Genomic DNA, 72,089 nt, shown 5'->3' on the forward strand with positions numbered 1-72,089 from the left:
ATTCAAAACCGTTTCATCAATCCATGGCTTCCGTTCTATATTTTTGTTGTTGGAATACAAAATAAATAGCAATTTGGAGGTATTTGAATCAGTTAAGATCAATGTGCTCGGCAACAATATTTTCCTAGATTGTTCAGTCCTTGTTTGTTCCATTTTCCAGGCTCTTTCCGAAAGCCAACGTGACCAAATTGGCGCCCTGGAGCCACTTCAACTGCAGCTACTCCTGCGCATATACCCTGGACCCCCGTGACCCCCTCTTCCATTCGATCGGCTCCCTGTTCCTGTCCCAGCTGGTCAAGCAATTTGGCACAGACCACATCTACAACACAGACACCTTCAACGAGATGACGCCGACCTCCTCGGACCCCACCTACTTGTCCTCGGTCAGCCGCGCAGTCTTCGACACCATGACCTCTGGTGAGACAAGCATGCCGAACGACGCAAAATAAACCGCTGTCTGTTAATTAGCTGACACTAGCTTCGTTACCCTCTAATGTGTTAAGTAGTTTTTCTTCCGGGAATTCCGGCCACAACAGTTAGCGGATGTTAAAATGTCAGTATACATTGGGTCGTAATTACTGTAATCGTCCTACTTTCATAACCCCAGGGTGCCCTGCCATAGTGCCACTTGTGGGGGTTGTACACAGACCCCTTGCCCATACTCCTAGCCATATCAAGAGCTCTGCCTTTCTTCTCTCTCACACCAAAATCTTTTTTTGTCTCCAGTGGATCCCCGGGCCATTTGGCTGATGCAGGGCTGGCTCTTTGTGTTTGACACAGCATTCTGGAAGCCTGCCCAGATTCAGGCCCTTCTGCACGGAGTGCCCATCGGTCGGATGATCGTGCTGGACTTGTTTGCAGAGTCCACGCCGGCTTTCTCCTTGACCAAGTCTTTCTACGGCCAGCCCTTCATATGGTGCATGCTTCACAACTTTGGCGGCAATAGCGGGCTTTTTGGCACGGTGGAGAGCATCAACTCGGGGCCTTTCGATGCTCTCGCCTTCCCCAACTCCACCCTGGTTGGGCTCGGGCTGGCGCCGGAGGGCATTGAGCAGAACCCTGTGGTGTACGAGCTGATGAGCGAGTTGGCGTGGCGCAAAGAGCCAGTCAACCTGGCCAAGTGGGTGTCGCTGTATGCGGTTCGCCGCTACGGCAGCACCCACGAGAACCTGACGGCCGCCTGGAGACTGCTTTTTGGTAGCGTTTACAACTGCACCGTGCCCCACTACAAGAACCACAACAAGAGTCCACTGGTGCACCGGCCCTCGCTGCACAAGACCACAGAGGTGTGGTACCAGCGGGCCAACCTGTACGAGGCCTGGAGGCTGTTGTACCAGGCGGCCTGGCCTCTCATGGCCCAAGAGACGTTCCGATACGACCTGGTGGACGTCACCCGAGAGGTTCTGCAGCTTCTCACCACCGACTACTACCACGAGATCCGGGATGCCTTCCAGGCCCAGAAGCTTCCGGAACTCCTGACGGCGGGGGGCGTGCTGGTGTACGACCTCCTCCCCGAGCTGGAGCGCCTGCTGTCCAGCGACGGCCACTTCCTGCTGGGGACGTGGCTGGAGCAGGCACGCTCCCTGGCCCTGGATGAGGCGGAGGCACGGCTGTACGACATGAACGCCCGGAACCAGATCACCCTGTGGGGGCCCGAGGGCAACATTCTGGACTATGCCAGCAAGGAGTGGGGTGGCCTGATGGAAGACTACTATTCCCAGCGATGGAGCCTGTTTGTTAACACCCTGGTGGAGTGCCTGGAGAGAGGCCGACCCTTCAGGCAAGACGCTTTCAACCAGGCCGTCTTCCAGGTGGAGAAGGGCTTTGTTTTCAACAAGCGGAAGTACCCCTCCAAACCACAGGGTGACACCTACGACATAGTCAGCAGAATCTTCCTCAAGTATTATCCACAGGCTTTGGAGAGACTAAAGTGAGCCTGTCTGTAATCTGCCGAAAGACTTATCTCCTTTCACAGCGAGAAGAATGTCTCTCCCCCCCCCCCCCCCCCCCCCCCCCAATCACTTTTCTGTAGAATGTACTCAGAGGCTCAAAATACCCTTTTATTTTGTAAATAATTATATTGTGGATTGTTGAGATTACTAGAGCAGCATACAAATGTACATATTGAAGATGAAACATCCAAACATATGTTAAATGTGTAAGGAAAAAAAACTATGACATTAAATAGAGAGTTCAGCAAAATGCCATTTCAATATTTTTCTTCTTACCTTCGAAGCAGTCTATGGACAAGGAGTGACTGCAATCCACTATTCGGTTTTGTAAAACTACCACTGCCAACAAACGGTAAAATGTGCATTTTCAGAGAAAAAACGAATGCAAGTCAATCTCCCTCATTTAGCATATTTTAAATATAATGCCCTAATGATCTCTTAAATGGATTGTGTTGCCTAATTGCTTACCAATTACTTGGTTTAAACAACAAAAAAAAGGGAGATGATTTGGGCATGAAATTAGGCTGCTTTCAAGGTAAGGAAACAAATATTTAAATCTATATTTCACTGTTAAGTAGCCTTGCTTGAGCCTTGGCATGCATTTCACTGAACTATCCCTAGGCCAAGCGCAGCTGTATTTGGCTCAATATCAAATCATTTCTGGGTAACAACTAAGTTAAGGAGTTTTACATTAACTTTTTTTTTTAAATAAACAAATAGCTTTTTAGCACAATTATTTCTCAAGCAAGCATTTTGCTAGGACTGTCTGGGTGTGGAACGGGGAAAGGGGACCAGAGTGGTGCATTAATCACAGTCAGGATTGTGGAAGGAAGCAGAGAGGCCTAATGGGAGGGATATGCAACTTGAAAACGAACTGTTATTTGCAGAGGTTTGGAAGTCTATTTTTATTATTGGTCTAAAAACTTATTTCGCCTCGATAAGACGAGCCAAAACACGAGGCGAGCCAGAACCCATACAAAACCTGCTGAATAGAAGGTCCTGGGTTGTATTTTTCAACCAGCAACTATCGGGAAATAACACTGATCACATTCTTTTTCACACTTTTACATTGTTCTTTTCATCAGCCATTATACAAAAATGATACAGAACACAGGAAAATCTGAACTTTGACTGCACTGGGCCTTAAACTTAATTACTATAACCGGCATAGATTAATATATGACTTAATTGAACCATTAATTAATACACTAAGTGTAGAAAACATTAGGAACACCTGCTCTTTCACATGGTCAGTCTGTCATGGAAAGAGCAGTGTTTTTAATGTTTTGTATACTCAGTGTATTATAGAGAGCAGTCCTTTCGGAGCCCAGATCATTTATTTATGAATCCCATCATTGGATGTTTCAGTAGTTGGGTTTCCCAAGGGACTCCATAGGCCAGCATAGCTGAATACAGGAATTGCCCTGTAATGTGAATGTATCTTTCAAATTTTGGAATGTTCTCAAATCATTACTGTTCATGATATCGATAAGGGTACGGATTCCACCTTTGGACTATTGGGGTGACGCAAAACGCCGTCCTCCAGATGGCAAGGCATTATTGTGGAATGTTGGCGTATGGGCATGCCATTTTGATTCCCAGTTACATTGTTTTTTTCAATTTTGCGCCAAATATAAATTGTGTGAGCAATAATAGGACCAAAGTGTAGTTTACATTGTTGAAGGGATATACCGTATCAGTGAAGACTACCTCTTCCAGGGCAATAGCAGACACCGTATGTCTCTCTATACTCAGCCGGTGTGCAGAAGAATCATGTCTTAACCAATTTAGGATGTGGCGAAATGCCAGTGCCTGGAAATACAATTGAAAGCTTGGCACGGATAGTCCTGCGTCTTTCCCTCTTTGTACCGCATTATGGATTGGATCCCAATAGCCAGAAGGGGAGCCTTCTACTCCCAAATATTTTAAATGGGAACTATTGGGATTCCATAAGTAGAGATGGAGTCCTCCACCGGTGCCTTGAGAGGCATTAGGACTGATTTTGATAAAATACGTTTTATAGCTTGAGCTCAATTCAGCTTCATCTATGATCTTCGATGCGTTAAGGAGCCATCAGAGGTGTACAGGTCTTTATAGAAGCGAGAGAATCTTGAATACATTTGTGTTCTGATAGTAATTACCGTGTTTCAGATTCAATAGTTGCTAATATCAGCCAATTGATCGTTACTACTTAGCTTGTTGGCTAGTAAACAACTGGGACGATTACCATGGAAGTAATGGTTGAGTATTACTCTATTGATGGCAAATTCTGCTCTCTGTCTAATCAATAAGTTAAGTTCTGTCTTGACTTTGGAAAAATGGCTACCTGGTCTAAAGAGTTTGTGGAGAACGCTCTAACACAGTTAAAGAAATCCGATTTTTAAATGTTAATTGTGATTTATTCGATCCAAATGCAGTTGCCTTATTGTTAATAACATCTTTGGTGGCATTCCATAGAATCCAGGGGTGATCGACTGAAATATTTTATTGGTCATTATGAATTAATTTAATTTCAAATTGATCAAAGAATTCAGGATTTTGTAGTAAAGAAACGTTGAAACGCCATCTTGTGGCTATTTTAGGAGATTCTGAAGTAGGCAGTAGTAAGCGTGGTGGTCAGACATGCTCATATGTTGAATTTCTATTTTCTTAATTAAATCAAATACAGGTGTAGATAATAGTATGAAATCGATTTGTGAGAATGTTATATGCCTGTTTGAGGAGAAAGTGTACTACTTTTTTATTTAGGATTATGTGCTCGTCAGGCATCAATGAGGTTGTAATCAGAGAGTATATGCTGGAGAGCCTTGGTTGCATTTGGATTGTAGTTGGTTTTATTAGATTTCTCCCATGTCAAAAATGGTATTCATGTCTGTCCAAATAACCAGATGGAATTCAGTTAATTTTAACAATATGCTGTTCAGAGAATCAAGAAATGTAGGATCATATGCATTTAGCGTACACGTGAATAAAGGCTATTTTCTTTCCATTATGAATACGTTTAAGGAAAGTGATTCCGCCTTCTTGGTCTTCGCCCTTATGCTCTGTGATTTACAAAATACATTACTTCTAATCTTGTTTACAATTAAACATTTGAGACATTCTAAGACGTTTCATGTGGAAGCGGCTTAGCATGGCTTAACGATCTATAAAAATGGTATAAAACGACCTATAAAAATGGTCAATTTAAGAAATGTGTGCTTGCTTCAGCTGTAAACATTTTTTTAGTGGTAGTGCGTTATGATATACTGAACAAAAATATAAACACAACATGCAACAATTTCAAAGACTTTATTGAGGTACAGTTCATAAGGAAATCAGTCAATTTAAATAAATTAGGGCTGACCCCAATAGTCGATTGTTTGATCGTTAGGCTGTTGGTCGCCCGAGATGGTTCACTGCGCGACTAAAACAATGACAGTGAACTAATCCATTGCAGAGGCCTACACTAAAAGCCAATTTATGGTTGATCCAAAAATGTGGTAGGAGGGTGTGACACAATTGCTGAGCCTCCAGAGGCCAAAAACAAGCTCTGTTCCACATCGCCATGCACCTCCCAAATTTTGTATCAATGCGGAGGGCTCTGTATAGCTCCACATTGACATGAATTGTTGCCGATCGGTGGCAGTGGTACATCCTGTATAAACACAAACTCACTTCCTTGACAACAGCTCTGCGACGCGCAAGAAGTATGAATGCCCTGACTTCTCCTTAGGCCATATCACCATAAATGCTGCATGGCCAGTTTATTTTATTCCATTTATTTATTTAAGGCCAGACAAAAAAAAATTCACTGTTTAATGGACCCCCCCCCCCCAGAAAAGTGAGGTGAGCGAGCAAAAATTATTATTTATTTTTTTTACAACGAATTGGGTACTTTACCACATACTTTACCACATTGCCCTAGGCTATATGGACGAACAATTGGGGAAATATTCAATTTGACAGATTATGATTAGAGGTCGAACGATTATGATTTTTAAACGCCGATACCGATTAATCGGCCGATTTTTATTTAATTTTTTTATTTATAAAAAAAATTGATATTTTCTTTTATTTGTAATAAGGACAATTACAACAATACTGAATTAACACTTATTTTAACTTAATAATAATACATCAATAAAATCCATTTAGCCTCAAATAAATAATGGAACCTCTTCAATTTGGTTTAAATAATGCAAAAACAAAGTGTTGGAGAAGAAAGTAAAAGTGCAATATGTGCCATGTAAAAAAAGCTAAAGCTTAAGTTCCTTGCTCAGAACATATGACAGCTGGTGGTTTCTTTTAACATGAGTCAATATTCCCAGGTAAGAAGTTTTAGGTTGTAGTTATTATAGGAATTATAGGACTATTTCTCTCTACCATTTGTATTTCATATACCTTTGACTATTGGATGTTCTTATAGGCACTTTAGTATTGCCAGTGTAACAGTATAGCTTCCGTCCCTCTCCTCGCCCCTACCTGGGCTTGAACCAGGAACACATCGAAAACAGCCACACTCGATGCAACATTATCCATTGCTCCACAAATGCCGCGGCCCTTGCAAGGGGAACAACTAGCAGTATTTGATGAATGCCCTGCTCTCTGGCCAGGTAAAATGACATTGTTGTTTCGTCTTAAATCGCTTCTAATATATCTGAAAATGATGCAATAACCATGAATTTATCTGACTTTTTGTTTATAACCTGGACTCATAAATAAATAGTAGGAATTTTTGCTGGCTTCAGCAATGACGGCAAGAGAGAGAAATGAAACATCTGCGCGTCGCTTGCAGGTGCGAGCGCGTGTGTTACACTGTCCAATCCGAGTGTCGAATGTGATCTGAGGCTGTTTGGTCTCTTGGGCATCAACTTGGGAGAGTGGACAGTGCATTATAAACAAAGAGCCGTCATTGCTCTTTTCAAAACTTGCAGTTTTGCACGTTCGTTCACTGGTTTTGGACCGGACTCAAGTTAGCAGCAGGAGGAGAATAGTTGGGCCAGGTTGTTTTTCTTCTTCTGGTTATTCACCTCCCTGACCAAGGCCCTTCTCTCCCAATTGCTCAGTTTGGCCATGCGGCCAGCTCTATGAAGAGCCTTGGTGGTTCCAAACTTCTTCCATTTAAGATTGATGGAGGCCACTGTTATTGGACCTTCAATGCTGCAGACATTTTTTGGTACCCTTCCCCAGATTTGTGCCTCGACACAATCCTGTCTTGGAGCTCTATGGACAATTTCTTCGACCTCGTGGCTTGGTTTATGCTCTGACATGCACTGTCAACTGTGGGACCTTTTATAGACAGGTGTGTGCCTTTTTCAAATCATGTCCAATCAATTGAATTTACCACAGGTGGACTCCAAGTTGTTGTAAAAACATCTCAAGGATGATCAATGGAAATTAGATGCACCTGAAATCAATTTCAAATCTCATAGCAAAGGGTCTGAATAATTGTAAATGTTTTTTTTTTTAATATACATTTCTAAAAACCTGTTTTCACTTTGAAATTGAGGTATTGTGTGTAGAATAAGAATGTACATTTTTTTGCCTTTTTAGAATAAGGCTGTAACGTAACAAAATGTGGAAAAAGTCAATGGGTCTGAATACTTTCAGGATGCACTGTAGTTGATTTTATTAAAACACATAGGGTGTGTCTATATATGAAAAAATACATGTTTAAACAAATCTTGGTCGACCGAACGTCATCTTTCTAAGATTTGTTTTAGTCAGGGGACAGCCCTAAATTTAATTAGGCCCTAATCTATGGATATCACAACTGAGCAGGGGCGCATCCATGGGGGTGGTCCTTGGAGGGTGTAGGCACACCCACTTGACAGCCAGGCCCAGCCAATCAGAATTAGGTTTTTTTTCCCCACAAAAGTTTTTTTTTTTATTACAGACATAAAAACTCCTCAGTTCTGCTATTTGCTCTTCACTGTTTGTTCCCACATGGGATTTCTTGCCAGGTTCCTTAGCTCAAACTATGAGACATAGGAGAAATCTGCAGTGGCCTCATTCATCAACCGTGCATACATTTCTTATTAAATTCAGGCGTACATATAGATTCTAGGATTTTCGTGCGCAACAAATTTATTGGGATTTATCAAACTATCGCACGGAACAGTTCAATGATGAATCAGGAAAACAGTCTCTGTTCACCTTTTTATAGTAACAAAAACACCCTAACTTGCTGTGGGGTAAGTTGAGCCATTATTACATTTAGCATCACTGTCAAGGGAAATATAGTTTTCTAACAAAGATATCTACATATATTTCAGGATGTTGTATATCCCTGGAAATAATCAGAATTCATGTAAACACTTTTGAAAATATAGCTTGTCCAAAGAAAGTGGTATTTTGGCAAAAAGTACACTGGATGGGGTAAGTTGAGCCATGGGACAGGGTAAGTTAAGCTGCCTAAAAATGTCTGTACTGAATGAAATATTACCATCTTTATTTCCCAAACACAATTCAATCACACACTTTTTGTCTTTTTAATAATTGTAAGCATATTTTAACAGGCTTAAAACCTAACAAACACGTTGTACTTTTAGGCCCTGTTGTCACCTCGTATCCCAGTGATAATGCCTTGCATTATGCCTAGGAAGAAAACAATGTCAATAAATGTTTAATTCAGGGTGTAACAACGTGTCCAGGGATGTGAATACTTTCTGAAATAACTGTATGAGAGTGGTCCACCCTGGGAGATCAGTATGACATCCTCTTTCTGATGTAGAAGGACTTTATCAAGGTAAAGCTTGTTTTGTCTTTTAAGAAAAACAAATTCTGAGATAAAAATGACAAGCCAAAGAACATAGGCAACTATCTACAGTCTGCTTGTAATATCTTTGAGGGGAGGTACAAGTTGCATAAATATTTATTATACACACTCAACTGGTTTGTGTCACCTCTTATCGGACCTTCAGGGGAAATATGTGAAAGAGGGACTCCCCCTAAAAACCAACTAATCCCTTTGAAAATGGCCTATGTGGCATCAATATGAGCCAAAAGCAGTTATTCTAGTGTCAAATTTGACTAAAGTGTAAATAGGATCATTTTGGTCGTAAAGTCAATCTGGTCTAAAACTGAGTTTGGAACCTCAGTTCGTCACCATGAGTAAATGAAGGTTGGGTTTGAATTACAATTGTCATCAAATCATGCTCCACGTTCAAATGTCCCCGTCGCCTTCCTTCATTCAATGGGGCTCTGTTGTTTCATTGCCCCCAACACGTTCAAAGGATCACAGACGTTTTAGACTGAAAAGCCCTATATGAATTGACCATGTAATGCATACTTCCAGCAGGATCCACAGCCAACTCGTTTGCAAGCCCTGCTAAAGGACCCTATTATGCAGAATAGATGGTTAGGGTTCGTTGGTCCCTAGTGGTGGTGAATATAAGTGATAATGCCAGTGTTTGGAGGATATATTGCCGCTAGTGTTAGGCCCAAAACGAAGTCGAAACCGTGCCAATATATAATAGACCATAGTCTGATGGTTATGTATATTTTGACAATCATCACCGCTAGCATAGCTGATGTTAGCCAGCTAGTTAGGGTAACTAGCTAGCTCAATACAACTAGGATTTGGCTTGGAAACACGAAAACATTTAAAAAGTAGGAAAATGATTAGTAGGAAAACCTTTTGTTGTGATTGTGATGTCACCAAATTGACTTCAGATGCAGTATAACTTTAGCCAGCTAACTACAATTGAGGGGACCACTATATTTTAGCTAGCTAACATTAGCATTGCTAGCTTTTTTAAACAAACTTTGTTAGTAACTAATGTCAACATTTCCAACTCTCTAAAGTAAATTTTACAACTGTTAGGGTTGCGTCAATCGAATCTGGTGTCAGGATAAATATGACATTGAGTCACCGTATTGTATGCTATGTATTTTTTTATTAGCTAAGCAATAAATGGTAAATGCAATTTTCGTATATACGGGCTCTCTGTCACAACTCGCAGGGCAAAACAGAGAACTGACTTGTTCCTGACAAAGATATTATAATATACTCTGAACAGAGGTAGTTCCTGCTTCCGAGGCGGCCTGTCACAGAGTAGTGACTGGGCGTGGTTTAGACTCACCCAGCCTATCGTTGATTGTTGGCGCACGAGCTGGTACCAGCCCCCTAAGCGCTTCAGCGGTCAGTCGTTGTAGTTGTGTAGAATATACAGTTATCAGGCACCTGGCTCCTGTTATCTAACAAAATACTTTGTTCTCGCAACACTACGTTCTGAATGTGCCCCCCCCTACTCATTGCACAGTTCCTGTCGTGTTATTCTGTATTTTTCCATCATGAGAAAGGCCCATGGCCCTGAAACTGTTAACAATGTCTCAAGTCAGCTATGTTGCATAACATACATACCCACACAAGCCAACAGCAAATAATATTCAATCACATATATGGTAACAGGCTATAGTGCATAACACAGAATCCTCATACAACATGATATGAGAATGTTGTTTCCTACTAGTTATTTGCATATTTTAGCAATGTCATCGTATTTCCATGCCACTAAGTTAGTGTAATTCAGATGAAACAGTCACATTAGCCTCCGAGGGTCAACCCATATCCTGGGCACAAATCAATATCGGATGCAGCTATGGTGGTACTAGCTAACTCATGTCTGTCATGTCTGACTACAACAGTGTAACTAGCAGCAACAAACTCAAACCAACCCAGGGACATAGCAAAACATGTCACAGTTGGTTGCATAGTGTTGCATGGTGTAATGGCATCACCGGCCTGAGTCTGATCCGATCTCGAGCCAGTCAGTCTACATCTGTAAAGCATAGAATTAGCTTCCATATGAGATTACATTATTTATCGCGCTATGACAATCGTTGACCCCTTTTCTGTTAAACAAAGTGCACAATTGGGTGCCAGACTGATCCCCTAGTCATGAACGGATGCCAGGACCTACCAGAAGGCGCAAAGGTGGGTATCATAACATTTTTAGGAATGGTTTAGCGACCTCCAAAAATAATCGAATTCACTGTTTACGTTCTATTTTCACAGTTTGTCAGGCAAGACCTCAGAATAAGTGTCATGTGACACAAGTACCCTTGTGACACCTTCGTTGTTGCCAGAGTATCCCTCGATTCCTATGAAAAAGACACTCCAACACCGAGGCCTCTGACAGTTACTGTTACTGCCCTGACGACACAGACGGCTTCATCAACAACAGGTAGTGTGTGTTAAGTGAAAAGTTGTATTCAAAAATACCCTGCTTGATAAACTAGTCTAATTCCCCAGCCAAGCAGATATAACTACTAGAGTCCGTTTTGGTTATGAAGTGAATTAGCAAAAGCGTTGTCCTTTCTGTAGAACAAAATGCAATTTACTACTTTGCTATCTATTATATCACCCTGTCACAGGCCCTCCAAGTCAATACCACCTCATACGATTGCCTGCTGCAGTTGTTCGATAGATGTCCAGTTTGAGCCGAACATGTATAGAGTATACCAGCAAGGGGGCCCGCATCAGCATCATGCAGACATGCCCTCACGTAAACCCACGTCATTACTTTGATACATTTGATAACCAAATTGTGAAACATAATTTACAGTGCATTTGGAAAGTATTCAGACCTTTTCACATTTTGTTACGTTACAGCCTTATTCTAAAACCGATTTAAATTAATAAAGCTTAATATCAGATATCACCTATCCCTAACTGCCATTGGTAATAGAACAGTGACACTGTGTATGTGTTCAGATGCAGAGAGACCTGGCACTCAACGTATCCACAATGAGGGGATTACTAGGTGTGTAACATTCACCGATACGAATCGTCACGATTCAAATGTTTAAGATTCTAGTCAAGTGCATTGGTCCGTAGACCCCAAACCTGTCCATATGTAGCATGCATCCGTCAGAGAATCGATTCAAACATTATGAATTGCTGATTCACCATTTTATTCTTGCTCATAAAAAAATAAAATTCTACCTCCCGAAAATACCTTGTTGTTGAAGAACTCTTACACAGGGACACTTGAAGTCAATCTTAAATGAATCATTGTTTGTCAGCGCGCTGGAGAGGTTCCAACCAACTCAATGCACCATAGTACACATGTCAATCAGGAGCTCTCCTGGGGCAGTCCCAACAGTTGTCTTATATACGGCTATACACAGACAAGTTATATTTGCATGATTTAGCATAATTAATTCATCATTACCGTTTTGTTTCATTCATGTGACCTACCAACACCTCACAAAGCTTCTCTCTAAGCTGAGACCTTGAAACAGATCTTTTGTTCTCAAAACAGTCTGGGTGTACTGCCAAATTGCAGCTACTGATAGGTGATTTGTACAGTCAGCCACTTGAATGAACACAGAAATTGGTTTATAGAACAGCACATGAATATATAACCCAGACATTTGTTATAAGCACAAACATAACAATTCCCATTAAAACCTCTCCAGTGTCGAACTAAGCATGTAACTGCTGATAGTCATTGATCTACAAGTAATTTTGCACGCCCCAGGCAATATCAGTAGCCTGCTGTAGTCAAACTGCACACTGCCCAGCTTTAAACGCTGACCAACACTAGGTAGGCAGCCTGTTCTTGCACATCTCTACGCAGGACCTTCAGCATTCAAATGCTAAAATGGCTTGCGTGATTTTAGGCTTTAATTAGTTGAGTGACAACCTATGGAATTAGCTAGGTTATTAATAATGCTAAATATTAATGTCATAGCTAATTTGTAAACAAATATTGATTGAGACGTCACAAGCTCAAACATTTCATCTGCAAGATTACAAGTTATTTAGTGGGTGATGGGGATTTCAGAATCAAAGTTGGGGGGACAAAAGGGGGTGCAATGTAGCACCTCTTTTATCTGATTGTGGTAGTAGATGCCTAGTCTCCCTTATGGTTCTGCACAGGTGCCTACATAGTACATACATACGTGTATGTTATCACAATCACACCCTGGGTAGTTAATCATGAAGCGTACACCCCCACATTGCTTCTTCCCAGAGAGTTCTTTATTCCTGTCTGCACAATGAACTGAGAACCCAGCTGGCTTTATGGACTGGGACAGTATATCCCGAGAGAGCCATGATTATGTGAAACAACAGAGTATGTTACAGTCCCTGATGTCTCTCTGGAACGAGATCCTCGCCCTGAGCTGGTCTACTTTATTGTCCAGAGACTGAACATTAGCGAGTAATACACTCGGAAGCGGTGTTGGTGGCAGCATCATGCTGTGGGGATGTTTTTCTGAGGCAGAGACTGGGAGACTAGTCAGGATTGAAGGAAAGATGAACGGAGAAAAGTACAGCGAGATCCTTGATTAAAACCTTTGCCCCAGTCTGAGGTGCTGAGCGCTCTGGAGCAGGTTAATATTCCAACGGAACAACGACCCTAAGTAGACAGCCAAGACAAAGCAGAAGTGGCTTCGGGAGCTCCATCAGCAGCAGATTTTAATTTACAATGGAAAAATGTGTTTTTGCAACAGATGTTAGTGCATGGAATCGTATCTTATTGCATGGAACGAGTTTGCATCAATTCGTTCTCTAATCAAACCAATTCGCACCTAATCGTTTCATACTTCTACGTATCGTTCCTGTATTTTATCGGCGCCAATGTATCTTGATAGCCAACGTATCAAATCGCCTTGAAAGGGAAAGATGCACACTCCTAGGGAATACTAATAATACAGTACAGCACAAATGTCCAGCAATAATTACACCCTTTTCATTCCATGTGCCTCAACTCTTCCTATTTCTACACATGGTCTGGAGATGCTTTTGCCAGATGGGTTAGGTTTAATCTGATCACACCCGTTTGTGTGTCAGATATTACCTATCCTAACTGCCATTGGTTATAAAACAGTGACACTGTGTATGTGTTCACAGAAACGCGTATGGAAAAGATGCACATCCCTAGAGATTACTAATAATACAGACTTGCAAGATGATGTGATGAAGTCCAGACTGACGGATGGGCTTGATACTGATGTCTCTGAATAGAGAGACCTGGCACTCGGCATCAATATTTTACTAGAGACTTGAGTTGTCTTTTTTTAAATTATTGAATGGAATGGTATCGGTTGTGGCGGTCATGAAATCATGCAAATGACTGCTGGTTTCTTGGTAATTGACCATTAATTAACAAACACTTTTAGAATCCCCAGGCCTCTATGCACACAAGCTGCTGATGCGTGCCTTTTGGAAGCCTTCTGGGAAGGACTTGCTTCCATTCAGCCACAAGAGCATTATTGAGGTCGGGCCACTGATGCTGTGCGATTAGGCCTGGCTCACAGTCGGCGTTCAAATTAATCTCAAAGGTGTTGGATGGGGTTGAGGTCATGGCTCTGTGTAGGCCAGTGAAGTTCTTCCACACCGATCTCAACAAACCATTTCTATATGGACCTCACTTTGTGCACTGGGGAATTGTCATGCTGAAACAGGAAATGGCCTTCCCCAAACTGTTGCCACAAAGTTGGAAGAACAGAATCGTCTAGAATGTCATTGTATACTGTAGCGTTAAGATTCCCTTTCACTGGAACAAAGGGGCCTAGCCCGAACCATGAAAACAGCCCCAGACTGTTATTCCTCCTCCACCAAACTTTACAGTTGGCACTATGCATTCGGGCAGGTCGCGTTCTCCTGGCATCCGCCAAACGTGTTTCCACTACTCCAGAGTCCAATGGCGGTGAGCTTTACACCACTCCAGACAGCGCTTGGCATTGTGCATTGTGCAACCGAGGACAGACTATTTTTATGCGCCACACTCTTCTGCACTCTGTGGTCCCGTTCTGTGAGCTTGTGTGGCATACCACTTCTCGGCTAAGCCGTTGTTGCTCCTTCAGTAAGCAACTTTTTTTTGCCATAAACTGTGCAAACACCAGGAAATCAGCTCCAAGTGATTTTAATTTGGGAAATCTGTTCAAGTATTTCCACGCATAAGAGAGAGACGTGATCATATACAAATGTAAGCAAGGTTTGAAATTATTACGTTTTAGTTAAATATGATTTGTTTGGGCTTATTGCTGTGAATTTGCAGTCTACGATTTATTTGTAACTACACTACGGTCCCCTGAGCATCCTCTCAAAAAAACATTTTTTAGGGGGTGACCAGTGAGATATACCTGCTGGAGCGCGTGCTACGAGTGGGTGCTGCTATGGTGACCAGTGAGCTGAGATAAGGCGTGGCTTTACCTAGCAGAGACTTGTAGATAACCTGTAGCCAGTGGGTTTGGCGATGAGTATGAAGCAACAGTGCTAACTTGCCAAGAAAATACAAACTAGCTGCAGATGTAAGAAACACAAACTAATATGGGTAATTATAGAATGCTTGTGGATCAAAGTGGAAACATCGTTGTCAACATTGTTGCATGTGCTGCACTGACCATGCAGACTGAATGAAAATGTCTCGTTGTCAAGCAAAAACAGATGCGCTCCTTGAGTGACGGGGTGGGACTAGGTCTGTATGAAAAGCTGCATGGGGGGAGAGAGAGAGCGGAGAAGGATGACTCAAGTAGCGGAGTAAACTACAAATGGACGTTACACATTGTATCACATTTAACAAACTAAACATTTAAATACCGTTAGAAGGTAAAAACCCAAACCGGTCCGTGCATCAATACCGGTATCTAGTAAAATACGGTATACACCCAGCCTTAGTCAGGTCCTCTCTCTACTCGACCCGTGTCAGTACCGTCTATTGGTGCAGTCAACTTTGTGTTGCAGCACATGGTATGAAGGTGTGTAAGACCCCACACGTGGGCCATTTTGTTTTTCAGCTAAGTGTTAAGTTCTGTCCATTTCTTTTTTAGTCCTGGTCAGTATTCTGTTTCTCTGTGAGGAAGACGTGCCTCTGAGTTCAGAGGCCGTTTCCTAAAGTTTCAATTCAAGACTGACAACTCTCATGCCTACACTCCTCTCTCCGTCTTGCAAGATGTCTCTTTCTCCTCAAAGTCGGTTAAATTTTCCATTAGTCGGTGTCGTTGGGAAGCCATAGCATGGCCCCGCCTGAACAGACCCTCTGTTTTTAGTCTATTCTTCTTCGACAGGTATTTTCCCAGTCTCCTGTCGGTCTGAGATTATCTCCATTTACAACTGCCAGGGAGCAGTTTTTATTAGGGTGGGTGTGACTCTTACGATGGCCTCATCATTTGTCTGTGTTACGAAAGTTCTTGTGAGAGGGAGTTGGGTGTTTTCCTGTCCAACATCATGGGATGTTGAACAAGGAAACCTTTATTAGACACACCACATGACCTCGGTCGTGTCTCTTGAGGGACAGATTTCAAACTTTTCCTGGTGTGACTGCTTCCTTTTGTTTATACATCTTAGTGAACACTCTGTCAGCAATATCTCGGAAGAGCAGGAAGACAAGTCAGTTGTCTGTCTGATTCCATCTGCCTATAATTATTCCTGGTTGGCCAGAAACAAGTCCCTTCCCTGATTCCTGAAAGGTTTATGACTCATGATATGAGGGTTGGGCAAAAAGGGGTCTTGGGGGTGAACATAGAGAGAGATCACCCCGTCTCATGACAATCACACTATGGGAATGTGATCCCATGACCCCTAGAGTTACAACACCCCTCCCTACTCAAACTACTCCAACAGTTTCAGAAAAATTCTTGCTTGAGAAATTGCTCTTTTCTGTGAAGCTATTTTTTTTTTAAATGGCTGATTTCGCCTCATAAGAAATGCAATGAAAATATGAGATTTGTGTCTTGGAGGGGTGCATTGATGTAGCTTTTCTTGTGTGCATGTCGTCGCACGTGGGATGCATTCAAACATTCACTCTATTTTATTTTAATTTCACCTGTATTTAACCTGGTAGGCCAGTTGAGAACAAGTTCTCATTTACAACTGCGACCTGGCCAAGATAAAGCAAAGCAGTGTGACAAAAACAACACAGAGTTACACATGGGATAAACAAACATACAGTCAATAACACCAATAGGAAAAAGTATATGTACAGTGTGTGCAAATGTAGTAAGATTAGGGAGGTAAGGCAATAAATAGGCCATAGTGGCAAAATAATTACAATTTAGCATTAACCCTGGAGTGATGGATGTGCAGATGATAATGTGCAAGTAGAGATACTGGGGTGCAGAAATGAATAACAATTTGGGGAAGGTTGGGTGGGCTATTTACAGATGGGCTGTGTACAGGTGCAATGATCGGTAAGCTGCTCTGACAGCTGATGCTTAAAGTTAGTGACGGAGATATGTCCCCAGCTTCAGTGATTTTTGCAATTCGTTCCAGTCATTGGCAGCAGAGAACTAGAAGGAAAGGCGGAATTGGCTTTGGGGGTGACCAGTGAAAAATACCTGCTAAGGGTGGGTGTTGCTATGGTGACCAGTGAGCTGAGATGAGGCGGGGCTTTACCTAGCAAAGACCTGGACCCAGTAGGTTTGGCGACGAATATGTAGTGAGTTCACATTAAACTCTGTAGTTCTATTCAGGGCTGCACGACAAATTACTGGATACAGGACAACTACAAGAAGAACCGGAGAAGTGTTCTTGGAACCATTTCAGACAATCCGAGCCTCACAAGCGTGCCGCGAAAGGGCCCAATCCCCTTTCCAAGGCTGTCACGTTCACCGAGAGATCCCCGGCGAACCCTGGCATTTCACGTCAATACATTCATGATTTCTTGTTCAAAGCGGGTGGAGGTTCGTGTGCAAAGTATATGATTACTGTAGGTGGGAGTCATTTCTGAATGTGGCAATGTTAAGTGTCTCTGTCCCTCTCTCTCTTCATTAACAAGCATCCATGTTGTCATTCCGCTAGGGACCTGTTTTCAGCGCATTAATTCTCCAGTCAACCGGTCTACACTGTGTGTTTATCCTGTGTTCCCATTTTAAATAGCTAGTAAATAAAAAATGAAAACAATGTGTAGTACTGAAGGCTGTTTTTTTCAGATGCAAACAGTTTACGACTTCACAATGATGATATGATGTTATGACTAACAAATTGACTGTTTATAGACGTGATAGGTAAAGACCTTTTTGAGTTTAATTCGAGAGATGGTAACTCATTAAAGAACCGCTCTCGTGGTGCCCCAGATGGTGAGTTAATTGTTATGATTAATTTTAAATCGGGTAACGATTAAAGAGTGTTATCTAATTAACTGTCTTTAGATTGTTAGTCACGGCACAATACACCCAGTCACTACAAATATACAGGCGTACTTCCTAACTCTGTTGCCAGAGAGGAAGGACAACACATGGATTTCACCATGAGGCCAATGGTGACTTTAAAACAGTTAAAGTTTAATGGCTGTGATAGGAGAAAACTGAGGATGGCTCAACAACATTGTAGTTACTCCACAATACTAACCAAATGTACAGAGTGAAAAGGAGGAAGCCTGTACAGAATACAAATATTCCAAAACTTGCATCATGTTTACAACAAGGCAATAAAGTAACACTGCAAAACATTTGGCTTAGCAATTAACGTTTTGTCCTGAATACAAAGGTTTATGTTTGGGGCAAAGCCAATACAACACATTACTGCGTACCACTCTCCATATTTTCAAGCATAGTAGTGGCTGCATCATGTTATGGGTGTGCTTGTAATTTTGAAGGACAGAGGTTTTTCAGGATGGAAAAAAAAGACTGAATGGAGCTAAGCACAGGCAAAATCCTAGAGGAAACCTGGTTGTCTGCTTTCCACCAGACACTGGGAAATGAATTCACTGTTTAGCAGGACAATAACCTAAAACACAAGGTCTCAGACTCCAGGATGGGAAATGCTTACAAGAAATAATCAAATGAATACCGAGAAGAGAAAGAGTTGTCAATTTCCATTGTTGTAATGTTAAAGGGAAGAAAAAGACAATCCCATTTTTCAAAATTAGTTAGCGATCTACGCTACTCGCCATACTATAGACTATAGATTTGAGTCACCACTAAAAGTTTGTTTTATGTTATTGAGTAGGCTAAAATCTTTGTTTAATCTAACAATAAAAATCCTTATTTTGTAAGAAATGTAAGTTATTTTTTTACATGTTGCTATAAAGTTAACCAAAGTAGAAACTCATCTTTTGGCTGTAGGTATTTTCATTTGGTAATGAGTAATATGTCATTATATAGTAATTCCTCATAGGCATAGCCAAGGGAAGTAGGGGTGCTGAGGGTGCTGCACTCCTGAAAAAACATCTTTACATTTTATTAGAAAATATTTTCTCACAAGTTGTTCACTGAGCTTTTACTCTTCCTCTGATAGCAGACTGATATAGCGTCTGTAGTGCATGCAAAAACAATTGCAGCACCCCCAAACATCTTCCCGCGGCTATGGTCATAAGTAAATCTAAAGTTACACTTCACCTTTAAGTAGCTAACTCCTGTGTAACAACTAGCGACAACATTGTACTTATGCAGATGTGTACTCTGTGGTGTATTACTGTGGTTATTTTAGATAGTCAGAATGGGTAATGTGCGTTGTAGGTACACAATAATTACAAGTAAATACACATCCAAGATGCACAGGATTTAGCTAGTTAAAATGAACTGTAACACCAAGTAATTACATTGTACTTATCTTCACTTGGATGACAGGGAGGTTCAGGTTGTCATAAAGAGTAATGTACACATGAATTATGTGTGTGTATATACAGTTCATTCGGAAAGTATTCAGACCCCTTGACTTTTTCTGCATTTTGTTTCGTTACAGCCTTATTCTAAAATATATATATATATATAATTAATTGAGGATAATCTACACACAATAACCCATAATGACAAAGCAAAAAGAGGTTAAGAAATGTTTGCAAATGTATTACAAAAAAATAAATAAAACTGATAATTTACATAAGTATTCAGACAGTTTGCTCAGTACTTTGTTGAAGCACCTCCACTCCTGCATTGTCTTGGGTGTGTGCCTAGGTTTGTGGTCCTGTTCGGAAGGTGAACCTTTGCCCCAGTCTGAGTTCTTGAGTGCTCTGGAGCAGGTTTTCGTCAAGGATCTTTCTGTACTTTGCTCTGTTCATTTTTCCCTCGATCCTGACCAGTCTCCCAGTTCCTGCCGCTGAAAAACTTTCCCACAGCATGATGCTGCAACCACCATGCTTCACCGTAGGGATGGTGCCAAGTTTCCTCCAGACGTGATGCTTGGCATTCAGGTTTAAAGAGTTCCATTTTGATTTCATCAGACCAGAGAATCTTGTTTCTCATGGTCTGAGAGTCTTTGGGTGCCTTTTGGCAAACTCCAAGTGGGTTGTCATGTGCCTTTTGTCTGGCCACTCTAACATAAAGGCCTGATTGGTAGAGTGCTGCAGAGATGGTCATCCTTCTGGAAGGTTTTCCCATCTCCACAGAGGAGCTCTGTCAGTGTGACCATAGGGTTCTTGGTCAACTCCCTGACCAAGGCCCTTTTTTATTTTACCTTTATTTAACTAGGCAATTCAGTTAAGAACAAATTATTATTTTCAATGACGGCCTAGGAACAGTGGGTTAACTGCCTTGTTCAGGGGCAGAGCGACAGATTTGTACCTTGTCAGCTCGGGGATTTGTTCTTGCAACCTTACGGTTACTAGTCTAACGCTCTAACCACTAGGCTACGCTGCCAACCCCCTTCTTCCCCGATTGCTCACTTCGGCCATGCGGCCAGCTCTAGGAAGAGTCTTGGTGGTTCCAAACGTCTTCCATTTAAGAATGATGGAGGCCACTGAGTTCTTGGGGACCTCCTGTGCTAAAGACATTTTTTGTCACCCTTCCCCATATCTGTGCCTCGACACAATCCTGCCTCAGAGCTCTACGTACAATTCCTTCGATCTCATGGCTTGGTTTTTGCCATGACATGCACTGTCAACTGTGGGGACCTTTTTATATAGACCGGGATGTGCCTTTCCAAATCACGTCCAATGAATTGAATTTACCACAGGTGGGCTCCAAGTTGAAGTAACATCAAGGATGATCAATGGATCAATGGAAACAGGATTTCGAGTTTCATAGCAAAGGGTCTGTATACTTATAAGGTATGGTTTTGCTTTGTCATTATGGGGTATTGTATGTAGATTGCTGAGGATTTAACAAAATAATATATTTTAGAATATGGCTGTAACGTAACAAAGTGGGAAAAGTCAAGGGGTCTGAATACTTTCCGAAGGCGGTAGGTAGGTAGGTATTTATTATTATTATTATTATTATTATTATTATTATTTTAACTTCAAAGTTATTGAATTTAGAATTGAATTGGAATGAAACTGTTTGGACTCTTTAAAATTGTGTTTGAATTGGAAAAACATTGAATCTTTTGAATTGAAATTAAATATTTTTACATTTCCAATGTTAATGGAACACAATTTACTATAGGATTTGTTTTTAATCGTTTCAATCGTTTCAACCTGCATTCCTATTTCCAGTATCGCTTGGCTATCTGAACAGTGCATTGATCAGCCTGAAAGCCTGAGGAAATTGAATATGTGGAATTGTTGGTGATAATATTGAATTGGGAACTGAAATCTTGGAATTCAATTTCAGAGGAATTTAATTCTCTAATACAAAAGACTGACCTGGAATTTAAATGGTATTTACAGGGAGGGAGAATTGAATTTGTGGAATTGACCCCAACCCAGGAAACTACAATGCTGTTGATCCACCCTCAGTTCTCCTATCACAGCAATTAAACCCTAACTGTTTTAACGTCGCCATTGGCCTCATGGTGAAATCCCTGAGCAGTTTGCTTCCTCTCCGGCAACTCCGTTAGACAGGATGCCTGTATCGTTGTAGTGACTGGGTGTATTGATACACCATCCAAAGTGTAATTAATAACTTCACCATGCTCAAAGAGATATTCAATGTCTGTTTTATTTTTTACCCATCTACCAATGGGTGCCCTTCTTTAAGAGGCATTTCAAAACCTCCCTGGTCTTTGTGGTTGAATCTGTGGTTGAAATTCACTGCTCAACTTAGGGACCTTACAATTATCTGTATGTGTGGGGTATAGAGATGATCACGTTAAACACATTGCACAGTCAGTCCATACAATTTCTGTGACTTGTTCAGGGCATTTTTACTCCTGAACTTATTTAGGCTTACCAAAAATGGGTGAATACTTGACTCAAGACATTCCAGCTTTTAATTTTTAATTAATTAGTACATTTATGTGTAGGCCAGTGACAATCTCGAATTAATGAATTACAATTTAGGCTGTAACAAAAGAAAATGTGGAAAAAGTCTTGGTGTGAATACTTTATGAAGGCACTGTGTTTTAACAGCTTGGATTTAAAGGTACAATGCAGCCCTTTTTGGGCTCAAATTCAATTAAGTACCTTTATTGTAATTTTTATTTTATTAATGGTCAAAAATAGCTTCTTATCAAAGGGCAATATCTTAAGCGAGAATTGTGCTAGGACTGTCTTGGAGTGGTCTAAGTGGGGAGGGAAAAAATGTAATTAGCTGTTATTGGCAGAGGTTTGGAACTCTCTTATTGGTCTATTAACTAAATTACTGCATGGTGATATCACTGTGGAAGGCGAAAACTCCATGCCACAGACAGGCTGAAATTTCAAGTCATCTTTCCAGACAGCTCTTGCAATAAAGAGCATTATCAACATTTGAGTGCACTCTTTCTTTTAATTGTGAAAGCACCACCTTTGGCAGCTAATACAGCTGTGAATAAACTACCAACTTTGCATAACTCGGAGTAACATATACCCATTGTTTTTTTTTCTCCAAAATTGATCAAGCTCAGCACATTTGGTTGGGAATCATTCAGACAGCAATATTCAAACCTTACAACTGATTTTCAAGCAGATCTAAAGGCCCAGGTTGGTAAAAATTCAGCTTTGCTTGTGTTTTATATCATTTTGTACAACAGCTGATAAAACTAACACTGCAAAAGTGTGACGTCAGTGTTATTTCCTGATGATTGTATCTTCAACGAGCAACTTACACATAACCTTGTAAATCAGCAGGTTTTACATGGGAGGGAATTTCAGCTTTCCGTGGTGACATCACCATGCAGTAAATTGGTTAATAGACCTATATCAAAGTGTTCCAAACCTCTGTCAATAAAAGCTAGTTTCAGTTTTCCCTTCCCCACTCAGACCACTCGTAGAAAGCCCTAGCATAATCTTGCTTGAGAAAGTTTTCATTTTTTAATGGAAATCTATTGCAGTAAGGTATACTAATTGTTAACCAGAAATGATTTGCTGTTGATATAAAGAACTGCTGCATTTGGGCCTTTAAGTCACTGAGACTGGACCTTTCAGGCTCAGTCAACTTGGAAAGCCATTCTGGTGTGTCTTTGGCATGAACATTTGGGCTTCCGATTGGCGCAGTGGTCTAAGGCGCACTGCATCTCAGTGCTAGAGGCATCACTACAGACCCTGGTTCTATTCCAGGCTGTATCACATCTGGCCCTGATTGGGAGTCCCATAGGGCAGTGCAGAATTGTCCCAGCGTCGTCCGGGTGTCATTGTAAATAAGAATTTGTTCTTAACTGACTTGCCTAGTTAAATAAAAAAACATTTGTGTAATTGCCCCGCTGAAAATGTTTACTTTATCCCAGGGTTAGGTTTTCAGAAGACCTAATGTTTTACCTGGGCTTTGCTCCTTTTGATATTTATTTTGATCCTGACAAACTCCACAATGCTGTGACAAGCATACCAATAACGGGTACCACAATACTTGAAAATACAGGATCAACAACATTGCATTCACTCCACATTTACTGGCCTGTATGAAAAGGTGAAAAGAAAGAAGCCTGCGTTAAATAATCCACTCCAAAGCATCCATTATGTTTGCAATAGAGCCCCACAGTGGAGGTGTCATAATACCCATAAAACCTAGCGGTCAAACAGGGAAATGGTTCCAAATGTTTTTCCACCATTCATTTTTCCCCAGGGGATTTTAGAAAGACATAAGGGCTATGTTTTGTGTAGGCTTACCCTTGCGTGACGTTTCGATAACCACGTAAATCTTTCTCGGACAAGGTGACTTATCAATATATTTGGCTCTATTTCCTCTGATTCAAAAATCCTGATTTGCATCAAAGTAGACGTCAAATCCCTGCAAGCTCCTGCACGTTATCTCTAGCCGACACCTTTGCTACCAGGTACCGTTAATTTAAAATGTGCACGAGACAGTTCACAGAATTGTCCATTACATTTTTTTTTTGCCAGTTTGTTTATTCATAGTTAATCCAGTTTCTTACCTTTGCCTTGATTCGGCAGTCTCGTCCAGATCATGATGGCATTTGTAGTTCTTTATGGTAGCCATATTTGCAGCTAATTAGCATTTCATTTTGGGGGGAGTAAATACAGACTAATATATTAATAAAAGTCACCTTGTCCTAGAGAGATTTACCCAGTTATCAAAACGTCACGCCAGTGCAAGCCTAAACAAAACAGAGACCTTACTTTAAGTGTTTCTAAAATCCTCAAATGGGAAAAATGAATGGAACCATTTCCCTGTTTGACCAATGGGTTTTATGGGTATTATGACTCATATTGTGGTACTCTAAGGCGTTAAGAAGGCTACTTCAAGACAACATGGTACAGAAATGAACTTTCTGGCTTAAATTAGAAACTACAGGTTTGATTCAAATCGAATAGGCATACAACACAAAAACAGAGTGAAACCCTCTATTTTAAAGTATCAACAAGGTTCTATATCTTTGGTCAACACTTTGTGTTAATGCACCAATTCACAAAGACAGGAACCGTATTCAGGTGGTCTGTCTGGCATTTCATGGCCATGCTCCATCTGCCCAATAGCAATTTACACCTCTGTGCCCATTGTGTTAAAATGCCAAGGTTAGAAACCAAAATGTTCTAGCTAGGTGAACAGAGGGGTTGGTTAAGCAACAACCTACTGGTGCACAACTATGGGGCAAAACAGACAGGGTTGGCTTAGATTGTTGACAACATGTAAAGCATATTTCATCTCCAATGTTTATTGAAAACATAAGTACATTTGCACAATGACCACTTGTCTCAAATACATCATTACAGTTATTGGTTAGCTAGCTAGCCATTTTAAACCATAGAGCATTGACATGAAATCAGTCAAAACACCTCAAGACATGGTATCAAGAACCAGATTTAATGAGCCACTAACATTCCCCACATGGCAGTTTCTTGTAAATCTTGCTAGCAATCTGGCCATCTAGAATTCTTCGATTAGGTTTAACTGCGGTTGGCATCCAATACACGTTGCATTACCGCCACCTACTAGACTGAAAACTCCCTTATACTTTGCTTAATTAAAAAAATGTAAAATTAAAAAACACTACACACTAAAAATAATAAATACCCTACTCCACTATTTAAATCTATTTAGTCCTACTTCAGGCCGACAGCCTTGAAGGATGGGACACCACCACTTAAAACACCCTGTAACTCTTCTGATGTCAAGTCTCACACACTCAAATACCTTTCTGCAACCTTTATTTTCTGCAACTCACAATCCATCCCTGCAGTACAGTTAACAGATAACCAGTACAGATAACCATTGCCACAAATGCCAAAAATCCAATCTTACTGAAACATATCAATTGTTGGTTTATCCCTCTGGTACTGGTACAAATCTACTACTCACACCACTCCTCTCAGGATCCCTCCCCTTTGATCCATCTTCCTCTACTTTCTTCACTGCCTCAGCGTATGACAACTTCTTCACTACTCTAACCCTGGAAACCTCAACCTGCCTCTCTCGCACAGGACATTTCTGATCCCCAGCCCCATGGGCAACCCCACAATTAAACACATACCAGTACTTTCCCCAATGCTACACATTATTTTGTCTCCTGCCCTTCTGCATACTCCTCACACCTAGGAACCTCCCTCCTACACACTGCTGCAACATGCCCATAATCTTGACACCTGTAACAACGTAATGCAGTCAGCACAAATGCACTTCTATATCCTAACATCACTTTGTCGGGCAAAAACTCAACATCAAAACTCAACAGGAAAGACAATGACTTCTGTTTCTCCACTCATGCCACCCTATCTGTGTCACCTCAAACGGGGCGGCAGGGTAGCCTGGTGGATAGAGCGTTGGCCTAATAACCGGAAGGTTGCAAGTTCAAATCCCCGAGCTGACAAGGTACTGTGAATTTCCCCCTTCAGTTGGTCAGCTTTCACATTTACCGCTACCCCAGTAATCACTACTTTCAATGGTGCCCTTTTCTTGAGAGAGCAAAACAACAATTCACATCTCTTGCCCCCACTCGTTTAACATGGAGCACCTGCTCCCTCTGACCAGCAGAAACACCAACAATTATCACAAGACCACTTATGGTTACCCCCATTCTGCTTGTTTATGTTTTATCTGTCGGCCCCAGCTGCACTCAGGCTCTAGGCACTCAGGTGTGTAGTTAATCCGACGCCCCCTGCCTAGTCAACGCCATTTTACCTGCTGTTGTTGTGCTAGCTGATTAGCTGTTGTTGTCTCACCTACTGTTTTAGCTACTGTTTTAGCTAGCTCTCCCAATTCAACACCTGTGACACCTGTATGCCTCGCTGTATGTCTCTCTCAAATGTCAATATGCCTTGTATACTGTTGTTCAGGTTAGTTATCATTGTCTTAGTTTACAATGGAGCCCCTAGTTCCACTCTTCATACCCCTGATACCTCCTTTGTCCCACCTCCCACACATGCGATGACCTCACCCATTACAACCAGCATGTCCAGAGATACAACCTCTCTCATCATCACCCAGTGCCTGGGCTTACCTCCGCTGTACCCGCACCCCACCATACCACTGTCGGCGCATTATGCCCTGAATATATTCTACCATGCCCAGAAATCTGGTCCTTTTATTCTCTGTCCCCAACGCTCTAGGCGACCAGTTTTGATAGCCTTTAGCCGCACCCTCATTCTACTCCTCCTCTGTTCCGCGGGTGATGTGGAGGTAAACCCAGGCCCTGCATGTCCCCAGGCACCCACATTTGTTGACTTCTGTGATCGAAAAAGCCTTGGTTTCATGCATGTCAACATCAGAAGCCTCCTCCCTAAGTTTGTTTTACTCACTGCTTTAGCACACTCTGCTAACCCTGATGTCCTCGCCGTGTCTGAATCCTGGCTCAGGAAGGCCACCAAAAATTCTGAGATTTCCATACCCAACTATAACATTTTCCGTCAAGATAGAACTGCCAAAGGGGGAGGAGTTGCAGTTTACTGCAGAGATAGCCTGCAAAGTATTGTCATACTTTCCAGGTCCATACCCAAACAGTTCAAACTACTAATTTTGAAAATTACTCTCTCCAGAAATAAGTCTCTCACTGTTGCCGCCTGCTACCGACCCCCCTCAGCTCCCAGCTGTGCCCTGGACACCATTTGTGAATTGATCGCCCCCCCATCTAGCTTCAGAGTTTCTTCTGTTAGGTGACCTAAACTGGGATATGCTTAACACCTCGGCAGTCCTACAATCTAAGCTAGATGCCCTCAATCTCACACAAATCATCAAGGAACCCACCAGGTACAACCTTAAATCTGTAAACAAGGGCACCCTCATAGACGTCATCCTGACCAACTGGCCCTCCAAATACACCACCGCTGTCTTCAACCAGGATCTCAGCGATCACTGCCTCATTGCCTGTATCCGCTACGGAGCCGCGGTCAAACGACCACCCCTCATCACTGTCAAACGCTCCCTAAAACACTTCTGTGAGCAGGCCTTTCTAATCGACCTGGCCCGGGTATCCTGGAAGGACATTGACCTCATCCCGTCAGTTGAGGATGCCTGGTCATTCTTTAAAAGTAACTTCCTCACCATTTTAGATAAGCATGCTCCGTTCAAAAAATGCAGAACTAAGAACAGATACAGCCCTTGGTTCACTCCAGACCTGACTGCCCTCGACCAGCACAAAAACATCCTGTGGCGGACTGCAATAGCATTGAATAGTCCCCGCGATATGCAACTGTTCAGGGAAGTCAGGAACCAATACACGCAGTCAGTCAGGAAAGCTAAGGCCAGCTTCTTCAGGCAGAAGTTTGCATCCTGTAGCTCCAACTCCAAAAAGTTCTGGGACACTGAAGTCCATGGAGAACAAGAGCACCTCCTCCCAGCTGCCCACTGCACTGAGGCTAAGTAACACGGTCACCACCGATAAATCCATGATTATCGAAAACTTCAACAAGCATTTCTCAACAGCTGGCCATGCTGTAGCCTGGCTACTCCAACCTCAGCCAACAGCTCCGCCCCCCCCCGCAGCTACTCGCCCAAGCCTCTCCAGGTTCTCCTTTACCCAAATCCAGATAGCAGATGTTCTGAAAGAGCTGCAAAACCTGGACCCGTACAAATCAGCTGGGCTTGACAATCTGGACCCTCTATTTCTGAAACTATCTGCCGCCATTGTCGCAACCCCTATTACCAGCCTGTTCAACCTCTCTTTCATATCGTCTGAGATCCCCAAGGATTGGAAAGCTGCCGCAGTCATCCCCCTCTTCAAAGGGGGAGACACCCTGGACCCAAACTGTTACAGACCTATATCCATCCTGCCCTGCCTATCTAAGGTCTTCGAAAGCCAAGTCAACAAACAGGACCATCTCGAATCCCACCGTACCTTCTCCGCTGTGCAATCTGGTTTCCGAGCCGGTCACGGGTGCACCTCAGCCACGCTCAAGGTACTAAACGATATCATAACCGCCATCGATAAAAGACAGTACTGTGCAGCCGTCTTCATCGACCTTGCCAAGGCTTTCGACTCTGTCAATCACCATATTCTTATCGGCAGACTCAGTAGCCTCGGTTTTTCAGATGACTGCCTTGCCTGGTTCACCAATTACTTTGCAGACAGAGTTCAGTGTGTCAAATCGGAGGGCATGCTGTCCGGTCCTCTGGCAGTCTCTATGGGGGTACCACAGGGTTCAATCCTCGGGCCGACTCTTTTCTCTGTATATTTCAATGATGTTGCTCTTGCTGCGGGCGATTCCCTGATCCACCTCTACGCAGACGGCACCATTCTATATACTTCCGGCCCGTCCTTGGACACTGTGCTATCTAACCTCCAAACAAGCTTCAATGCCATACAACCCTCCTTCCGTGGCCCCCAACTGCTCTTAAACGCTAGTAAAACCAAATGCATGCTTTTCAACCGTTCGCTGCCTGCACCCGCACGCCTGACCAGCATCACCACCCTGGATGGTTCCGACCTTGAATATGTGGACATCTATAAGTACCTAGGTGTCTGGCTAGACTGCAAACTCTCCTTCCAGACTCATATCAAACATCTCCAATCGAAAATCAAGTCAATAATCGGCTTTATATTCCGCAACAAAGCCTCCTTCACTCACGCCGCCAAACTTAACCTAGTAAAACTATCCTACCGATCCTCGACTTCGGCGATGTCATCTACAAAATTGCTTCCAACACTCTACTCAGCAAACTGGATGCAGTTTATCACAGTGCCATCCGTTTTGTCACTAAAGCACCTTATACCACCCACCACTGCGACCTGTATGCTCTAGTCGGCTGGCCCTCGCTACATATTCGTCACCAGACCCACTGGCTCCAGGTCATCTACAAGTCCACGCTAGGTAAAGCTCCGCCTTATCTCAGTTCACTGGTCACGATGGCAACACCCATCTGTAGCACGCGCTCCAGCAGGTGTATCTCACTGATCATCCCTAAAGCCAACACCTCATTCGGCCGCCTTTCGTTCCAGTTCTCTGCTGCCTGTGACTGGAACGAATTGCAAAAATCGCTGAAGTTGGAGACTTATCTCCCTCACCAACTTCAAACATCTGCTATCTGAGCAGTTAACCGATCGCTGCAGCTGTACATAGTCTATCGGTAAATAGCCCACCCATTTTTACCTACCCCATCCCCATACTGTTTTTATTTATTTACTTTTCTGCTCTTTTGCACACCAATATCTCTACCTGTACATGACCATCTGATCATTTATCACTCCAGTGTTATTAACCTGCAAAATTGTAATTATTCGCCTACCTCCTCATGCCTTTTGCACACAATGTATATAGACTCCCCTTTTTTTTCTACTGTGTTATTGACTTGTTAATTGTTTACTTACTCCATGTGTAACTTTGTGTTGTCTGTTCACACTGCTATGCTTTATCTTGGCCAGGTCGCAGTTGCAAATGAGAACTTGTTCTCAACTAACCTACCTGGTTAAATAAAGGTGAAATAAAAAAATACAAATAAAAAAAAATCTATTCCACAGCACCCAACTTTTTACATTTTTATTTATTTAACTTGGTAAGTCAGTTAAGAACAAATTCTTATTTACAATGATAGCCTACTCCGGCCAAACCCGGATTACACTGGGCCAATTGTGTGCTGCCCTATGGGACTCACAACCGTGTGATGTGATACAGCCTGGATTCTAACCAGGTACTATAGTGGCGCCTCTTGCACTGAGGTGCAGTGCCTTAGACCGCTGCTCCATTCGGGAGCCCAAACTTCAAATGGATCAGCCAAAGGGCAAGGGTCCCTTTTTTCCAAAAACTACCACCTCACAATCTCCCTAAAATCAGCACGAACCCCTCCGGATGTAGCGCTCAAAAGTGCGTCCCACTTCTAAAGCAGCTGCTTCATCTCGATGTTCTTCTTTATCAATAGCTACCACGACGATTTCCCTTTTTCAAACACGCGGGCTCTTTCTCCCGGATTCATCGATTTCCTGGAGCGTGACGTCCCGGCCATCTAGAATCACAACAACAAGCTGACTTCTGCCCCATGGGAGCGTTTACATCGTTAGTCGACGCTTTACCGGACACAGACTAGTTTACAGACTATACTTTAACACAAAGTTTGCTCAAAATAATAGCCTCTTACATAGGCTTCATTTTCTTTACTAGATTTTGCGGGACGCGATGGAAGAAGAGGTACATTTGGCATGCCTGTTTCACCATTGCCCCTTTGCTTTGGTTAATGTCTGCTACAACTTTGAGGCAGGAGACACACTTCTCGTGGAGCTCTTGTAGGATTTTGCGCGCGATATAGGCTACTCGTGCTTTTTTATAGAATGCGTTCATGCTCATTAATCTATACATTTATCTACGCAGCCTCATGGCAGGATATCGGTGAATAAATACCAACCGACGGAGTTGAAAGTCAAAGAAGAAGAGGACCATGGCGATTTCAGTTATCAAAGTAAGAGTGGTGGCTGATGATTATTACTGGATAAGTGTTGTGGTTCAAAAATAATCCTCAATTACCTTTTTTCTTAATTTGCTATTTACTTTAGTTTATTCTTATATGGAAGATGAATTATGGGACTGGTTAATTGCATTTAGATTACATAGAGAAAACAAATCAATGAATATTGGCAGAATAAGTGGCCCACGCGCTGAAAATGACACACACTATTGCAGGGGTAGGCAATCATGTTCCTGGAATGCCACAGGTACTGCTGGATTTTGTTCAATCTAGGCCCTGATCAGGGGTGCGTTCAGTTCGTTTGAACGTTTGGTACGTTGCGGAACTTTTTCACAAAACGTTCTTTAACAGACTTGAAGCAACGAGTGACGTATTTAAAGGGCAAGGATGCATTTTGAACTCGCAACCCAGCCCTTCCCGGTTTTTCAACTGGTCGATCAGTGCCTCATGGCTTCTGTTCAGTTGAACACTCTATTACGTTTTTATGTGCTGAACGCAGCCCTGACCAACTGAGCTAAAAAATGAACACCTGACCTGGTCTTCCAGGTCAGTTAAATCAAAAACATGAAGTGCCTGCAGCACTCCAGGACCAGAGTGCAGGCGTAGGCAACCATATTCTTTCCCTCCCTGTGAAGTGTACATGTCCTTCTCTGAGAAGGGAATTCGAGAGCTACAGTATAAGGTTCTATCTGCAAAAAGATGATTCTGAGATAATTGGCTTTAAAGTTCCGAACCTTCATTGGTTTGAATGGTGTCAGCAATTTATATATTGTATTCTTTTGAATATAACATGAATTTGGGGGTATTAAGAGTACTAGGTAGAGAACATTGAACAGAACAAGGCTATATTATTAACATAATACTTAATTGATTAATTAATGCCACTAATTAGTAAGGAGCTCCCCACACCTGGTTGTCTAGGGCTTAATTAAAAGGAAAAATCTAAGAACCTGCAGACTCCAGGCCCTCCATGGAATGAGTTTGAGACCCCTGCCTTAGTCTCTCCCATTCAAGCATAACTTGCCTTGAAGATTTGTGACCCGATTCAGGAAACTAGGCGTATTTCGCAAGTCACGACTTCACAGGAGAGCCGTTTGGACTTAAAATGTTTACGAAATGCCTTCTCGAACATGTGAACTTTCATGTGCCTTATTATCAAACGTGTATGCCATCTGTAAATACAAATAAAATCGTTAAATTACAAGCTTAGTTGGTTTAGCCACAGAAGAAGTGAGCAACCTTCCCGCTAGCCATGATTGGCTGAGATAATGAGTGGGCTGGACACGCCGAGAGAGGAGTTTGGATTGGTCTGCCATATAGCACATATCTGTCTATTGGAGCTGGTCAGTATTTCTAGGTAATCGTGTCGAACGTGGCTTTTTGAAAATGTATCGCGTAGTAAAACTGCATAAATCTAATGTCAAGTTAAAGTTTGCTGTTAGCCAGCTAACTTTAGCTGGAGAATGATAGCTAAGGAGATGGAGAAAATACCAGTCTGGATACATTGTCAAACTAAGAGCAACCATGTATGGCATCAGACAGGAGATGCGTCCAACCATGTATACTGATAAGATAGTCTAGCTAGCTATATTTTCAGATGTTACACGTTTCTAAATTTGACAGTGTTTTCATTTCAAGTGTACTGTTAGCTAACTAACGTTAGCTGGCTGGGTCGCTAGCTAACGTTATGTGTATGATCTTATTCTTCGTATCTCAGACACATTTGCTTGACTAGTTATAGCCATATAACCTGGTTGGTTAGCTAGCTGCAGATTCATGCAGGGTAGTAACATTGTGATTATGGTCCATTGTTTAGCTATCTACGTGTCTTAACAAAAGACTCCACTCTAATTTTGACAAAGTATTTTCATTTCAAGTTAGTGTACTGTTAGCTACCTAGCTAATGAAGCTGGCTGGCTTGCTAACTAACATTACGTCATGCATTGGATTCATTCTTTACCTAGCTAGCTATCTAGCTATATTTCTTAACAAAAAAAGCTTGTCTTAGTGTGCCAGAGCGCAGAATAATATTTTAACGTTCAACACCCGTTGAATATGTCCGGTGTCAGTAAACGTCATCAACAAAGTGTAATTCAATTGTTGCCAGCAGCACAGTTAGACACCAATGCTCTGGATAACATGAAACAAGCCTAACCAGCTCTGCTAGGGTGAGTAAAATGGTCAGAGTGGGGTGTTTTCTCATTGTGTCTGGAAGTAGTTAGCCAGTTAGCTTGGGTGCTTGACTGTAGTTGTGAGGTCTGAGCTTTCAGAACAAGCCTACTTATTGAGGATCCAGTGTGCGCTCTGAACGTGAAACACTCTGAATTTACAAACGGACAATCTGACAGCAGAGTTGCAGTCACTAACACTCTGGATAACTTCTTATGGCAGATGACACTCATAGGACTTCATGTTACACAATACATGTATGTTTTCAAATCAAATCAAATTTTATTTGTCACATACACATGGTTAGCAGATGTTAATGCGAGTGTAGCGAAATGCTTGTGCTTCTAGTTCCGACAATGCAGTAATAACAAGTAATCTAACTAACAATTCCAAAACTACTGTCTTGTACACAGTGTAAGGGGATAAAGAATATGTACATAAGGATATATGAATGAGTGATGGTACAGAGCAGCATAGGCAAGATACAGTAGATGGTATCGAGTACAGTATGTACAAATGAGATGAGTATGTAAACAAAGTGGCATAGTTTAAAGTGGCTAGTGATACATGTATTACATAAGGATACAGTCAATGATATAGAGTACAGTATATACGTATGCATATGAGATGAATAATGTAGGGTAAGTAACATTATATAAGGTAGCATTGTTTAAAGTGGCTAGTGATATATTTACATCATTTCCCATCAATTCCCATTATTAAAGTGGCTGGAGTTGAGTCAGTGTCAGTGTGTTGGCAGCCGCCACTCAGTGTTAGTGGTGGCTGTTTAACAGTCTGATGGACTTGAGATAGAAGCTGTTTTTCAGTCTCTCGGTCCCAGCTTTGATGCACCTGTACTGACCTCGCCTTCTGGATGATAGCGGGGTGAACAGGCAGTGGCTCGGGTGGTTGATGTCCTTGATGATCTTTATGGCCTTCCTGTGACATCGGGTGGTGTAGGTGTCCTGGAGGGCAGGTAGTTTGCCCCCGGTGATGCGTTGTGCAGACCTCACTACCCTCTGGAGAGCCTTACGGTTGAGGGCGGTGCAGTTGCCATACCAGGCGGTGATACAGCCCGCCAGGATGCTCTCGATTGTGCATCTGTAGAAGTTTGTGAGTGCTTTTGGTGACAAGCCTAATTTCTTCAGCCTCCTGAGGTTGAAGAGGCGCTGCTGCGCCTTCTTCACGATGCTGTCTGTGTGAGTGGACCAACTCAGTTTGTCTGTGATGTGTATGCCGAGGAACTTAAAACTTGCTACCCTCTCCACTACTGTTCCATCGATGTGGATAGGGGGGTGTTCCCTCTGCTGTTTCCTGAAGTCCACAATCATCTCCTTAGTTTTGTTGACGTTGAGTGTGAGGTTATTTTCCTGACACCACACTCCGAGGGCCCTCACCTCCTCCCTGTAGGCCGTCTCGTCGTTGTTGGTAATCAAGCCTACCACTGTTGTGTCGTCCGCAAACTTGATGATTGAGTTGGAGGCGTGCGTGGCCACGCTGTCGTGGGTGAACAGGGAGTACAGGAGAGGGCTCAGAACGCACCCTTGTGGGGCCCCAGTGTTGAGGATCAGCGGGGAGGAGATGTTGTTGCCTACCCTCACCACCTGGGGGCGGCCCGTCAGGAAGTCCAGTACCCAGTTGCACAGGGCGGGGTCGAGACCCAGGGTCTCGAGCTTGATGACGAGCTTGGAGGGTACTATGGTGTTGAATACCGAGCTGTAGTCGATGAACAGCATTCTCACATAGGTATTCCTCTTGTCCAGATGGGTTAGGGCAGTGTGCAGTGTGGTTGAGATTGCATCGTCTGTGGACCTATTTGGGCGGTAAGCAAATTGGAGTGGGTCTAGGGTGTCAGGTAGGGTGGAGGTGATATGGTCCTTGACTAGTCTCTCAAAGCACTTCATGATGACGGATGTGAGTGTTACGGGGCGGTAGTCGTTTAGCTCAGTTACCTTAGCTTTCTTGGGAACAGGAACAATGGTGGACCTCTTGAAGCATGTGGGAACAGCAGACTGGTATAGGGATTGATTGAATATGTCCGTAAACACACCGGCCAGCTGGTCTGCGCATGCTCTGAGTGCGCGGCTGGGGATGCCGTCTGGGCCTGCAGCCTTGCGAGGGTTAACACGTTTAAATGTCTTACTCACCTCGGCTGCAGTGAAGGAGAGACCGCATGTTTTCGTTGCAGGCCGTGTCAGTGGCACTGTATTGTCCTCAAAGCGGGCAAAAAAGTGATTTAGTCTGCCTGGGAGCAAGACATCCTGGTCCGTGACTGGGCTGGATTTCTTCCTGTAGTCCGTGATTGACTGTAGACCCTGCCACATGCCTCTTGTGTCTGAGCCGTTGAATTGAGATTCTACTTTGTCTCTGTACTGGCGCTTAGCTTGTTTGATAGCCTTGCGGAGGGAATAGCTGCACTGTTTGTATTCGGTCATGTTACCAGACACCTTGCCCTGATTAAAAGCAGTGGTTCGCGCTTTCAGTTTCACACGAATGCTGCCATCAATCCACGGTTTCTGGTTAGGGAATGTTTTAATCGTTGCTATGGGAACGACATCTTCAACGGACGTTCTAATGAACTCGCACACCGAATCAGCGTATTCCTCAATGTTGTTATCTGACGCAATACGAAACATCTCCCAGTCCACGTGATGGAAGCAGTCTTGGAGTGTGGAGTCAGCTTGGTCGGACCAGCGTTGGACAGACCTCAGCGTGGGAGCCTCTTGTTTTAGTTTCTGTCTGTAGGCAGGGATCAACAAAATGGAGTCGTGGTCAGCTTTTCCGAAAGGGGGGCGGGGCAGGGCCTTATATGCGTCGCGGAAGTTAGAGTAACAATGATCCAAGGTCTTTCCTCCCCTGGTTGCGCAATCGATATGCTGATAAAATTTGGGGAGTCTTGTTTTCAGATTAGCCTTGTTAAAATCCCCAGCTACAATGAATGCAGCCTGTTCGATAAAGTTCATATTTATATCAAAAAATCTGAGTTTACATTGGCTCGTTATGTTCAGTAGTTCCAAAACATCCAGTGATTTTGCAGAGAGCCATATCAATTTACAGAAATACTCATAATAAACTTTGATAAAAGATCCAACTATTATGCATGGACTTACATACACACTTCTCCTTAATTAATGCAATCGCTGTGTCAGATTTTAAAAAAAAACTTTACGGAAAAAGCACACCATGCAATAATCTGAGTACAGCGCTCAGACAACAAAACAAGCCAAACAGATACGAGCCATGTTGTGGAGTAATCAGAAGTCAGAAATGGCATTATAAATATTCACTTACCTTTGATGATCTTCATCAGAATGCACTCCCAGGAATCCCAGTTCCACAATATATATGTGTTCGATAAAGTCCATAATTTATGTCCAAATAACTCCTTTTGTTAGCGCGTTTGGTAAACAAATCCAAACTCGCGAGGCGCGGGCAAGTCCAGGCGAAAGTTCAGACAAAAAGTTCAAAAAGTTTTATATTACAGTTCGTATAAACATGTCAAACGATGTACAAAATCAATCTTTAGGATGTTTTTTATACAAATCTTCAATAATGTTCTAACCAGAGAATTATTTTGTCTTTAGAATCGCAATGGAACGCAGGTCGTTCTCACATGAGCGCACGCGATCAGCTCATGCCACTCTGGTAGACCCCTGACTCAATCCGCTCTCATTCCCCCCTCCTTCACAGTAGAATCCTCAAACAAGGTTCTAAAGACTGTTGACATCTAGTGGAAGCCTTAGGAAGTGCAATATGAACCCATAGACACTGTATATTCGATAGACAATGACTTGAAAAACTACAAACCTCAGATTTCCCACTTCCTGGTTAGATTTCTTCTCAGGTTTTGCCTGCCATATGAGTTATGTTATACTCACAGACATCATTCAAACAGTTTTAGAAACATCGGAGTGTTTTCTATCCAAATCTACTAATTATATGCATATATTATCAACTGGGCCTGAGTAGCAGGCAGCTTACTCTGGGCACCTTATTCATCCAAACTACTCAATACTGCCCCCAGCCATAAGAAGATAACATAACAGCCTAACCAGCTCTGCTAGGGCGAGTAATGTTCAGTGAGCGGTTCTCTCTCACTTAGATGTCTGGAAGTAGCTGGCAAGTTAGTACAGAATGATCAGATCAACCCTTAAAGAGATGGGTGGGGCTAAGGCTTAAGAGGGTGTGAATGGGTGTAGACAAAGAAGGGCTCTCTAATAGTAGTACCAAAACATTGAAAGATGGTTTTCTCAAAAGTGAGTTTACAAGTTGATCAACTTTCAAATCCAAATTACTTATCCATTGTTTCCTCAAATGCAGTGTATGATATATCAGAGGTGTGGACTCGTCACTTGACTTGGACTTGAGTCAGACTCGAGTCACATGATGATTTTAGACTCAACTTGACAAAATCAAAAAAAGACTTGCAACTCAACTTTGACTTTAACACCAATGACTTGTGACTTAACTTGGACTTGAGCCTTTTGACTCGAACTGACTTGATACCCTCCCCAAGCCCAAATATATAAATATTATGCTATTAAAAAAGTGTTCAGCGCATCAATTCTTCATTTAACGGATTACAGCAGCCAATCAAATTGTGCCAGCGGAGAAAAAGTTGCGCGTGGCAGTGCAGAGGAACGTCGGCAGGTGAATTCAGACGGAGCCCTTGGAAAGATGATACCCCAAATTATTATTTTTGAATATAAAGACTACGATGTAGTCAACAAAAAACAGATTGCAACTTGGAAAACATGCGAGAAGAAAATTAGACTGCGGCGCAACAACTTCCAACTTTGTTTGACATTTGAAGCTGCACAAAGAAAGGAAACACTTGGAAGTTTGTGGAAATGTGAAAGGAATGTAGGAGAATATAACACAATAGATCTGGTAAATGGTAATACAAAGAATAAACCAACAGTTATTTTGTATTTAATTGAACCTTTTGAAATGCAAGAGACAGGCCATAATGTATTATTCCAGCCCAGGTGCAATTTGCTGTGTATGTGCAACATTTTCGACTGATCCAAAGAACCATTGTATTTCTGTTCAAAATGTTGTATCAAGACTGCTCAAATGTGCCTCATTTGTTTATTAATAACTTTTCATGTTCAAAATTGTGCATTCCTCAAACAATAGCATGAAATTATTTCACTGTAATATCTACTCTAAATTGGACAGTGCAGTTAGATTAACAAGAATTTAAGCTTTCTGACAGATCAGATATGTCTATGTCCTGGGAAATTTTCTTGTTACTTAAACCTCATGCTAATGAAATTAGCCTACATTAGCTCATGGAAGGGACACCGATCCCGAAGAAGATTTTATTAAATTATTGTAACTTTATGACAGGATTGTTTTTAGGTGTCTAGAGTATATCTGGAGAGAGAGAGCACTATATTATTAGTTTTGTTTCATTGATGTTTATCTCATGGCTACCCATATATTTCCATGAAAATATCAAGTTTATTTGGAAAGTAATAAATATATATATTTTTAAAAGCATTCATGATTTGTGTAAATATAATACACTAACTATTACTCTTGTTAAAAATATGAATTAAGGACTTGGGACTTGTCGGTCTTGACTTGGGACTTGAGTTCTAAGACTTGAGACTTAGAACTCAAAGGGTGCGACGCAATGGCGGAGGCATGCAGAGGCCAAATTGAGTTCCGAACCGCATTGCCATGCTCATCCCAAATTTTGTAACAATGCAGAGGTTCTGTATAGCTCTGCATTGACATGTTTGGTTGATGGTAGGTGGGGGCGGGAGTTCCTGTATAAACACAAACTCACTTCATTGACAACAGCTCTGCGCTGCTCTGCGAAGCACAAGAAGTATGAGCGTAAATACTGCACGGCCAATGCAGACGTTGTATTGACCATGCAGCGCTTTTTACCCTGCAAGGTCCAGAGTAATGCTGGTTTTCTGTTCTACCAGATAATTGATTGTTCCCACCTGTTGTCCCAGGTCTAAATCAGTCCCCTACACTAACGTAAACCTAGGAATAGGGAGTCTAGACCCCTGATTTGAATTGGTCACATGACAATTTATCATGTGGAGATTTACTAAGCTCTATCTGTCTAACTCAAGATCTTGTTTGTTTTTGCCAGGGCCAGGAGGGAGCCCAAACTCACACTCCGACAGTGGGAAGACTTCCTCGGAGTCAGGGGAATCAGACAGAGAGCTGCCCAAATCAGACAGACCGCACAACTGCTCTCTGTGCAGAAAGGGATTTTCCCAATTGGGACATCTGAAATTACACAATAAAACACATACAGGAGAGAAACGCTATGGCTGTATTCAATGCGGGAAGAGTTTCGCAAGGTCAGACTATTTAAAAAAACATGCGAAAATTCACAGTGTAGAGAAACCATACAAATGCTCTGTGTGCTGCAAGGTATTTGCTAGGTCAGACATCTTAACCATACACACGAGAGTTCACACTTCAGAGAGGGTGCAGCGTCCCACCAAAGAGAAACTCTATCCCTGCTCTCAGTGCGGAAAGCGGTTCTCTCAATTGGGAAACCTCAAATCGCATGAGAGCGCTGTGCATGCAGGAAAGAAGCCTTTCAACTGTCCTGAATGCGGAAAGGGGTTCTCACATTTTGGTAACATGCAAAAACACCAGCGTGTGCACACTGGAGAGAAACCATACATGTGCCCTGATTGTGGGACAGGTTTTTCCAGATCACATCACCTCAAAACACATCAGCAAATTCATAAAGGGGAGAAGCCTCACTTATGCACTGAATGTGGGAAGGGTTTTGCTAGGGCAGACTCTTTAACGGCACATCAGCGAGTGCACAGGCTAGACAACAAGCCGTACGGATGTTCTGACTGTGGCAAAGCCTTCTCTTCATTTGGAAACTTAACACAGCATCAGAGAATTCACACCGGAGAGAAACCATATCAGTGCTCTCAGTGTGAGAGAAGCTTTGCTTTTTCAACAGATTTGAAAAATCATCAGAGGAGACACACTGGAATGAAACCATACTATTGCTCGGACTGTGGGAGAAGTTTCACAACGGCATCTTCCCTAAAATCACACCAGAAAATTCACAAATTATAAAAGTCATGGTCTCCGTGTGGTAGTAATGTCTCTCTACATTGTCAAACACTAGCGAAAACTCAGCTGTCTAAATTCTGCCGATGGGGAAACCTTGAGGAGGCTCACATTTTTCTTAGGAATACTAGAGGCACAATATTCTCATGGTTTAATCCTTGGTTTAAAAACAGCATAGGAATTCAATGTTTTGTTTTTAATACAGTGATTTTGGTTAATTGGATGGTTATTTTTACACTGAAACTACCTGAATTGTTTTTACCCAGAAATCTCTTTAATGTTTGAATGTGTTTACTAGATAGCTCCAGTTGTGTGAATTTTATTCTATATATGTTGATAATGACAAGCAAAAAAACATGACTATAGGGAACAAGAATCTCCTGCAAATTATGTTAACTTTTTGTTGTATAACCTGCATTTGTCATAAGAGGGTCAGGACACATTACATTGCAATCACAAAACATATGCAATGTCATAAGTTATATTGACAATAAACTTTAGTTGCAAACTCATTTGAAGCATTTATGCTTTAATTTAGTCCTCTGACACTAGTTCAGTTGGTAGAGATAAGAGTGTCTGCTAAATGGCATACTGACTGGCTGCATCACTGCTTGGTATGGCAATAGCACCCCCCTCGATCGCCTGGCGCTACAAAGGGTTGTGCGGACAGCTAAGTACATCACTGGGGCTGAGCTCCCTGCCATCTAGGACCTCTATCAGGTGGTTGACTTGACAGCTCATGCAGTTTTAGTGTTCTGATTACAGAGTTCTGATCATGGAACACCATGTGTCTACACCTACACAGTTGCCACATTAAAAAAACTGTGATACTCTGAAAAATACGAGGTCAAATCATGACATCCGTGATCTTCATTTCGGAAAGTTGGAACTCTAGAAAGAGGTCCGAGTTCCCGAGTTGGAATTCCAAGTTTGGGAAAAATCATTTTGAACATAAATCAGTCGGAGCTCGGGTGGCTGGTCTCAGATGATCCCGCAGGCGAAGAAGCCGGATGTGGAGGGCCTGGGCTGGTGTGGTTTCACGTGGTCTGCAGTTGTGAGGCTGGTTGTACAGTGCTGTGAAAAAAGTATTTGCCCCCTTCATGATTTATTATTAAGTAAGACGAGGGTGGGCAGTCTGTGCATATTTGTAAACAGCTTGTGCACAAAATGTAAGGAAGTCTCAAGATTTTAGAGTATAGAAAGTAGAGAGTATCTTATGATAAACTGCAGACCACACTATTTGCCAAGAGAGTTTATCTATACTTTTCGTGGCTGTTTATTTACCACCACAGATGGACGCTGGTGCTAAGACCACACTCAGTCAGCTGTAATAAGCAAACAGGAAACAGCTCACCCAAAGGCGGTGCTCCTAGTGGCCGGAGACTTCAATGCAGGGAATCTTAAAACAGTTTTACCTAATTTCTATCAACATGTGAAATGCGCAACCAGAGGTGAAAAAAATCTAGATCACCTGTACTCCACACACAGAAATGCGTACAAAGCTCTCCCTCACCCTCCATTTGGTAAATTTGACCACAATTCTATCCTTCTGATTCCTACAAGCAAAAATTAAAGCAGGAAACACCAGTGACTCAATCTATAAAAAAGTGGTCAGATGAAGCAGATGCTAAGCTATAGGACTGTTTTGCTAGCACAGACTGGAATATGTTCCGGGATTCTTCCGATTGCATTGAGGAGTACACCACAAGTCACTGGCTTTATCAAAAATTGCATCGAGGACGTCGTCCCCACAGTGACTGTACGTACATACCCCAACCGGAAGCCATGGATTACAGGCAACATTCGCACTGAGCTAAAGGATAGAGCTAGCACATTCAAGGTGCGAGACTCTAACCCAGAAGTTTATAAGAAATCCTGCTATGCCCTCCAACAAACCACCAAACGGGCAAAGTACCAATATAGGGCTAAGATTGAATTGTACTACACCGGCTCTGACGCTCGTCTTATGTGGCAGGGCTTGCACACTACTACAAAGGGAAGCACAGCCACGAGCTGCCCAGTGACACAAGCCTACCAGACGAGCTAAATCACTTTTATGCTCGCTTCAAGGCAAGCAACACTGAGGCATGCATGAGAGCATCAGCTGTTCCGGACAACTGTGTGATCACGCTCTCCGTAGCCGATGTTAGTAAGACCTTTTAAACAGGTCAACATTCACAAGTCCGCTGGGTCAGACGGATTACCACATGTGCTCCGGGCATGTGTTGACCAACTGGCAGGTGTATTCACTGACATTTTCGGCATGTCTCTGTCTGAGTCTGTAATACCAACATATTTCAAGCAGACCACCATAGTCCCTTGTGCCCAAGAACACTAAGGCTACCTGCCTAAATGACTACAAACCCGTAGCACTCACGTCCGTAGCCATGAAGTGCTTTGAAAGGCTGGTAATGGCTCACATCAACACCATTATCCCAGAAACCCTAGACCCACTCCAATTTGCATACTGCCCAAACAGATCCACAGATGATGCAATCTCTATTGCACTCCACTCTCACTTTCCCACCTGGACAAAAGGAACACCTACGTGAGAATGCTATTCATTGACTACAGCTCAGCGTTCAACACCATAGTACCCTTAAAGCTCATCACTAAGCTAAGGATCCTGGGACTAAACACCTCCCTCTGCAACTGGATCCTGGACTTCCTGATGGGCCGCCCGCAACAGTGGTAGGCCTGATCACCGACAATGACAAGACAGCCTATAGGGAGGAGGTCGGAGACCCGGCCGGGTGGTGCCAGAATAACAACCTATCCCTCAACGTAACCAAGACTAAGAAGATGATTGTGGACTACAGGAAAAGGAGGACCGAGCACGCCCCCCATTCTCATTGATGGGGCTGTAGTGGAGCAGGTTGAGAACTTCAAGTTCCTTGGTGTCCACATCACCAACAAACTAACATGGTCCAAACACACCAACACAGTTGTGAAGACGGGACGACAAAGCCTATTCCCCCCTCAGGAAACTAAAAAGATTTGGCATGGGTCCTGAGATACTCAAAAGTTTCTACAGCTGCAACATCGAGAGCACTGTTTGCATCACTGCCTGGTACGGCAACTGCTCGCCCTCTGACCGCAAGGCACTACAGAGGGTAGTGTGTATGGTGTCAGAGGAAGGCCCTAAAAATTGTCAAAGACCCCACCCACCCCAGTCATAGTGTTCTCTCTACTACCGCATGGCAAGTGGTACCGGTGCGTCAAGTCTAGGACTAAAAGGCTTCTTAACAGCTTTTACCCCCAAGCCATAAGAGTCCTGAACATGCAATCAAATGGCTACCCGGACTATTTGCATTGTGCCCCCCACCCTCTTTTACGCTGCTGCTACTCTCTGTTTATCATATATGCATAGCCACTAACTTAAACATTCATGTATATACTACCTCAATTAGCCCGACTAACTGGTGCCCCCGCACATTGGCTACCCGGACTATCTGCATTGTGTCCTGCCACCCACTCTTTTATGCAACTGCTTTATAATATAAATTCTGTTTATCATGTATGCATAGTCACTTTAACCATACCTACATGTAGATACTACCTCAATTAGCCTGACTAACCAGTGCCTGTATATAGCCCCGCTATTGTTATAACCTCGCTACTGTTATTATTCACTGTCTTTTTACTGTTTTTTTTTATTTATTTCCTTATCTATTGTTCACCTAATACCTCTTTTTTTTTTTTTTTACTTAAAAATTGCACTGATGGTTAGTAAGCATTTCACTGTAAGGTTGTACTGTACCTGTTGTATTCGGCGCACGTAACAAATAAACTGATTTGATCTGTTATCTTTTGACAATGGATAAAGGCCATGATTTCTCATCTGCAGCAGAAATAAGGACTGAGACCGGTGAGACGGGTGCGTATAAAGCTTCTCAGAGCGGTAGTGCTGATCTAGGCTCAGGTTCTACCTTTTTTCAATATGACTTAAAAGGTCAAACTGATCCTAGATCTGCACTCCGACTCTTAGATGCTTTGTGGTGCAACTTATAAATGTTGAACTGAAGTTTGGACACTGATCTGTTTTAAAATAAACATTATAGTCTATGATGGTGGGAATTGCAACATGACTGGGTTTGAGGTTCATTACAAAGTTCATTGCTGAGATGCCAAGCAGGTTTTTACAGGTGGTCGGCCTACTGTCCATTTCCTGTCTGTGATTGTATTCTTTCTTTCTCCAGAGTGGTGCAGCGGTATAAGGCACTGCATCTCAGTGCTAGAGGTGTCACTACAGACCCTGGTTCGATTCCAGGCTGTATCACAACCAGCCGTGGTCCCATAGGGCGGCGCACAATTGGCCCAGCGTCGTCCAGGTTAGGGTTTGGCTGGGGTAGTCCGTCATTGTAAATAAGAATTTGTTCTTGACTGACTTGCCTGGTTAAATGACACTCCTGTGTGATGCAATAAAATAGATAGCCTACAAATAAATAAAACATTGTATAATATACATTATATAATAAAATGGAACCAGATTTATTCTATCAATAGCAGAAATGTTGTTTTAAATTCGTATTTCACAAATAGCACCAACATATCAATAGTGACCTCTGTCGGCTGATTATGAAATGGAAATGAATAGCAAGATATTTTCGCTGACTGCATTACCCAGATGTCCCCAAATCAATTTATCAACCAATGAATGTTGTCCATGTGCAACCGGTAGCTAGCTAGGTCAAATGGGCATGTCTCTTTATCGAAAGAATAATAACAATATTGGACAGTGGTACAACAATGTAGTTAGCCATTAGGAATAGCCAGTTGCAGACCAGATTTAAACTTAACTCACGTTACCTTGCTACAGCATTTGCACAAGGTAAAGTAACTAACTATTGTCACTCTTCATGTTATTTCTACGCACTAGCTTGCTTACGCCGCAACCTACAGTAGCTAACGTTAGCTTGCTCGGTTTTAGCCAGCTAACGTTAGCGACATACTTCAATGATAGCTATGGGTTGTGTATGTCATGGTAGTAAATTCAAGGTGTAGTATTTTGACAATATTCCGGGGTGTACGTCGTTGTCAAGTAAAACTCCACTCTAATGGAAACTGTAGCTAGCTACTCCACAACGCGGAGTTGAGGTTGACTTGTTGGCAATGTCCTGATCATAACCAACCAACCAACTAACGTTAACGTAGCTAGCTAGTTCACGTTAGCTACTTGGCTATCCAGCTAGCTGCAAGTACCAGAAACTAACTAACAAAAACAAGTCAAGTAGAAAAGCTAACTAAACACATTTCGTCGAATGTTCCTATTTCTTTAGCGGAAGTCAATGTGTCTTATAGTTAACTTAGCTAGCTATAGTAATAAGAAATCATTCGTCTTCATCCGTTTGTTTAGTCGTTATTGATTTACCAGACGTAGCTACCTACGGTTTAGTCCTTGGTAAAAGGCCAGGGTGACAGCTTTCCCTTATCGGTCGTTATCAATAAAACGTCACATTAAGGTGCAGACCCCCCAGCTCCGCTAAAAGCTTTGAGAACTGCGTGCGGTTTTCAAGGGATTGTTAAATACATGTAAACTATTTGGTTGAAATATCATCACAGAACTACACATTTCTTATTATTCCATGCAAAACAATTGCGCACATTTAGCGCTATCAGAGTTATACCGCAATTAACTGCTTTCATGGTCAGTAAACATAAATTGATAATGTCATTTCAGATACATGAGTGTAGCATCACGGTATCTCTCAATATTGGCCACAACTAATTGGATATTTGAGTGATATAAAAGTGAACTATACCTGACAGGTATGAGTGGTTTGGGTTAATTTCCCATCCTTTATTTAAAAAATACATTAGGTCTACTTACCAATATGTTTAACCAATTGTGCAAAGTTTCTACCAGTAGATATAATTGCATAGTAGAAACTACTTTGCAATTTCTACCGGTAGAAACTTTTCACAGTTGGTTGAGCATATTGGTAAGTAGACCTAAAATTAGTTTTTAAGAGTTTCATCAAGATTGCAGCTGACAGACATGATAGGCTACGTGTCAAATTTTCGAGCAGAATATAAGGGATAGCTTGTTATATTGACGTTATCTTTCAGGGGATAAATTCGATGGCTATATTTGCTCGCCATCTATAGTGCTGAAGACAGTAGTCCGATTTACAACTTTACCAGGAGTGCTTACCCATGTAAAGCTCTTTCCAAAAGCTTAATCTCGGATGAAGCAAGCTAAATGACACATGTTGTTTGCTTAGCTAGCTAGGTACAGTACATGCCAATAGGTGAGGGTAGCCTATCCAATCTGAAAATAGATGATCAATTGATGTTTACTGATCAGGAAAAGCATTGCTGTATAACGCTGATGATATAGTTACATGTGGAATAATTGGAAATGTGTAGTTCTGACTATGCTCTTCAAGAGGTGATGATATTAAAGCCAAATAGATAACATTTGTTATTTTCAATCCCTTGAAAATTGCATGTAGTTGTCAAATCTTCATTGACCTGTCAAAGCTTTCTATACGGTTGATCGCTAATTCAGAGGCTTTTCTCAATTGGCCTAGACCAGGCTGCATGTAACTGGTTTAAAAATTACTTGACAGAACTTAGTGTATCCACTGATGGTGTTAAATCAGGTTTCCTGAATATTACGAAAGGTGTCCCACAGGGGTCTATTCTAAGTATATGTTGTAAATGTTCTGAAGAGCGCATAAAAATAACTCTGATTTAAGCATATGTACTTTGAAAGGTGTCCATATTAGTACTAACATATACTTTGAAAGGTGTCCATCCCTGCTTACAGATATCTGGATAGATTAAAAAATAACTCCTTGATAAAATTAAGGTTAAATAAATTTAAACATTTCGGCGGCGCTGGTCTCCTTGCTCCCCAGCAGCCAAATTGAATGCTCTGCACGGTATTGTGACGTTTTATTGATAACGGCCTTTAGCTTAGGTAACTAATAAATAGGTATAGGTTTTCTCAGTGTTTTTTGTGATGGTTTGACCCTGCCTTTTGCTCTACCCCAGACATTGTGCCAAGTGTGTGTCCCTGCTCCGGTGACACATCTGGCCAACATGTCCATGTTCAGCACGGGCATCCTGGTGCTCACCTCTCCCCTCCACACCCTCCCTCTGCGCATTGCCCCTGTACTCAGCTCGGCTGCCCAGGTGGTGGAGCGCACCCTCTACGTCCATCTCCATCCAGGCCTGAACCTGGGTGCAGGCGGGGGCCAGCCCAGGCCTGTCTTCATCCAGCCCGTGGTGGATCTGTCCAGCCTTATCACCGGGCTCTACAGCAATGCTGCCTATGTGTGCGGCCACCTGGACGTACGAGTGCTCCTCACCAACGTCCGCGCCCAGCCCAACAACGCCTCCAGCCCAGAGACAGGTGGGACAGGGGTAGCATGTAACCCCTTCCCTTCCCCACAGCCCCTCTCCCACTCCCCCGAGGTGGTGCTAACAGACTTCGCCCCGCAGGACCCGGGCCAGTCCCCGCTGGTGGCCCAGTGTCTGCAGAAGTACACGGGCCACTGTTACGTCTGCACGCCCGGCTTGGCCTCGGTGCTACTCCACCCGCAGCTGCAGAAGCTGGAGGAAGAGGTAGAGGAGGGCCAAAAGGACGACTGGGATAGTAGGTCGGAGCGCATGGAGACTTACAGTGACGTGGTGGTAGGGGGAACGTTCGACCGCCTCCACGGAGCGCACAAGACGCTGCTGAACATCTCTTGCCTCTTGGCGAACAAGCGGTTCCTTATCGGGGTGTGTGACCAAGAACTTCTAAAAAGTAAGTGGAATGATGAGAAAGGACAATGTTTGCTGTGTAAACAAGTTTCTTTGGGCATTATTAGGTCTCCTTGTCTTCTATCCATACACAAGGTATTGGGTTCCTTACCCCATAATGGGCTATATAATCTGATCTGGATTGCCATTGTTAAAAGGATTTTGGAATTCACTGTGCTCCAGGTTTTTTTCTCTGGATCAAAATGTGTTTCAGGTGGTGGGCAGGGGGTGCAGACTGTCGGCGGTGCAAAATATGAGGTCCCCCATCTTGACAATGTAGACATTTTTGAATTTTTAAGGCCATTTCCTGTTATTCAAATTCTTGGAGCTGAGAGAAAATAGTTTTGTTTGAGAAAGTTAATTTCCTATGCATTTTGCCATGGCTAATACTGTGTTTTGCGCAAACATAATAACAAAATCAATACTGCTAAATTCATTGTTTTTGGTATTTTAAATTCCCCCCCGATTCTCTAGTTTTTATTTTGGGGATTGTTAATTCTCAAAGAGGATATTATTGAAAAACATAGAGGTCGATTATCTTTTCTACATATTTTCTGTTTTTAGTCATTTAAGTTAACACTGAAAGCGTTTTCCCATCACAAATGTATAAAGTTAGTTTTTTATTATTATATATATTTTTGTACACTGTTTGGATTTAGGAGACCCGGGAAAAAAATGTTTAGGCGGCAGAAAATTCCCTGCACTCATCCTTGACATTGAAGAGTGGGGATTTACGGATACGCTTGCGCAATAGCGGAATAAAATTGCCTCTTATTCTTCGTTCTCTTCTTCTTCTTTCTCCACCTCTTTTTCTTATCTTTCTCTGCCTATCCTCAGAGAAGGTGCTAAGGGAGCTAATTGAGCCATATGCTCTGCGGGTGCAGCGGCTCCAAGAGTTCCTGCAGGACGTCAAGCCCTCGCTGCAGTACGAGTTCGTACCCCTTTCGGAACCCTTTGGACCCTCCGTTATTGATGCCCAGCTGCAATGCATTGTGGTCAGCGAGGAGACCCGCAGGGGAGGCGAGGCTGTGAACAAGAAGCGCCTCGAAAATGTAAGTGCGTTGGGTTTAATGGTCTTCTCGCGCCAAACTGCACATGTGCAGGCCGTCAAATCAAAAGCACTCCTTCGATATAATTTAAAACATTTTAGTTTGTCACTTTCAGAGGTTGGAGTAATAACATGTTGAACTAAAGACATTGGCTCAAATCCAGGTTGTGACTTTAGATTTCAAGACAATTAACAAACTACTAAGGAAGAATTCTTCACTTCTCTCATTGACTTCTCGAATCCCAAATTCAGGCCTGGTCTGTTTCGCAAGCATTCCCGGAAGTCTCGTGACGTTGCGTCTCTGGGTTTATAAACATACAGTACAACTTGAACAAGCTTCAGTGGTGTCTAATAGCTGGCAAAGACAGTCATAGTGTTGTGAGCGGGCCTCTTGATACAGCACAGGCTGAGGGATGGCTGGCTATGTATTGTTTGTGTGATGTCTGAACGTAGCCTATATATTGTCTTTATGTCTGGTGTCCTTGTCATCAACTGTCTGCCCTATTAGGGTGTTCCAGGACTGGTGCTGCACGAGATCCAGCTGCTGAAGGATGCCCACCACACTGAGATGGAGGAGGAGAAGATCAGCTCCTCCAGCCTCCGCTCACGCCTCCTGGGGACCCTCCTCACAGACCCAAAAGTACACACATTCCCCCTCTTCCCTTCCAGCCTGCTCATGGGTGTCACACATACCATACTAATTTCTACTTGGTATTTGAGACAGAAAGGGATTTTGTGTACCCCTGGGAGTAGTTTGTCGCTGACACCGGCAAAAGATGGGGCTAATTTCAGTATTTTTGATCTCTATGCAAATAACAGGGACTGTGTCCCAAATGGCACCTTATTCCCCATATCAGGGTTACCCAACTGGAGGGCTGAATTTCACCCTCAGGTGGTTTTATTTGCCCCCCCAATTTTCATTGTTGGACATAAAAGACCAAAAACACCAGGAAATCAGCCTCCAAGTGATTTTAATTTTGGAAATCTGTTCCCACGTTTTTCCATGCATAATAGAGACAGACACATGTCGTCGTAGACAAATGTAAGCAAGATTTGAAATGATTGTTTTAGTCAAATATTGCATCTGTTTGTGCTGCTTGCGGTCTATTTGCAATTGACTAATTATCTGTAATCATGTTCCAGCCCCCGATCATCCACTCAAGAAAAAAAATCGACCAGCGGCTTAATTTAGTTGATTCCTGCCCTATATAGTGCAATTCTTTTGACTAGGGCTCTGGTCAAAAGTAGTGCACTATATAGGAAAAAAGGGGGCCATTAGGGACGCAGACAGGGCTTTTTCAGAACAACTGATAGTTACTCCAGCAAGGTTACCAGGGTAGAGAAGGCTATATTCAGGGACTCTTTCTCCTCAAGCAGAAGAAACATGCTTTTCATCCAGCTTCGCTAACCGCAAATGATCTTTCAGTGGCAATTGCAGTCACACAATAGACTACTATTCCCTAATTGCCAGCGAGTGCTTTGTCAAGCACGTTGTTGGGATGCATCAGGTATCACAAGACCTGATTTTTCACAATTCAGTTTCTCCTTATCTCATTGTAGTCTAATTGGACCTGAGCCTTAAGTTAGTATATGATTAAATGTGTAGTCAGTATCGTAGATATATGATATGTCAGACATTTAGTGTGATTATTTACACACAAGCCCCCATATGACTGCCAATGCATTTTGATGCCCCGTTCACCTTTACCCCTCTTACCTATCCCCTGTGAAGCAGAACAAGTCCCATCTCCCCCTGGTGCCCTACGTGATTGGCCTGACCGGGGGCAGTGGCAGCGGGAAGAGCTCCATTGCCCAGCAGTTGGAGGCCCTGGGTGCGGTCCGCATCGACAGCGACCAGCTGGGCCATGAGACCTACCGGCCGGGGGAGGTTGCCTACAACAGGGTGCTGGAGGAGTTTGGATCAGGTGCGGGTGGGTCTTCTGTTCACATAGCCAACAGAAGCTGTCATCATATTCTGTATAGTAGAGAATTGATTTAACAGATATAATGTAGGGCTTTACCCAAAGCATCTGTTTCAATGAATGACTCTTATCATTTGCAGATCTTATTAATGAGGACAAAACTATCAACAGACGCGCACTAGGCAGGAAAGTTTTTGGAAACAAGGTAATGTTTGTGTGTGGCATGTGTGAAATACAGCCCAATAATATTTTAGAACATAATATTTTATAAAAATGGCAAGGGATGTAAAAACAAAATGTTTTTTTGTTGTTGTTGTATTTAGCGTTTTCTTTTCAAATATCAATGGAATGGACTATATCAGCAGAGATATAGTGCCTTCAGAAATGATTCACACCCCTTGACGTGTCAAAGCTTACATTTGTCACTTGTCAAGACTACCCCCTTTATGTCAAAGTGGAATTATATTTTTATACATTTTTATAAATTAATTAAAGATGAAAAGCTGAAATGTCTTGAGTCAATAAGTATTCCACCGCTTTGTTATGGCAAGCCTAAATAAGTTCAGGAGCAAACATTTGCTTAACAGGTCACAAAAGTTCCATGGACTCACTCTGTGCAATAAATGTTTAACATGATTTTTGACTGACTACCTAATCTCTGTAAGGTCCCTCAGTCAAGCAGTGAATTTCAAACACTGATTCAACCACAAATACCAGGGAGGGTTTCCAATACCTCGCAAAGAAGTGCACCAATTGGTAGATGGGTAAAAAATAAATAATATCCCTTTAAGCATGGTGAAGTTATTAATTACACTTTGGATGTAGTATCAATACATGCTGCCCCTACAAAGATACAAGTGTCCTTCCAAACTCAGTTGCCGGAGGAGAAACTGCTCAGGGATTTCACCATGACTTTGGTGACTTTAAAACAGTTAGTTTAATAGGAGAAAATTGAGGATGGATCAACTACATTCTAGTTAGTACACAATACTAATCTAAATGACCAAGTTAAAAGAAGGAAGTCTGTACCGAATACAAATATTCCAAAACATGCATCCTGTTTGAAATAAGGCACTAAAGTAAAACTGTAAAAAATGTTGCAAAGAAATTAACTGGGGCAAATCCAACACATAACTGAGTACCATATTTTCAAGCTTGGTGGTGGCTGCATCGTGTTATGGGTACGCTTGTCATCGGCAAGAACTAGGGAGTTTTTTTATGATTAAAAAGAAATGGAATAGGCCTCCCGAGTGGCGCAGGGATCTAAGGCACTGCAGTGCCAGTGCTAGCTGTGCCACTAGATTCTGGGTTCGAGTCCAGGCTCTGTTGCAGCTGGCCGTGACCTGGGAGACACATTTGGCCCAGCGTCGTCCGGGTCAGGGGAGGGTTTGGCCGGGAAAGACATGTCCTTGTCCCATCGCGCACTAGTGACTCTTGTGGCGGGCCGGGCGCAATACATGCTGACGCGGTCGCCAGGTGCACAGTGTTTCCACCGACACATTGGTGCGGCTGGCTTCCGGGTTAAGTGGGCATTGTGTCAAGAAGCAGTGTGGCTTGGTTGGGTTGTGTTTCGGAGGAAGCACGGCTCTCGACCTTCGCCTCTCCCGAGTCCGTACAGGAGTTGCAGCGTTGAGACAAGACTGTAACTACCAATTCGATACCACAAAATTGAGGAGAAAACCGGGTAAAGGAAAAAAAAGATAGAAATGGAATAAAGCTAAGCACAGGCAAAATTATAGAGGAAAACCTGGTTGTCTGCTTTCCAACAGACACTGTGAAACAAATTCACCTTTCAGCAGGACAATAACCTAAAACACAAGGTCAAATATACACTGGAGTTGCTTACCAAGATGATATTGAATGTTTCTGAGTAGCCTAGATAGTTTTGAATTAAATGGCAACACTTGAAAATGGCTGTCTAGTTATGATCAACAACCAACTTGACAGAGCTTGAAGAATTTAAAAGAATAATGTGCAAATATTGTCCCTAAATACATTTCTCAACCAATCAAGGGGTCTCTCCAGGTTAAACGTGGGACGTCCCTCATAAACAAATAGTCAGTTAAATGAATGGTTATTGCATAATTTCCAGATCTATTAGATTCGTTGAATACAATGCAATTTAACCAATTGACTGGCCAGAGAGCATGGCATTCATCAGCAAAGACGCAGTGCAAGCTGATAGTATTTTGGACAACCACATTGTTGTCAAAATTATTAATGAAATCGCAGTGTCAGCTCTACGGTGATTTGCAATTCATAACTTACATTTTACCGGTACTACCAGTAGTAATAGGCCAACCGATACCACGACGGAATGCGTTTGAAGGGATAATGCGCCACCGAGAACAGCTAGCATGTTCAGCAAAGTACATCGCCAGTGGCACGCACACACTTCGTGTAGATCAGCAGGTGGGGCCTTTTCGAGGCAGCCAGGCGAGACAATTGAAGGAGGATACGGTGAGCAAAGTTACTGTGCTCGAATTTAGTCATGCTTGCTCAATATAGATTGATGCTTCTAATTGTGCATGTTAAACTTTTTTTTTAAAGGTTAAAGGTTACACTCTATGGCTGGATTTATGTATTTTTTCCAATGCTAACTTGATTGACCCTCTTTCTACAAGGCCTCTAGTCTATGAGAGGCCTAATCATATTTGTATGAATATTTTGTTAACGCCTAGGCTATAGAGACGCATTCAGGTAATGAACTCATTATTATACATCAACGTTTTAATTGGATTACAAGTATTTATTGTTAATCATTCTTGAATTTGTTAGGCTATACAATTAAGTAGATTCATAAACTGATAATACATTCATAACCTTTCAATAATTTTTGAATATGATAGGATGTATAATAAATAGAATGCAATATTCTATGTGAATAATGTTCTTTAACATAGATCTGGAAATTATGCAATAGCCATTCATTTAACTGACTATTTGTTTATGAGGGACGTCCCACGTTTAACCTGGACACATAAATAGTAGGACTTTGCGCTGGCTTCAGCCATGACGACATGAGAGAAATTAAACATCTGCAGGTGTGAGCGTGTGTGTGTCACTTTCCAATCCGATGCTCGGAACAGATCTGAGCGTTTTATCTGAGACTGTTTGGTCTCTTGGGCATCAACTTGGGAGAGCGGACAATGCATTATACACAAAGAGACGCATATATTGGGTGTGTGGAGAAAAGTGAGGCGGGGCATCCGTGAAATAGTAATTCAACTTTGTCCGGCCTCAGCTAATTGGCTGCAATTAACTAGCTAACAAATAAACAAAGGAGTAACTTAGGCTTGCTAGCTAAACACATATTTCCTCCAATTGTCCTATTTCTATAACTATAAGACACCTTGATCTTTGCTAACGTCAGCTAGCAAATAAGAAACCAAACTGTCTTCATCCGTTTAGTTGTTATTGATTTACCAGATGTAGATGCCTACTGTACCGTTAAGTCCTTTGTAAAGTTCCAGGGGGACAGCTTTCCCTTCAATAGTTTATTCGCTTTACCTCCGCTAAAAACATGGACAACTGCCTGCCATTTTCATGGGATTGTAAATAAATGTTAACTATTTGGTTGTAATGTCATCACCTCTTGAAAAGCATAGTCAGAACTTCATATTTCTGATTATTCCATGCAAAACAATTGCGCACAATTAGCACTGTCATCAGTTAAACAGCAAGTAACTGCTTTCATGATCGGTAAACATCAATTGATGATGTAATTTCAGATATGTGAGGGTAGCCTCACGATATCTCTCAGTATTGGTCACCTGGATATTTGAGTGATGTAAAACAAGGGAACTACAGTGCATTTGGGAAGTATTCAGATATCTTGATTTTTTTCCACATTTTGTTACATTACAGCCTTATTTTAAAATGGATTAAATCATTTCCCCCCCTCATCAATCTGCACACAATACCCCATACTGACAATGCAAAAACAGGTTTTTAGATTTAGATTTTTTTTCCCGGGAGCAATTACAGCCTTGAGTCTTCTTGGATATGACGCCACAAGCTTGGCACACCTGTATTTGGGCAGTTTCTCACATTATTCTCTGCAGATCCTCTCAAGCTCTGCCAGGTTGGATGGGGAGCGTCACGACACAGCTGTTTTCAGGTCCCTCCAGAGATGTTTGATTGGGTTTAAGTCCTGGCTCGACTGGGCCACTAAAGGACATTCAGAGACTTGTCCCGAAGCCACTACTGCATTGTCTTTGCTGTGTACTTTGGGTCGTTCTCCTGTTAGAAGATGAACCTTTGCCCCAGTCTGAGGTCCTGAGCGCTCTGGAGAAGGTTTTCGTGAAGGATTTCTCTGTACTTAGCTAGCAAATATATTATTTTAGAATAAGGCTGTAACGTAACAAAATGTTGAAAAGGTCAAGGGGTATAAATACTTCAAATGCACTGTATTTGATCCATTTTTAATTCAGGCTGCAACACACAACATGTGGAAGAAGTCAAGGGGTATGCATACTTTATTTTCTTTCCCGCAATCCTGACTAGTTTCCCAGTCCCTGCCGCTGAAAAACATCCCCACAGCATGATGATGCTGCCACCACCATGTTTCACCGTAGGGATGGTGCCAGATTTCCTCCAAATGTGATGCTTGGCATTCAAGCCAAATAGTTTCATCTTGGTTTCATCAGACCCTAGAATCTTGTTTCACATGGTCTGAGAGTCTTTAGATGTCTTTTGGCATACTCCAATCCGGCTGTCACGTGCCTTTTACTAAGGAGTCGCTTCCGTCTGGCCACTCTAACATAAAGGCCTGATTGATGGAGTGCTGTAGAGTTGGTTGTCCTTCTGGAAGGTTCTCCCATCTTAACAGAGAGCTCTGGAGCTCTGTCAGAGTGACCATCGGGTTCTTGTAAACCCCCACCCAAACTTCTTCCATTTTAAGAATGATGGAGGCCACTGTGTTCTTGGGGACCTTCAATGCTGCAGAAATATTTTGGTACCCTTCCCCAATACCCTCTACTAACAAGTCAATTCCTTTGACCTCAAGGCTTGGTTTTTGCTCTGCACTTTTTGCTCTGCACTTTTGCATGCACTTTCAACTGTGGGACTTTATATAGACCGATGTGTGCCTTTCCAAATCATGTCCAATCAATAGAATTTACAACAGGTGGACTCCAACCAAGTTGTAGAAACATCACTAGGATGATCAATAGACCTTAGCTCAATTTCGGAGTCTCATAGCAAAGGATCTGAATACTTATGTAAATAAGGTATTTATGTGTTTTATGTTTAATAAATTAGCAAACATTAATATAAACCTGTTTTCACTTTAACATTATGGGGTATTGTGTGTAGATTGATTTATATTTACCTTATTTTAGAATTAGGCTGTAACGTAACAAAATGTTGAAAAAGTCAAGAGGTCTGAATACTTTTCAAATGCACTGTATTTGATCCATTTTGAATTCAGGCTGCAACACACAACATGTGGAAGAAGTCAAGGGGTATGCATACTTTCTAAAGGCACTTTGTGGGCTTCTTTCCCAAAACATTATCGGGCCTGAAAATGTGTTGTCAGTTTGGCTCTGTGACTTAATGGCATCGGCTTCTGTTAATCATTATATCAATTGATATCCTCAAACTATGCTTGTATGCTTTTATGATATGTTATCTGTACTTGTTTTGTCTTGTAACATTTGTATTGTATGCACATTAAGATTACACTTGTAATGAAAGTAATAAATTAGTATTACTATTGTTGCAGGAGAGGTTGAAAGCCCTCACCGACATTGTGTGGCCGGAGATAGCTCTACTCGTCAAGGAAAGGATCCAACAGGCCCGAGAGGAAGGTATGTTGCTGATTGATACTTGTCAAAGTTGTGTGTGTGTGTGTATGTATGTATGTTTGTGTGTGTCAGTGTTTGTGTGCTTTCACCTGTGTGTACAGACGGTGGGCTTGTGTTCCCCTGTAGCTCAGTTGGTAGAGCATGGCGCTTGCAACGCCAGAAGAGTGGGTTCTGAACATAAAATGTATATACGCATGACTGTAAGTCGCTTTGAATAAAAGTGTCTTCTAAACGGCATGTATTCTATTATTCCCCCTAGGTAAACAGGTGTGTGTGGTGGACGCGGCTGTGCTGCTGGAGGCCGGCTGGACGGACATCGTGCACGAGGTCTGGGTCGCCGTCATTCCTGAGGAAGAGGTATCCCACATCTGTGCTTTGAACGTCTGAGAATAACCTCATAGATAACTGCGCAAAGGGCACTCTTTCATTTTGATGCATTACACAACCTGGAATTTAGGCATAGGGTTTATCTTAACTCCTCAACACAACTTTGTCCTCAGTGTCAAAGTGACAACATACCAGAACCAGAACAAAATGGTACTTAAACAGTGGTTGTTCAATTACATGATCATTTTACATTTGAGTCATTTAGCAGATGCTCTTATCACAGTAACTGTGAGTAAGACCCTTGCATAACATCTAATGCTAAAAGACACAACACTGATACAGACTTTTTTTTATAAATTATTTATTTATTATCCACCCCAAAACTCCTACCCCCCCAGGCGGTGTCTCGGATCATGGTGAGGGATGGTGTCAGCCAAGAGGATGCTGTGCGCCGGCTGCAGAGCCAGTTGCCCAACACGCAGCAGGTGGAGCAGGCCAACGTGGTGCTCTGCACTCTGTGGGAGCCCGAGATCACCCAGAAACAGGTAAGGAAGGGAGAGGGAGTCCAGGTTCTTGTTCATTAGGAACCAAAAGGAAGAAAACAAGGAGGGACTGGTCCATTTTCCCATTGCAAAACATTTTGTTACGGTATTCCCTAATGAACATGACCCAGGGCGAAGCCAAACACACTGACGGGGAAAATGGCTTGATAAAGCACATTTGAAAAGTCCTGAAACCTTTACCATCCACACATAAAGGCTTCTTGCATTTTTATAGGAACAATCATTTTTATGTATCTTAAGCTGCGTCCGGATTCTCCACCCTTCTTCTAAAGTGGGCATGCCACTTGCACACTTCCAATCATGGATTAAAAAGTATTGGATTGGTGTAAACATTGGCTGGAGAGAGTTTCCACTAAAGCTTACCGTATGCTTCCCAGTCAAAACAGTTTGAATTATGACTAAATTCTATGACTTTGGTGTTCGGCAGTTTTAGTTTCTTACAGCTGTTCGAGCACACAAATGTATTTCTTGAGGCAAGCCCAAGTTCGATACCCTACATCCCTTCGTCGGTGAGTGGTCGACAGTAGGGTTTCTTTAATTAAGTGTTAACTAGTCATCTGTTGTTGAATGACAACTTTCATGCACATTTTGTCACCTTAAAAATACTGCACTTAGATGTAAAATTGCGGCTAAGACCTCAGTAACAAAAAATATTACAGAGTTCTTGATTTATCTTTAGATTGATTCTGGCTATTTTGAGGAAGTGTTACTGTATGTTGTTGCTACGGCGTCTCAAGGGGAAAAACTAATTTTTCCGCTCTCCTTGTTTTTTTAAGCAAATGTATTTTTAAGGCAGTATGCGAGGCACTGATGCTCGCTTCGCGTAGCCGAGTTCTGCTAGGAGAAAACCGAACCTAGTATGTGGACGCCTTTCGGGGGTGACTACTCGGACAAAACGAGTATCGTAACGGATGTATTTTTTTGTTATTTTCCATGATTGGGAAAAACAAACATGGATTTAATAAAATATCTAACAAGCGGAGGGAGGGTAGGAAAAAAGATGAAAGGCTGACGCACGTTCTCAGGGGTTAAAGTTCTCCGTCAATGATTTTGTGTTTTACATTATTGAAAAAGATTGGAATTGGTCAAACTTGCAGTTTAATGTACAAAATTATCCTCTTTCCTTAAAAGCATGATGGTCTTGACATTTTTACCTGGGAGGTTAACTTGGCCCTGCAGACAATCGATCTGAGATGGAGATGGGATGTTTTATTTTAGTATTTTTTAAATAATTTTTGCTTTAACCCCTGCGTTCTGACGGAGTGACAGCAAACGCATCTACCCGCTGCTCCTGATCTGCAGCTTCCTTGGTTTATATGAAAATGCAGAGAGACGATTAGGTATTGTCAACCTCTATTTAGGCGTTTCAAAGCAGTTTTTCCAATTACGAGTATTATCCCTGTGAATTTACGGCTACAAATAAGAGTATGGCAAGTTTGGCACATCCCTAGTTTCCACCATTGTTAAATCCATGACAGGAAGTGTGGAAGTGAACACTTTGGGGGAAAAGTGAAGAATCTGGACGCAGCTTACACATTAACGTTTAACAACCAAGTATTTTCATTATGGCTTTCAGGGAGGATGTAGATACCAGTCGATGCATTGTATAAACGAACCCTTTCTCACGTCTACCTCTGCATTTAAATCCCAGGTACGGAAGGCCTGGGATCTTCTTCAGAAGCGGATCCAACAGAGTCGGGAAGGAGCCAAGCCACCGTCCTGAGTCAGACCTCCGCGCGCATACACACCACAACAACAACAGTGAACTGCACACATACCGACTGTAAGCCCTGCAAGGGACGAGGGTGGCTCCAAAACTGCCAGGGTGCAATCATGTTAGGGACGTGTCTGCCTTAAAAAGAGCACCACAGCGGTTGCTTTGGTGTGCCTGCAAAAGACGCTGAAGCCATACTTGTGAACTTTAGAAACAGTTTAAATTTAAACAGTTTCTCCGTCTCAATGAGCATCAGCCAATTAAAATGAATAGAACGCTACATTGTAGCTGGTTCCATCAGATAACCTGGCACACGTTAGCCCTATGCTAACCTCACCAGATGACAGTGATTATTTCCTGGAACAAAATCCCTCATCAGCCTATCAAATATCTTATAGACTTTATTTCCACCAACCAATAGACATGTTGGTTGTTTAGCAACAAAACCGACAAGTACGCAATTATGGGACAAAACTTTGATTGTTGACAACATGTAAACTAATTTTGTCTCCAATATTTATTGAAGACATTAATACATTTGCACAACTTTGATCCATATTAGCATAGACTTTACATCAGTCAACACCTCAAAACAAGACATTGTATCAAGAACAAGATAAAAACTAGATGAAACGAGCCACCTACAATTCCCCACATGGCAGCTTCTTGTCATTGTTGCTTGATATCTGGCCATCCAGAATCACAACAACACCGACTTCTGCCCCATTGAAGTGTGTGCGTTGTTTTCGTGACGTTGGAAGAGAACCTGTCTTTGGCATTTCTTAAAATAGGTCAACCCAGGTCACTAAAGGGATATTTTAAACCTACAAATTTAAGGTTTACTTTTGTTCCCGTTGGTATGTAACAATGTTGTGTGCCAATATTGCAGTGATGCATCCTTGACTAGGCTACTAGTACTAACGTTAGACAAAATGTTCACGTTTTCAAATATGACAAAATCCCAAATTTGGCCTGTCCATTTCACACACATTCGTGTGCTTTCACAACAGTAAAGATGTAGGAGGATTATACAACATGTATGTTTTATATTCATATATCGTTAAAAAAAAATATTAAAAAGTAAAGTAAAGACACTATGACTATTTGGTGGTGTGAACCTCTAAGGCTGTAAGCCCAGAGACTGCAAAGTATGAAGGCCCAGAGACTGCAAGGTATGAAGGCCCAGACACTGCAAGGTATGAAGGCAAGGTTTTTATTGAAGGGGAAAAAACGCTCCACTGTTGGGCCTCGAGTCAAATAACGCATATGTGACAAAGTAGATTTATAAAAATGAATATAAAATATAATCAATAGGTTAGCTTTTCAAAGTGTAGGCTACCTGTGATTTCGTTTTCTGATTTCGTTAACGTTTGTTTTATTTCGTGTGTGTAGATTCACTGGATATATTCACTGCAGTATTAAGCCTAGCATTGAGCTAATGAATTATGGCCTAATATGCATACACTTACAACTTAGGCTACACATTTCGAGCCGGTCTGTGTTCGTGGTTTTGTTGCTCAATTATGCACCTGGCATCTTCGCTGCCTCGGCTATTCGTCTTAAATCGTGTGGATTTCCAGGTAAAGCCAAATTACAATTGCTTGTTGGACACTTGTTTTGACGTTATATTATTTAATAATAGCCTATTGGAGGAGAGATGCTCTCTTGCTTGCTGAATAAAAAAAAAATAAAAAAAAAATATATATATATATATATATATATATATATATATATATATATATATATATATATATATATATATATATATATATATATATATACTGCTCAAAAAAATAAAGGGAACACTAAAATAACACATCCTAGATCTGAATGAATGAAATATTCTTATTAAATGCTTCTTTCTTTACATAGTTGAATGTGCTGACAACAAAATCACACACAAATGATCAATGGAAATCAAATTTATCAACCCATGGAGTTCTGGATTTGGAGTCACACTCAAAATTAAAGTGGAAAACCACACTACAGGCTGATCCAACTTTGATGTAATGTCCTTAAAACAAGTCAAAATGAGGCTCAGTAGTGTGTGTGGCATCCACGTGCCTTTATGACCTCCCTACAATGCCTGGGGCATGCTCCTGATGAGGTGGCGGATGGTCTCCTGAGGGATCTGTGGTGCAATGTGGCGTTGGTGGATGGAGCGAGACATGATGTCCCAGATGTGCTCAATTGGATTCAGGTCTGGGGAACGGGCGGGCCAGTCCATAGCATCAATGCCTTCCTCTTGCAGGAACTGCTGACACACTCCAGCCACATAAGGTCTAGCATTGTCTTGCATTAGGAGGAACCCAGGGCCAACCGCACCAGCATATGGTCTCACAAGGGGTTTGAGGATCTCATCTCGGTACCTAATGGCAGTCAGGCTACCTCTGGCGATCACATGGAGGGCTGTGCGTCCCCCCCAAAGAAATGCCACCCCACACCATGACTGACCCACCGCCAAACCGGTTGCTGGAGGATGTTGCAGGCAGCAGAACGTTCTCCACGGCGTCTCCAGACTGTCACGTCTGTCACATGTGCTCAGTGTGAACCTGCTTTCATCTGTGAAGAGCACAGGGCGCCAGTGGCGAATTTGCCAATCTTGGTGTTCTCTGGCAAATGAAAAACGTCCTGCACGGTGTTGGGCTGTAAGCACAACCCCCACCTGTGGACGTCGGGCCCTCATACCACCCTCATGGAGTCTGTTTCTGACCGTTTGAGCAGGCACATGCATATTTGTGGCCTGCTGGAGGTCATTTTGCAGGGCTCTGGCAGTGCTCCTCCTGCTCCTCCTTGCACAAAGGTGGAGGTAGCGGTCCTGCTGCTGGGTTGTTGCCCTCCTACGGCCTCCTCCACGTCTCCTGATGTACTGGCCTGTCTCCTGGTAGCGCCTCCATGCTCTGGACACTACGCTGACAGACACAGCAAACCTTTTTGCCACAGCTCGCATTGATGTGCCATCCTGGATGAGCTGCACTACCTGAGCCACTTGTGTGGGTTGTAGACTCCGTCTCATGCTACCACTAGAGTGAAAGCACCGCCAACATTCAAAAGTGACCAAAACATCAGCCAGGAAGCATAGGAACTGAGAAGTGGTCTGTGGTCCCCACCTGCAGAACCACTCCTTTATTGGGGTGTCTTGCTAATTGCCTATAATTTCCACCTGTTGTCTATTCCATTTGCACAACAGCATGTGAAATTTATTGTCAATCAGTGTTGCTTCCTAAGTGGACAGTTTGATTTCACAGAAGTGTGATTGACTTAGTTACATTGTGTTGTTTGTGTTCCCTTTATTTTTTTGAGCAGTGTAAATATGTGTATGTATATACATACATACATGCATAAGAAAATGTCTGCACTCACTACTTTAAGTCGCTCTGTATAAGAGCGTCTGCTAAAATGTACATGTAAAATAGGCTACAGCTTTAAGAACTGGCGGGGAGTTGAAAGGCGAGAGAGACATTTGTGTCAGAAGAAGCCCATATTATCTTAGCACCGATACATCCTGACAAAATACAACTTATGAGTGGCTTGCTAATGTACTCCTTTTCTGGACCTCCTAAACTGTCTAGAATATACCCAAAACTGTTCCAAATGGTTGCATTATCAGGCCTAGGTCGTATGCAGTTATTTCGGCTAAAACAAAACAGGACATTTGAGCGGTTATTAAAATTTGATCTATAGACCACAGATTACTCGCTTGATAACAATAATACATTCCTCATTGCTTTGTGTTGTAGAATCGTTAGCGGAGCTTTGAGTAACGAGGTAAGCAATGACGTGCTGTAAAAGATATGCAGGCTGAACGGTGTTTGCTCTTGAATTGGTACATTTTTTAAATATACGTTTTTATATTTTTCAATGTATGTATAATGAAGTATTATTTGCGGTTGTCGCTATGACAACAAACACACTCTGAAAGCACTGAATTGTCTTATGACCTTATTAATATGTCTACCCCGTGCAGTAGGATGTGTTGATCAGACGATTGACAGGTGTGCTGTAGAACAATAAACAAGGAACCTTTCCTCTAGTGTGGATGCTTGCTAACGTGAGTTCGAGTCCGGACTCGCGATACATCTTGAAAATAACAACATTGCCGCAATACTGTCATCTGTGGGATGATAACGAGAGACTTTGTTAAGGACGCTCTCATGGAGAAGTATTTGTTCATGTCCATCTAGGTCAACATTTGCAATTGGCTGATGCAGAACTTGTTCCAGAAAATAATCACTGTCATCTGGTGTACCAGGTTATCTGATGCGACCAGCTACAATGCAATGTTCTGTCATCTACGATTTTCTGTTTCTAATGTTCGTAAGTATGGCCCCAGTGTGTGTCTGATTGACTTTTCACACACTCGTTTAGAAATAGTTCTCATTTGGGTGGATATAGTGGGAGACGAAACATGGCCAGAGAATTAGGACTCGATTTCAATCCGTATTGCAGAAGATCTGCGGTGTTACGCAATTTAAATTTAAAGATCATTTCCGATTGTACCGACATATGCAGCATTTACTGTGAATGCAGTCTCTGCGAACGCAGGAAAAAAAATTGCCTTACAATTTAAAATGCGCTATACCTCAGATCTTCCGTGATATGGATGGAATCGAGCTCTTAATGTTACTACTTAGTGAATAAGTTTGAAGATTTGCTGTTTTAACGAACAAATAAAAGTCCCTCGCGACCTGGTTTTATATGGATGTTTAAATGGGTCATCGGACATCAGACAATCCTAGGTATAATATACTCTAAAGACCAAACTGTACTGTAAATACGAATATTTCAGACACGAGAATGCATAAATCGAGTCAAATAGCTTTGGGCATTTTGACTACAGTTTCTTTTGTAGTGCTTAGGGTCAATCAAGTATTTATTAATATAGCTTTAAGTAAAAAATAAACTTAAAGTGTTGAGTATAGTGAAAAATAATGTTTGGGATATTTATAAGGAATTGTGGAATAAAAATGTAGCAGTAATTTTGTGCTGTTTCTAGATTGAGAAAAGATAGATTAAACATGACAGGACAAACAGATCTGGGACCAGTTTAGGAGAGCGTAGATACAGTGCCTTCAAAGTATTCATACCCCTCAACTTATTCCTGATATTGTGTTAGCTGGTTGAGAGAATGCCTAAAGTGTCCAAAGCTGTCATCAAGGCAAAGTGTTGCTACTTTGAAGAATCTCAAGTATAAAAAATATCTTGATTTGTTTAACACACATGGAATCATGTAGTAACCAAAAAAATAATTTGATTGTTGTGATGTCTTCACTATTATTTTACAATGTAGAAAATATTAAAAATAAACCCTTGAATGTGTCCAAACTTTTGACTATTACTGTAAGTATTCACACCCCTGAGTGTGTTAGAATCACCTTTGGCAGAGATTACAGCTGTGAGTTTTTCTGGGTAAGTCTCTAAGCACTTTTCACACCTGGATTGTCCAACATTTCCCCATTTTTATTATTTTCAAATTGGTTGTTGATCATTGCTAGACAACCATTTTCATGTCTTGCCACAGATTTTCAAGCAGATATAAGTCAAAACTGTAACTCGGCCACTCGGGAACATTCACTTTCTTCTTAGTAAGCCACTCCAGTATAGATTTGGCCTTAAGTTTTAGATTATTACTGCTGAAAGGTGAATTCATCTCCCAGTGTATGGTGGAAAGCAGACTGAACCAGGTTTTGCTCTAGGATTTTGCCTGCTTAGCCCCATTTCTTTTTTTATCCTGAAACTCCCCAGTTTTAAATTATTACAAGAAAAACCCATAACATAATGCAGCCAACACAATGCTTGAAAATGGTACTCAGTAGTATTGGATTTTCCCAACATATAACACTTTGTATTCAGGACAAAAAGTGAATTGCATTACATTTTTTTTTTTGCAGTATTACTTTAGTAACTAGTTGCATGATTTTGAATATTTTTTATTCTGTACATGCTTCCTTTTTCACTGTCAATTAGGTTAGTATTTTGGAGTAACTACAATGTTGTTGATCCATTCTCAGTTTTCCATCTTATCGCAGCCATTATTTTGTAACTGTTTTAAAGTCACTATTGGCCTCATGGTGAAATCCCTGAGTGGTTTCCTTCCTCTCTGGCAACTTAGTTAGGAAGGACACCTGTATCTTTGTCGTGACTGGGTACTATAAATATTAAACTTCCATGAAATCACAAGTGCAATACATCAAAACAAAGCTTAACTTATTGTTATTCCAGCCACCTTGTCAGATTTCAAAAAGGCTTTACGGCGAAAGTAAACCATGTGATTATCTTATTTTTCCAAAAACCAGCCTGAAACTAAAGACTGACATCTAGTGGAAGCCCTAGGAACTGCAATTGGGCATGATTTCGCCCTATTATAAAAGTGCCAGCCATTGAAATCAGTGGTAGGACGAAATTCTTTTTTGGGGGGATGGTTTGTCCTCGGGGTTTCGCCTGCCATTTCCGTTCTGTTATACTCAGACAATTATTTCAGAAACTTTAGAGTGTTTTCTATCCAAATCTACCAATTATATGCATATCCTAGCTTCTGGGCCTGAGTAACAGGCAGTTTACTTTGGGCACGCTTTTCAAAATACCACTCCCTATCCCAAATAAGTTTTAAACACTATAATTGCACACAGTGAGAGTCCATGAAACTTATGTGACTTGTTAAGCAAAGTTTTATTCCTGAACTTATTTAGGCTTGCTATATCAAAGGGGTTGAATACTTAAGACATTTCAGCATTTCATTCATTTGTTAACGTTTATAAAAACATAATTCCACTGACGTTATGGGGTATTGTGTGTAGGCCAGTGACGACAACAAAAAAATCTACATTTAATCAATTTTAAATTCGGGCTGTGACAACATGTGGAAAAAGTCGAGGGGTTTGGTAAAGCGTTGTACTTTGCTGTTATTGAAAGTTAGTGTATCAAATGAAGTGTCACAACTGAATCAAAGTGAATGGAAAGTTCTTAGTTTGCCCTTACTATACATTAAGCTTTACTGTGACTTTTTTTAGACCTCAGTTCAGTCCATTGTGTATTCTATTGTCTTTGAGCCACCCTTGACATCTGTGGACAGTTGGACAATGAACGTATCTCAAGTCTAAAGTGGCCTTCTCATCTCTCCTACATCTTGCAATGATCGGAAGTCCTAGGAGATGGGAAAGAAACATGACCGACAGTGGTCAATCTATCCCAGGGTCAAAAAACTGCCAATGAAACTATATTTTGCAGTAGCTTGATAGTAGTTAAGCTAAATTAAAATCTTGATAGTGTTTTCAGCAGTTAATTACTTTTTTTTCGCCATTAAGCTAACTACTACACACTTATTTTGCTAAAATATGGGTGAAGTAGGTAATTTCCTTTCTTTTTCGACATCAGACCTGTCTAATTCTCACTTGAAACATTTGTGTAATTTGTCCTATTAAGCACAAAAACATTCTATTAACAGGAGTGATCGGTTCTTGCAATTTGTAGCTTAACTTCTTCCAGTGTGAAGTAATTGGTAGTTTGGGAAACTATCTTTTCAGCGTAGCTTCCCCAACATTGATTGTTGGCTACATCCCGATTCTGCACCCTTCTCCCAAAGTGTGCACTTCCACACTTCCCGTTATGGATTCAACACATTGGATTGGTGTTATCATCGGCTACTAGGGAGTTTCCAGCATTGTTAAATCCATAACGGAAAGTGCACACTTTGGGGAAATGGGTGGAGATTAGGGATCCAGATGTTGTTTTGTGTTTTCAGGCTACAGTTCCACGGTAAGTTTGGCCGAGCACAGCGCCTCCCCTAGGTCGTTGGTAGCTCTGCACTTGTAAACCCCAGTGTCGGCAGGTCCCAGGTCAGTCAGGACCAGCTCACACATGCCGTCGTACTCCATGGTGACCCTCGACGATGACTCCACGGTCTCCTCATCCTTAAACCACACCACCTCCGGCTCGGGGTAGCCTGTGATGGGGAGAGACCAGGGTTAAAATGATGAGTGAAAGGGCGAGCAGGGTTGAAATGTCTCGCCCTGTGGCTTGTCAATGGTGCAAAGGGCAAGTGACGGGGATAGCGTTAAAATGGTGAGTGACGGGTTCAAATGACGAGCGACGGAAAACTAAGGTTACAATAACAAGCAACATGAGACCAGGGTTAAAATTAAACTTGAAGTTCACAAGGGTCACCCTGAGCACGCCGATGGGAAGACTGCTTCACTGGAAACAGAGTGCTCTCATTGATCGTGTGTAGCAAATGGGTTTCGAGCAGGGTTGAGGTCAAATCTAACTGAAGTCGCTCAAATTGGAATGATTTGAATTGAAAATTCCAAAATGGAAACACTTTTAAAAATAGCTTCTCCTATTCCATTTATTGAGAAGTCATTGGAAATAGATTACATTTTTTGTTCAATTATCGAATGTGTTTACTTCCTGAATTGACTTCAATTCAAATTGGCCCCAACCACTGCTCTTGATTAAGCTTCCAACCAAACGTACCCTGGACGCGGCAGGCCAGGCGGGCGGAAGATCCCCGGGGCTGGCTGGTGTCCCTTAGGACCTGCTGGAAGCGGGGTTCGCTCTGCAGCTCCTGATCCAGGGTCTGGATGGCCTGCTCTGCCGCCGGGCTCCAGCTAGCCTCTGGGTGGGGGGGAGGAGAGAGGGAAAATAATACTGTCATCTTCCAACAATGGTTAGTGAACAGGAGCACACTACCATGGAGCGTACTATTTTTCAGAGGTCGATTTAACATTAAAAAGGCAAAACACTGACATTGAGCCCTGGATGATCAATGGATGTGTCTCTTACCCTCCCCAGGGCTGCCAGGAGAGTCGGGTCCGTTGGTGAGGTTGGCCATCCTCTGCAGCGCCAGGACAGCCTTGCCTGTTTTCTATAATTATGGAGAGAGATAAAACACCACATCACTGAGAACCAGGCATCTGCCATTTGAATCAATGAGACGCAATTAACACACCCCTTGTTGGTTCATTCACTGAGTTAGCCTGCTGGCCCAGTCTGTTTGTGCTTTAGCTCACTCATCTCTGTTCATAGTCGTGCCAAAGATGTTTGTATGGCTGGACATGATAACGACTGAAGAGTTGGCTTCAGCACATACCGTATGGGGCCAGGGATGTGTTCATTAGGGCAGAAAACGTTTCAAATGGAATGTGATGTAGAATTGATTTGTGTAAGGTAATATACCTTCCATCTGCGCTTGGCCAAGAAACGTCAAATCTTGTCCTTCTTGAGGGACTTGGTGGGACGGCGGACCAGAAGGGTAAAAGAGGCCATCCAGGGGTGGGCCAGGGCCTCGTCACACAACAGCCTACACCTGAAGACGGGGTCAAGGTTTGGGGAGGGGCAAGAACACACCCTTATACGATTTCTCGCATTCAGTTGCAAGCACAACACAGAATAAACTGCTCCAACTCCAGTAGTATATTGTTAGCCATTTATTTGGATTTATACTCCACTAGATGTACTACATAGAGGCTCTGTGACTTCACCACACGCCGCAGGTCTCCACACAGAATTTGGGTGCGTGTCAGAGGTCGTAACTAAGCAAGTGTCAGTAATGTTTCGCTAAGGAGAACATTTTGGTGGAGTATAAAATCTAGCCTGACAGACTAAACATGCAGGCACGCATGTACACGTGTCCCCAGTGCATAAGACAATATGGATGCCAGCAAGCAGCCATCCAGTCAGCCAACATCTTGACAGTAGGAGACACAAACCTTGTGTCCTTCTTGAGCAGAGAGGTGATGAAGTCTTTAGCCTGGTCCGAGATGTCCTCGAAGCTTTCCTGGTCAAACTCATAGCGGGCAGCCGTCACCAGGCTCAGGGTCTCTGCATCACTGTTACCTTGGAAGGGCAACTCACCGCTCAGCCTGGGAGGCAGCAGAGAAGCAGGGTCACATTGCCCATTGTTTGTGTTTATTGAACCATTCAACAGTTCCTATGGGGCACTGTTTGTTATATTTTTATAGCCAGCAGATGGCAGTAAAGGCAAGCTTTACACCCATTGCCACAAAATAACTTACGCTTGACCATGTTCAATAATGCACAATGTTGCAAACTGTCTGATAGAAATATATGGTGTACACCAGCCATGTCTCTGTGACATGTAGAGTCAGCAAATAAAACTGCTCTATTGATGGTATTTCTATCTGAAAGGTTAAGCATGTTGCACCAGTGTGAACGCAACCTAGACATTTTATTCCACAGTGCGCCCTACTGAACACCGCACCCTGGTGTACTTGAATAGAAGCAAGTCGGTGGGCCTGTTCATAACTCACAAGATGAAACAGATGACTCCGATGCTCCACATGTCAGTGGCCAGCCCTACCGGCTCGTAGCTGATCACCTCAGGGGCCACAAAATCAGGTGTCCCATGCATCACCATCAGTGGAGTACCAGGCTCTGGCATTGGAGAGGAAAACAGTTGAAAAACATGCTGGTCAAGGTTATTACATTGATACCGTCCACGTTCCAGGTTCCCTTTAATGCAGTCTCAGAAGACTGCTGTGTCACGTTAATGTGGTATTGTGAGATCTGGTCAATTGCGCAGCAAGCCTGTAATAAAGATGACCTGTAACGTGCCCATTGTGGTCAAGATTTTTCATCCATCTCTGCACAGAGCAGATGAAATCACAATGGAACAAACTCAAAGTGAATTTCACATCTAAATACAGTATACTTCACAGTAAAACAATAAAATACATCGACAACAATACGTTAACGGATGGCAGCAAGCGTCTCAAGAGTTATGCTCTCCCAATGTCCAGTAGTCAAATACAAAAATAAAAATGGGTAGTGGATATCAGAATGCAAAAACGAAAAAGGGTAGTTGGTACTGGATAGCAGGTAGTGTAGGGCCCATGCATGCATCTGCTGACAAGCGATGCTAGCCAGTGCAGCTGCAGGATATGTGGACTGCCCTTTCCTGTTTACTGACCTCTGTCCCCCCTGCTGATAGTTTGTGCCCGGCAGAGTACGTGAGCAATGACCAAAGGCTGGTGTGTAGGCTTTCTTTTCCGCTCCAGCCTCACTTCACAACTGAGCTCAGGGCATGCCCGCCCCAGCATGCATTTGTAGTCTACTTCTACTGTCATGGAGTTTCATAAAGAAATTGATCGAAACACACAGATGCTAAATCAAGGTGACTTACTAAGATGAGGACCAAGAGCAAGAGAGTGAGTGCGGTGCGGGTCTGTGCCCAAACAGTTCGAGCTTCTACTTTTAAACATCCACCTTTCCAGAAATAAGTCTCTCACTGCCACATGTTATAGACCCCCCTCAGCCCCCAGCTGTGCCCTGGACACCTTATGTGAATTGATTTCCCCCCCATCTATCTTCAGAGTTCGTACTGTTAGGTAACCTAAACTGGGATATGCTTAACACCCCGACCATCCTACAATCTAAGATAGATGCCTTCAATCTCACTCAAATGATCAAAGAACCTATCAGGTGCAACCCTAAATCTGTAAATACAGGCACCCTCATAGATATCATCCTGACCAACCTGCCCTCCAAATACACCTCTGCTGTCTCTCTGCTGTTGGCCATCCTCTGCTGTCTCAGAGATCACTGCCTCATTGCCTGCGTCCGTAATGGGTCCGCGGTCAAACGGCCACCCCTCAAACGCTTCCTAAAACACTTCAGCGAGCAGGCCTTTCTAATTGACCTGGCCCGGGTATCCTGGAAGGATATTGACCTCATCCCGTCAGTAGAGGAAACCTGGTTGTTCTTTAAAAGTGCTTTCCTCTCCCTCTTAAATAAGCATGCCCCGTTCAAAAAATGTAAAACTAAGAACAGATATAGCCCCTGGTTCACTCCTGACCTGGCTGCTCTTGACCAGCACAAAAACATCCTGTGGCGTTCTGCATTAGCATCGAATAGCCCCCGCAATATGCAACTTTTCAGGGAAGTCAGGAACACAGTCAGTTAGGAAAGCACAGGCTTTGGGACACTGTAAAGACCATGGAGAATAAGAGCATCCCCTCCCAGCTGCCCACTGCACTGAGGCTAGGAAACACTGTCACCGATAAATCTACGATAATCAAGAATTTCAATAAGCATGTTTCAACGCCCGGCCATGCTTTCCACCTGGCTACCCCTACCCCCCTGCAGCAACTTGCCCAAGCCCACCCTCACTTCTCCTTCAACCAAATCCAGATAGCTGTTGTTCTGAAAGTGAATTCTATAATTCACTGTATCACAAATCCAGTGGCTCAGAAGTTTACATACACTAAGTTGACTGTGCCTTTAAAAAGCTTGGAAATTACCTGGCTTTAGAGGCTTCTGATGGGCTAATTGACATCATTTGAGTCAATTTGAGGTGTGCCTGTGGATGTATTTCAAGGCCTACCTTGAAACTCAGTGCCTCTTTGCTTGATATCATGGGAAAATCAAAAGAAATCAGCCAAGACTTCAGAAAAAAATGGTAGACCTCCACAAGTCTGGTTCATCCTTGGGAGCAATTTCCAAACGACTAAAGGTACCACGTTAATCTGTACAAACAATAGTACGCAAGTATAAACACCATGGAACCACGCAGCCGTCATACCGCTCAGGAAGGAGACGCGTTCTGTCTCCTAGAAATTAACGTTCTTTGGTGCGAAAAGTGCAAATCAATCCCAGAACAACAGCAAAGGACCTTGTGAAGATTCTGGAGGAAACAGGGACAAGACTATCTATATCCACAGTAAAACAAGTCCTATATCGACATAACCTGAAAGGCCGCTCAGCAAGGAAGAAGCCACTGCTCCAAAACCTC

The 72,089-nt window shown here is 42.4% G+C and overlaps 4 protein-coding genes across 9 annotated transcripts in view; 3 read left to right on the plus strand and 1 right to left on the minus strand.

Annotated features, from left to right (window-relative positions):
- The window catches only part of naglu (N-acetylglucosaminidase, alpha), an 18,340-nt gene extending 13,392 nt beyond the window's left edge, over nucleotides 1–4,948 (plus strand). The window contains exons 5-6 of the mRNA XM_021565336.2: nucleotides 161–417; nucleotides 727–4,948. Of these exons, the coding sequence (XP_021421011.2) occupies nucleotides 161–417; nucleotides 727–1,934 (1,465 nt within the window). The 3' untranslated portion in view covers nucleotides 1,935–4,948. The remainder of the gene's footprint in view (nucleotides 1–160; nucleotides 418–726) is intronic.
- Nucleotides 4,949–30,267: 25,319 nt separating this feature from the next.
- On the plus strand, nucleotides 30,268–40,720 carry LOC110491698 (zinc finger protein 239-like). Its single transcript, XM_036946588.1, has 3 exons — nucleotides 30,268–30,697; nucleotides 30,878–30,965; nucleotides 39,256–40,720. Exons 1-3 carry the CDS (start codon nucleotides 30,686–30,688, stop codon nucleotides 40,212–40,214), a joined length of 1,059 nt encoding a protein of 352 aa, XP_036802483.1. The 5' UTR covers nucleotides 30,268–30,685; the 3' UTR covers nucleotides 40,215–40,720.
- A 4,136-nt stretch (nucleotides 40,721–44,856) lies between these two features.
- On the plus strand, nucleotides 44,857–60,522 carry coasy (CoA synthase). 6 transcript variants are annotated; one of them, XR_005036483.1, is made up of 10 exons: nucleotides 44,857–45,039; nucleotides 47,208–47,964; nucleotides 48,798–49,012; nucleotides 49,517–49,648; nucleotides 50,741–50,939; nucleotides 51,071–51,135; nucleotides 55,364–55,397; nucleotides 56,656–56,740; nucleotides 56,997–57,094; nucleotides 57,463–57,504. XR_005036483.1 is itself a non-coding variant. In XM_021565337.2 (10 exons), the coding sequence occupies exons 2-10, from the start codon at nucleotides 47,256–47,258 to the stop codon at nucleotides 59,348–59,350; spliced, it is 1,722 nt and encodes a 573-aa protein (XP_021421012.1). In that variant the 5' UTR covers nucleotides 44,860–45,039; nucleotides 47,208–47,255; the 3' UTR covers nucleotides 59,351–60,522. The 6 variants fall into 6 exon arrangements, 4 of the variants coding, with proteins under 4 accessions (XP_021421012.1, XP_021421015.1, XP_021421013.1 ...); XR_005036484.1 differs by having other exon boundaries at nucleotides 44,858–45,039; nucleotides 50,741–50,933; XM_021565337.2 differs by lacking the exon at nucleotides 55,364–55,397 and adding an exon at nucleotides 59,279–60,522 and having other exon boundaries at nucleotides 44,860–45,039; nucleotides 57,463–57,609.
- A 4,261-nt stretch (nucleotides 60,523–64,783) lies between these two features.
- The window catches only part of LOC110491700 (myosin light chain kinase, smooth muscle), a 21,094-nt gene continuing 13,788 nt past the window's right edge, over nucleotides 64,784–72,089 (minus strand). Inside the window, 6 exon segments of the mRNA XM_021565343.2 lie at nucleotides 64,784–67,283; nucleotides 67,814–67,954; nucleotides 68,123–68,204; nucleotides 68,516–68,645; nucleotides 69,049–69,201; nucleotides 69,610–69,733. Of these exon segments, the coding sequence (XP_021421018.2) occupies nucleotides 67,084–67,283; nucleotides 67,814–67,954; nucleotides 68,123–68,204; nucleotides 68,516–68,645; nucleotides 69,049–69,201; nucleotides 69,610–69,733 (830 nt within the window). The 3' untranslated portion in view covers nucleotides 64,784–67,083.

This window comes from Oncorhynchus mykiss, chromosome 16, assembly GCF_013265735.2.
Source record: "Oncorhynchus mykiss isolate Arlee chromosome 16, USDA_OmykA_1.1, whole genome shotgun sequence".
NCBI classification, from domain to species: domain Eukaryota; kingdom Metazoa; phylum Chordata; class Actinopteri; order Salmoniformes; family Salmonidae; genus Oncorhynchus; species Oncorhynchus mykiss.

What these genes read in the sequence shown, in the direction of transcription:
- coasy (XM_021565337.2), top strand. Translation starts at nt 47,256, where the DNA reads ATGTCCATGTTCAGCACGGGCATCCTGGTGCTCACCTCTCCCCTCCAC. An exon ending in CCCTCCTCACAGACCCAAAA is followed by an intron (nt 49,649 to 50,740) that starts GTACACACATTC and finishes TCCCCTGTGAAG; the next exon opens with CAGAACAAGTCCCATCTCCC. An exon ending in CCGAGATCACCCAGAAACAG is followed by an intron (nt 57,610 to 59,278) that starts GTAAGGAAGGGA and finishes TTTAAATCCCAG; the next exon opens with GTACGGAAGGCCTGGGATCT.
- LOC110491698 (XM_036946588.1), top strand. An exon ending in TGGCGATTTCAGTTATCAAA is followed by an intron (nt 30,966 to 39,255) that starts GTAAGAGTGGTG and finishes TGTTTTTGCCAG; the next exon opens with GGCCAGGAGGGAGCCCAAAC.